Below are 72,089 nucleotides of genomic sequence, written 5' to 3' on the forward strand. Positions count from 1 at the left end.
TCTGATATATTCTCTATATGTTGAATTCATATGCCCTGATTTCTATGTAAAGCTAGCATTATTGACAATACTGAAGCATGTTTGACTCCATAGGTCCAATGGATATTTTCTAAATTGTGTTTCAACCTTCTACACTTTTTCATTTGTTTCGTAGAGTTAGCCATTTTATTTATTATCAAAATCTTTAATTTTGTGAGAGAGCCCTCTCAGGTTGGGGAGGCTAAGCCTCAGCCTAAAGTAGGTGTACTCAAAATCTACCTGATTAGCAGCCCATCAGGGGTTGAATTTGTGATAACACTGGTTGTCATAAATTTTCTAGAAGTCTGTCACTTTAAAGGCTCCTTGGGCTTGTGTTAATACTTTAATAGGTTATAGATTCTCATTTTCCTCTAATAGTGGATATTGCTGCCATGAATCCTCCTACAATAATGTTTGTCCTTCCTCTTCTGATCTCCCAGAAAGAAAATTGTTTCACCACATCCTTAGTTTCCTTAGCCCAATTCCAGACCCCTAAACCTTTAATTCTTCCATCGAATTGTAATCTATCGAACTATGAATGTAGAGACAAGTACTTATGATACCATATTTGTTTCCAAACTTGGGGACCTCATTGAACCCATAGCCATCACAACTTCGTAGCATAAGATTTAATGATCAGGAGGGGGTCCCGGAGACCCATACCTCCATTCTTTTTCTGTGCAACCATTTTATTCCACCCAACCAATGGCCACATACATGTTTTAGCTGAGTCTCTCCATAAAAAAATTCTCCAAAGAAATATTAATTTCTAACACAAATTATTTGGAATGGGCATTACCAATAACTGGTAATTTGGTAATGCTTGTAAAACTTCATTCATCAATACTAGGCAACTTGGAAAGTTGAGTGCCCTAAAAGTCTAGTTATTCACTTTACGATGAGTTATTTCTATAATTTCTTCCCAGGTAGAGACCCTGTTGTATGACAATACAAGAGGTATTCCTAAATACTTTCAAGGAAGGTGGCCTCTATTAAAACCAAGCATTTGATTTAACCTGATATGAACAAGCCACTGACAATTGAAGAATTGTTTTTATTTTATTTTTTAGTGCTCACTACAGTCACTAAGGATTCCATAAAAATTTGTAAAATCCTACCCATTATTTTCACCTCTATCAAGGTTGGTAAACCAAATAATATAACATCATCAACAAATTATTGATGATAGATAGGAATATTTGCCCCATACAAGCGGAGACCATAGATGTGTCTTGATTCACCATATTTTTGAAGCCAAGTCCTTACATAGCTAAAATAAATAGGAATGGTGATAGAGGGTCACCCTTCTTGAGCCCTCTAGAAGGATGAATAGTCAAATAGGGTGAGCCATTAATCAAAATAGAGAAAAAAAGTAGATGAGATAAGGGACAACACCCACTTTATCCATTTTTAAGAGAAGCCATAAGCTCAGAGAACCCGAAAGGAGAATGTCCATATAATTTGATCATAGGCCTTCGATAAGTCCAGTTTACTAATCAAGGTCCTCAAAGAATGAATAATTTTTTGCACCACAATAAATCTATTTGCAATTTAACTCCCTTCTACAAAAATAGCTTGAGATAGGGATACTAATAATGGAAGAAGCGGTTTCAATCGATTAGCTATTACTGTAGAATAATTTTATAGAGAACATTGCATAGATAAATTGGTTTGAAACCCTCGATACTTTCTGAGTGACTTGATTTTGGGGCTAATTCTAGGAACCTAGCGTTGAGTGTTGTTGACACAAAAATGACAGCAGGGTTGAGACCTTGGGTTCAAGAAAAAGGAGCCAAAATGCTCCATTGTAGTCTAGCATAATGCCAGTATTTTAACCTTACACGAGAAGGGGAAGGAGTCTCACCCGAGGCATACCGTGACTGAAGTGAGATGAGGGTGGTAATTAGATACCACATGAACCATATAAACCGGAAGTGAACCAAAAAAGATATCTTAACAATACTCATGCTATATTAAGAGACTGAATTAACAAATGCATTCTAAAATTTTTAAATAGTCAGCATATTACACGAGGACACAAGGTGATTCCAGAATAGTCTCCTTCATTAACATAACAAAATTCAATACATAAGGCTCGAGGCCTTATCATCGTTAGTAAACATCACGTAGGCAGCATATAAACTTATACAACCATGAGCATGGAGTCTTTCACATCACTTCGCATCCTAGGAAGACTGGAAATACTATAGAGTTTCCACAACTGACTAGCACCAACCCCTCCTTCACTCTTTATTCTACTTTTTATCTCCTTCCATCTGCTTGGACTTCCAATTCCTCTTTCCTTATGCTCGGTTTTCTTCATCCTCAGCTGCCTCTACTCTTTCATTTCTCGGTTCTCCCTGCTTCTTCCTACCACTCTTTCGCAACTGTCATTTTTCCTTCATTTTCCAGTCTTCCCTCGGTTGTCAACTCTGAAACTCCCCAACGGTAACCTCCACCACTTTTCATCATCTTATTTATCTACAAAATCTCAAAATGAAGGCCTCAACCACAGCCCATTGACTTGTCCCCGAGTCAATATTCCATTGGTGTTGTAAGTGTTGTTGACATTTCTACTGGTGCCTCTGGTATTATTGTTGTTGATGCTTCTGCTACCACCTCTGGTGCTAATGTCACTTCTTCTTAACCTTCTTCTACAAATGAAGGCCCCAACTCAGGCACAACTGTAATCATCCCCTTGCAAAATTGAGTGTAGCTATCCAATGCTACTTTCCAGGGTTTTGTGATGGTTGCTACTTGATTTAGGAACTCATTCGTCATTAGTAGGGAAGACCAATATTCTTCCATGTCCTCATTGATTTCTTGCAATGTGTTTACATGAGTTCGAACTGGGGGTCAAAGATCATAGAGATTTTGTTTGGTCTTAGCCGATTCATCCTCGATCTACTGGACACGGACTTCTAGAGAGGCGGCCTCTGCTTGGAATTTCTTCGTCTACTCCTTGTCCTTACAATTCTTGATGTCTACGAGAATTTGATTGATTTTCTTGCAGAGTGGGTAGACAGGATGATTCTTCTTTGCTAGGTTGTCGGACCAGTCATGAACCTACTCTAGTAAGGTGTACCCATCATTCAAAGTCTCGAGAATGCAGGCTTTAAGATCAACTACAATGATGATCTTCTACTTAACCTCATCGGCATACATCGTTGAAGGGTCTGGTAGTGCCTTCTTTGTAGCATCGAGGTTCTACTTAACTTCTTGGTTAGAGGATATCAACCCATTGAATGCAGTCTGGATGTGGTTGCAACATTCAACCAAGATTGAGGTGGAGAAATCTTCTGGAGCCTTAGTTACTACATCAGAAATGGCAGGCTAGAGAACATGGAATCTCGAAGTGTTTTGATCAAACTGTTCCTACAATTGTTGATTCCCCTACTGAAGCTAGTCCCGCTTGGCTGTGAGGGTAGCAATTTGTTGTTGTTGCTGCTCATAGTCAGCAACAAGGTCAATGTGAATCTGTGTAGCCCTCTGCACGACTTGTTGTATAAAGCTAAAAAGCTAAGCTAATGACTAGCTCTGGAGATCATTCTGATACATGTTGGATGGATTAGGGAATCGACTTGTCACACGGAATAAGTCGATCTTGTGGACAAGATAGACCTTCCTAGAATCTAAAGAAGACCTAATGACAAGCAAACCAACCAGACACTATCTTTCTCTAAATATGCTTTTATAAACAATGGCAAACAAGTGTTTTTAGGGCCTACCTTAGGTCCAACGCAAGTTTGTGGATGCCCTCGCTCCTTTGATCCAAATGAGCTCCTTTGTCACGAATCTGCAAACACAAACAAGGCAAACAAATTAAATAGCACCTGAAAAGCCAATATCATAAAACATATTTAACATGAAAGTCAAGGAGTCCATGAAACAAATAACATGAGATACTTGTTGAGAAAAATGAGTTTGATTGTATTAATTCAAAAGAAGAAGAACTTTACAACCTTTGCCTTGACGCTGTACAAGCTCCTCCCAGGGTCCAGCAAGAAGTCTCCTCTACTTTGACAAGTTTCACTCACTCCCCAATGATGCCAAAAAGGTATGTGATCTCTCCTCTTAAGCTCAACTAGGAAGTCTTGATTTCACCAGCATTTACCCTCAAAAATGTTCAGCTTCTAACCTCCTCAGCAACCAGCCCAATGCCTGTATTTATAGTGCAATGGAGGGAGGTTACTAAGTCCTCCTTCAAAGGGATAAATCCCTCCTTCAAAGGGATAGCTCCTCTCATCAAGGGATTAGCTCCTTCTCTTTTGGGATGCATGAACCACCTCAGAGCGAACAATCCACGTCAAAATTCCTTCTAGAAACCTCTAGAATTAACCTAAAGTGAGTTTTTTAGATAAAACTTGCGCCTTTTGACTTTCACAGGGGTCCGCACCCACACCGTTAGGGACAGAGCGGGTAGGTCCACAATTTTTGTACACAGAAGGTGCGGGACCGCAGGTGACAGTGAGAGAAAGTGCGGAACCAGAGTTACATTGATTTTTAATGTCTTTCTCTCATTTCCAAAGCTTGACTTGAAGAGCTGAGGTCTGAGACTTGCTTAGGAGGACAGTACAAGTGATGATAGACCCATACTGACTGCAAATAATCATGGTGACGATATTTTTGTATAACAGATTGCCCCCTAAAGTGCGAAGTCTGTAGTAGATGAGGATTTCATTGATCATTTAGGAAGAGTGAAGTACTTTATCATTTCGAGGATCATCTTGTGGAGAGCCCGGTTGGAACCTGTAAAAACATTCAATGCAAGATATATATATGAGATCATATCATCGCTGAGGTAGGCATTCCCATACTTAGATCAAAACTGACTAGAAAAACTAACTACTGCTCTGATATAGGAATGATCTTGTAAAACATCACAAGTATAGACTCAGGTGGACACAGTATGGACGCAGCCATCTGTTTATGAATAGTCCATTATATAATGAATACAAAATTCCTCGCAGCCTGGATTGTGGAAACTAGATCCAGGGTCTTCATTTCTACTTCCCGAAACAGTACGATTCTATCCATGCGAATGAATGTGTTGATGTCGAACATGGTAGAAACCACTTGATTACCAGTCAATGATGTAAACTGTTAACAAGTGTGAGAGAAACCACCAGTGATGTCAATGGCTCTCAAAGTACCCAGTACAATCCATGAGATGCGAATAAATGTGTTGATGTTGAAAATATCACGGAATCCTTTGATCGAAGGTCAATGATGCAACCTGTCGTCGAAGGCGAGAAACCTGCCATTGAGGCATGCAGATCTCAAGGTACTGACGACTTCTAGATCATCTTTCTAGATAATGAGCTGATGTCGATAGAAAGCGATCCGTCGTAGGCAAGCCCACAACACGAAATCATAGATCAAGTTGAAGAAATTTAGTTGCAAGGACTGACTCAGGGATGGTCAAGATGGATGACAGATATTTTGCAGATGAATGGCTTATTGGCAGTGACCTCTCGAACACATAACGACACGACAGATGGTTTGGTGACAATTGACCCAAAGTTAATACCCAGAAACCAGCTGAAGACTTCCAATGTGGTTTGATCAACTGTTAGGCAAAGGATTTCCCAACCCAGGTGAATGAAAGTGTCGTGTTCAAGAGTGGTTACAAAGTATGACAAACAGGCTCATTTTTCTCTCTTTTCCCACCATTTCTGGCAAGTACCTCTTTATTTTTGGCAAGCTTGAGGAGGATAACATTTGCTTGATTATAAGCTCATCCTTGGATGAGTCCAACTTAGTTTAAATTCGAACCCTAAGAAGGAGTGGTTCGTTCCTATTTGTAATTGAACAGGTCCTTTACTCTGAAATTTTAATGAGTCCAGTATAGGAGAAACTCGGCGTTTTTCAATTTTAGAGAGTCTGAAAAAACTTAAGAAGACTCCAGGGTTGACCTTTTTCGTAAATTTATGTCTCCCAAGCCCGAAAAAGTGTAAAATAATACTTGAGAGAACCGCTTGATCTTTTACGACCAAGGAGTACTTTTCGTCATTAGTGCCCTTGATCCGAAAAAGTAAAAAAGCGATCAATGACATGTCGTTTTATAACCAATATCGAATTTGAAACGACAAAAATCCGGCGATCTTTTCATGTTTTTACGGTCGGAAAAGAGCTGTAAGTGGACCGTCTTTTAATTCCGTGTTAACGAGTTTAAAAGAAGAACTCGACAATCTTTTCATGTTTCAGGAGTCAGAAAAGAGCTTAAAGGTGACTCTAAATGTTTTTTCGTCAAAATGATAGATTTCGCCTGAATAATCCATTATCCTGCACAAAAACACAAACATTGCTCATACCTGTTTGAAATGGATAAAAATGTCGCAAAAATACCTTTTCAAAGTGAAACATAAACAAATTTGCAATTTATTTACTCAAAAAACTTATAAAAAGGGCCTTCGTCAATTCATTTTTACCGTTTGAGTTTTGGGTGAGAAAATAGTGCTTTTGCTCAGAAAACTTCCCGTGAAGATTGCGGAAAATCCAACCGTCGGAATCGAACGCCGTCTTCTCCAGGTAATCCACATCATCCTACTCTTCATTTTTAACCATTTCAATTTTTGTTTTAGTCATTTATTTCATTTTTGGGAGGGTTTTTAGGCATAAAACCCGCGCGCGGGGGCCCGCAGGTTTACCACTGCTGGCCTGCAGACCCCGACTTTTTCTCCATTGGGAAAAAGCTCGGGGTCCGCACCTTCCATGTAGACAAGGTGCGGTCCCACACACTGTGTCTAACCCGGAGGGTGCGGTCCCCGTCGCAAGGGTTTTTAACCCAAAAATTCTCAAAAATGGACCAAACAAAACAATTTCTAGCAATTTAATTTATCCTTATACTTGATGCAGAGAGTACATCATGCTAGATTGGCGCGAACGAGAGCATGAGGACGTGGATGCTGCCACATGGAATCATCAGCCTTCACTTGATGCTTTGAGGGCATGCAGCTTGTACAAATTTTGGGCCATTCCTGGCATGAGGGCTCAGGTGGATTTCTTACAGTGGTTGGTTGACAGATGGAGCATACAGGACCAGTGCTTCTTCATTGGTGGCCACCAGCTCGAAATCGAGCCGGCGGACATATATTTCTTGATTGGTTTGCCTAAGAGAGGCGAAGACTTGACTTTGCTTGGGGCTAGGCCAGGTGGCCAGTCTGTCGATAGCCTCAGGCTAGAGTACTGCAACAGCCAGGCTAGAGACAAAGCGATAGACATAAAGACCATATCCCATCCTGAACTCATGGTGATTGCGTTTACTGTCACCAGACTTTGCGGGGCTGCCGCATTACATATTGCCACCGGATCCCAGATGCGTATGGCAGTTGATTGCTTCCGAGGCACCATCTTCAACTGGTGCGATGCCGTGTTGGCCAATCTGAAAGGCCAACTGACCAGGGCCAAAAACGGACAACTAAAGACCTTTGGTTATGGGGCTTTGGTTGTGAGTTTTGGCCTGGAGAGGGTTCCTATGTTGATCCCGCAACACCTTATTGTTGGAGCTCGGCTTCCTCGAGAGCCCAAACTGATGCGATGGGTCGCAGTCATGGCCCGTCACCCGGACGAGAGGACAGAGGTTGCTCGATTCAAACCTGAGTATTTCCAATGGCTGGAAAACTAGGTTTTTTCTATTCAGGACTTCCTTTACGCTGGGATAGATTTTCGTGGTGACCCAGACATGGTTCTTCCACCAGGAGAGCAGTGGGATGACTCAGGTAAAATCCATTTTCAACATTTTTCCTATTTTATTTTTTTTTTATTATTTTTCCATCGTCTCAAAACTGATAGTAAAAATTTCAAATGCAGATGTGGGTCCACAGCGACCAGCCGCTCTCCGGCCTTACGAGAGGAAGCAACCAGTTGCACCCGCGCCAGCCCCACAGGATGAATCAGCAGAGGTTTTGGCTGAGTTGGAGGGTCATCTCGAGCGCTTGACAGGAGATATTCCGGAGACCACTATAGATGACATTCCTCGTCGACTTCAGCGCTATGTGATTGGGGTCCTGGGACCTTTTAGGAGGTTCCTTTGCAAGGTGGCCCATGCAGTGGTTTCTTATAGAGATCATCACCAGTGATAGGATGATCGCCTATTGTGGGCACATATGACATTTTTGTTTTTTTTGTACTTATCATTTTTGCCGATCATAAGGTGTTTTTCAACCTATGATCGAGGACGATGTATTTTTTGACACACTCCTATATATATATCACTATTACTGGCTTATCTTGTAAATCATGTTATGGAATGGTTTTAAATTTACATGTATGATTATTGCAAATGTCTATTTAACATTCGAGAAGCAATTGCATCTGCTAATGTATTTAAAGATCTTGGAATATGCTGATATTCAATATAATCAAATTCACGTTCCAAGAGACGCATTCTCAAAAATAATCTTAATAACACTGGATTTCTAATGGCATACACTCTATTAAGCTGTAATACAACGAGTTCAGAATCTAACCTCGCTATCAAACTCCGAATCCCAAATGAAATAGATTCAGATAATAACTCAATCACTGCACTATACTCGGCAATGTTGTTCGTTGTTTGACCGAGGCTTACCCCATGCATAGATACTAACTCGTCAGAGGGCGAATAGATAACCCAAGCTGCGGAAGAGATGTTCCGTGTATTACGACAAGCACCATCAGCGAAACCAATGTATATTTGGAGAGGCATCGACATCTGCAATATCAAGAGTAAAACCAAGATAAGCAGGAATGATGACGAAAAAACACTCTCTAAGCTAAGCACACTGTTTAAACTAAAACACACCAGCTAGAAAGAAAAGCTACCCTAACTAAAAAATCTCCATACCCATTCTTTAAGCATAATACCTCTTCAAGTAAAGACCATTTCTGGGTTTACCCAAAGAGTCCCCGTCAAAGTCTACCAATTCATAGGCCCCTTTTGCTAGCTTTTGCTTGACAACATAGGGACCATGCCACATAGGAACGAATTTTCCAGCGCCTAATTTATCATTAGCTTGATCGTAAACTAAGACTAGATCTCCTTCCGAAAAATTTCGAGGGGTCACATTTCGATCATACTGAGCTTTCATGCGTTTTGCGTGAGTCTCGATCGCCAATGCAGCATCACGTCGATTCTCATCTAATTGAGCCAAGTATAACAAACGCTTTTCCTCTTCGGAAGTGGCTAGAAGTAACTCGATGGCCATTTGCAGTGACGGGATTTCGCATTCAATGGGTAACACAGCTTCCAGACCATAAACTAGTTGGCAAGGAGTGAACCCTGTTGATGTTTTTACTGAAGTTCGGTACGCCCAAAGCGCTGAAAATAGCATGTTATGCCAATTCGACCGATGAATCCCAATGATTCGTCGGATCATGATAACTAAAACTTTGTTGATGGATTCAACCAGACCATTAGCTTGTGGATAATAAGGGGTTGAACTATCGTGACGTAAACCAAGCTGGCCTGTAAGTTCGGTCATCATAACATTTCGAAAATGACGCCCATGATCAGTGATTATCGCTTGCGGGACACCAAACCTAGCAATTATATGATTGAACACGAAAATTGCAGCTGTCTTGTCGTCTGCCTCAAATGTAGGCATCGCCTCGGCCCACTTAGTAAAATAATCTACCGCAAGGATGATATACGCATGCCCCCCGGCCAAGTGAGGGTTACATGTAATAAAATCGATACCCCATTTGGCAAAAGGACCAACGGTAATTATAGGGTGGAGAGGAGCAGGTGGAGCGCGCATCTTTTGATCAAAAGTTTGGCAGTTGTGGCATTTTCGGACCGCCGTAATACAATCTTTAAATAAAGACGGCCAGAAGTAGCCAGCACGCAATATCTTTTGGGCTGTGGCAAACCCAGACATATGACCGCCACACGCTCCAGAGTGACAGTCATTTAGAACCCTTTCAGCTTCCTCGTGAGTTAAGCAACGTCGAAAAACAGAGTCCGCCCCATGGCGATAAAGAGTATCTCCAATAATCCTGAGTTGTTGGGACTGGAATCGAATTTTTCGACGTTCTGACCTTGAAATTTCTGGCCGAAAGGATTGGGTCTGGAGATAAACGATGATATCCCCATACCACGGATCTAAAGTGCTGATTAGAAACAAGGATTCGTCCGCAATGGGCTCCTCCGCCACAGTTTCCGTGTCAGCACGCGGGAAGTCACACATTAACTCCGCAAAAACTAAAGATTTCTTAGACTTGGATTTCTCAAATTCCAAGTCGAACTCCTGCAGGATAACGATCCATTTAGAGTACTTGCCCCCTAGCAATTTCTTGGTCAAAATGTAGATCATAGGGTTGCAATCCGAAATTACTGTAGTTTTATGCAGTAAAATGTAGTGACGAAAACGTTGGACAGCTTGAACAGCTGCCAATGCCAATTTCTCCACATGTGAGTATTTTAGCTCAGTTGGATTTAAAGTTCGACTAAGGTAATATATCACATGTTCAGTTCTGAATTCATCTTCCTGAACTAAGACCATTCCAATGGTGGAATGAGAGGTGGCGAGATACAAGAAGTAATCCTGGTTGTAGTTGGGAGGATGCAATAACGGTGCATGGGTCAACGTGTGTTTGAGTGCATCAAAATATTTCTGAGCTATCTCATCCCAATAGAATGGAGTATTTTGTTTCAACAACCGGGTAAAACCCTTTGTAACCTCGGCGTAGTTAGGAATGAATCATCGTAAAATGTTTGCTTTCCCTTGCAAACTTTGGAGTTGGCGAAGACTCGAAGGAGGAGGCAATTTGATGATAGCTTCGACCTTCGAGGGATCGACGCGAATTCCGGCTTTTGAAACTACAAACCCCAGCAATCGACCCGTTTCTATACAGAAGACACATTTGTGTGGGTTCAACCGAATCCGATAATGCCTACACCTCATAAAGATTGCGCGTAAATGGACGAGGTGATCAGCTCGATGTAATGAATGAGCAGGCAAGTCATCGAGATAGGGTTGCACAATGTGCTTGATGTCATGAAACGCATAATACATCGCCCTTTGAAAAGTTGCTCCGGCATTCTTGAGCCCAAAAGGTAATTTGCAATAAGAAAATGTCCCCCATGGACAAATGAAAGCCGTTTTTGGTTGATCGGCAGGTAGAATATTGATTTGATTGTATCCGGAAAAACCGTCCATGAAGGAGAATATTTCACTGCCGGCACAATCATCAATGATTTGATCGATATAGGGAGTTTGGTAATTGTCCTTTGGACAGGCTCGATTAATGTCCCTATAGTCGATGCATATTCTTATTGTTCCCTGCTTTTTGTTAACCGGAACAATATTCGATACCCAATCCGTTAATGGGATTGGATAAATGAAACCTGCTTTCAATAATTTTTCAACTTCTGCTTTAATTGCAGCAGCTTTTCGTGGGTGAATCTGACGCAAACGTTGCCAGACAGGTTTAGCGTCCGGGTAAGTCTTGATCTCATGAACAACAATCGCGGGATCAATTCCTGGAATTTCCTCATAGGACCAGGCAAACACGTCGCGGAATTCTTGAAATAGGGCCTTATATAGCTGAATTTCGTCATCTGTACACGAGGCACCTATATGAATGTTCTCAACAATTCCGGGCTTAACCGAAATGTCAACAGGAATAGTTCGAGAGATGTTTCCCAAATTTAACTCTGAATTGGGATGTTTCATTGGATTCTGAGGTTCCTTGACATATTCAGTCGTAAAAATTGATGAGAAATCATTTTCAAAACGATCATCCTCGGGTAAAAACGAAGATCTGTGATGGAGATCTTCCCATGGTAAATCATCTACACATAGGATTTCACGAATTTGCTCATCAGAGTGAACAAGTTCAGAAAACGTGATTAAATCCGAGCTTGATGTGAAAAGTGATTCCTCACGGACCACATTCATGAAGTCATTTTCGGTTGAAGATGGGTCGGCAAATGACTGCACGGCTTCATAGGCAATTTCATATGGACTCAAAGGCATGGCATTACCAAATGAGTCTATCTCAGATTCAGAAGGAACAATCCAAGGATCATCATAAACAATGGTGTCTGATGTGATCATATGAATAGTTGCAAATGAAGACGATGCGTTGATCGGAGGAAAAGGAAAAGTTCCCAGTAAACTGGCATCTTTAACTAGTCCTACTCCAACATCCTTATATGGGATAGTCGTTTTACCGACATGCTGAATACTCTCAGAAGAGGCTGGGTCGGATGAAAAGTAAGCCAGCTGGTCTATTGTTACGATCTTTCCATTATGTGGAAACTTTATTACTCGAAAGACCGATGAAACGACCGCTGTCATAGCGTAAGACCAACTTCGACCCAAGAGAAGGTTGTAATCTAGAGGGGCATCAACCACCTCCACATCTAGACTAACGGTTTTTCCTTCAACCCCTATAGGCAAATCCTGTAGAATGCCAAAAGGATGAAACCCACGGCCATCAAAGGCCTTTAGAATCGTCAGGGATTGATTTAGCGAAGGAGAACCAAGCGATCTCCAACACTGTATCGACATAACACACGTTGAGGCTCCCTCATCAATTACAGTCCGATGAATAGGCCTGTTTTTTACTATCACTGGAATCTGGAAAGCCATTTGATGAGGCAAACGCGGTGTACTATTTTCTAGATCGAAAATTATTAGGTTCGAGTCCTAAACGTCAACAGCTCCTATAGCCGACAGAAGTAATTTACGTTGTGCTGGACATGATTGCAGCACTTCTAAAGCCGACATTGCTGAGGGTGAAACAGCTAAATCCTCAACAATGTTATAATTCTGAGCCGCTCTCGCATGTGGATTGAAAGCTGACTTTCGAAGTATACCCTTGGCGGGCGGTTTGATTACCAAGTCTGGATTAGGTTTCTCGATCTGTAGTGGATCGGAACCGGGAGCTAAGGTTGATGGATTAGAATGAGAAGATTCTGCTTCTTTACCATCAACATGACTTTTACTACCATAATCTTGCGATCGAGTCGCAATCCTAACATGGGACATCATCAGTATGGGTTCTTCATTGGCACTCGAGGACGAACCTATCATCTTACTGTCTTGAGCTGGAAAAGGATCCTTCAAAACAACAGGAGTTTGGGAACCTTTGAAAATCTTCGCAACCTCTGCACGATGAGGGCAGTCTCTTGTAAAATGTTCATTGTCACAAATGAGACAAGGATAATGAGGTTTGCGCTTTTCATCATTGGATTCCGCCTTTTCAGGTTTCTCCTTTGAACTTTTGTCCGTTTTATTCTTCTTCTTTCCTTTCTTCTTCCCACCGGATTTTGATTTGGCTGTAGATGACTCTACAACGTGAATATCGGCGGAAATCTCTGCAGAAGAATCTCTTGTTGGGGAATCAGGCAAGGTTATGATGGGAGAAGAATTCTTGGAAGATTTCTTCTTACTTTTAGTGTTAACCGTGCCAATCATACCATCGGCGGCATGAGATCCCGAAGGAGCTGCAGCGATTTGATTTTGCTTGGGAAGATCGGGGATTTTCTCGTGTAACGTACCTGACTGAGTATAGACCAAGTCAAGGTACTGTGCTTGAGCAATCACTTGCTCCTCAGTAACAACTCTGGCTTTAGCTACATCTTCAGTGATCTTTGGCAACAAAGATTTTACAAACCACTTGGCCAAGATCTGATCCGGAATAAACACCTTCACTAAACACCGTCGACGTCTCCACTCATGGATATGATCTGAAATGTAAGTGGATGTCGATTGTTTTAATGAAGTTAACAATTCCGTGCCATTGTCATATCGGACTGGCAACTGAAAATGAGTTAAAAATGAGGTAGCTAACTGACTAAAATTATAAAAAGTGCCTCGCGGTAACTCAATGTACCACTTGGCCGCGAGACCAATTAGAGTGCGTTGGAAAAGTCTAAGACGGATTGAATCATCTGAAATGGAGTTAGACGCACACCAGAGGTGGTAAGTCATCACATGATTCGACGGGTCCTCTCTTGATTTACCTTCGAACTTAGGAATGTCACTGGGCAACTTATTCGGCATTGGCGGCCAAAACGGAAGATAATTAATGGGATCGTTCGTTAGGCACGACAAGTCAGGTAAGCCCAAATTTGCGATAAATGGTAACTGCTGATTAGGATCCCTAAAACTCTGGGTCATGAGACCAGCCCCAGGAGGAGGATATCCAGGATAACTAGGAATAGGAATTGCGTTTGGGATATTGTATCCTCCCGGAAAACCAGGATTAATCGGACCGTACTGGGGTTGTTGAGGTTGTTGATAAGTGTACCCAGGGTACAGTTGATACCGATAGACTGGCTGCTGCACAGCAGGACCGAATTGGCACTGTCCCTGGTACGGTTGATAAGTAAATTGTGGTTGACTTGTGACAACCGTACTTGAACCAGGTTGTCCTACAAGCATCTGAACCGAAGTTTGAATTGTAGATCCAGACGGTGGTAAAGATGTCTGAGGAGTAGATACAGGAACAGTAGAAACTAGAGCTATCGATACTCCAGAAGTAGGTGGGGTAGATTGGACAGATGTTGCGGCAGTTGTAGCAGTCGTTTGAGGCGGAGTACGAGGCGTACTAGGCCCAGGCTGAGAAACTACCGAAGGTACAGAAGTTTGAATGTTAGACTGGACTGGTTGCTGGGGTGTACCAGAAACTAAGGGTTGTCCAGTTTGAGATGACAACTGTACATTTGGCTGCAACACCTATTGAGTTTGCGATGGATCCCACACTATATTCATTCCGGGGTACAGACCCATAACAGGTTGAGAATACTGAGGACCATAACCGGGTTGAGGGTAGGATTGATAATTGAAAGGTACATTTCTCGTTCCTTGAACATACGTTTGACCGGAGGGTGGTTGGAAACCTTGGTTCGAGTACTAACCTTGGGGTTGATGCCCTTGAGACACGTACTGATACTGGGGTTGACCTTGAGGTATAAATTGATACTGGGGTTGACCTTGGGGTACATATTGAGTCTGGGGTTGACCTTGAGGAACATACTATCCCGTAGGTATGTACTGTCCTTGAGGTTGCCCCCCAGATGCAAATTGTGTACCTTGAGGTTGCCCCCCAGGCGAGAATTGAGGCTGCCCCCCAAGCGGTAACTGGCCACCTTGAGGTTGAGGATTGGGAATAGAACCTGACATCATAAGAATGTCTTCTACGCTCAACGGCTTAGTACCATTGCTTCCAGTTAATAACCCTTGCTCAATGGGTTGAGGAGATGCTCCCGAAAAAGTACCAGAAAGTGACTGATACCCAGAGGGAACAGAAGGACCGCCGTACAAAAAGGATTCGGGCGATTGAGTAAACATGGATGACTGATTCGACATATTTAACGAAGGATAATAACCTCTAGGTGTTGGGTGATAAGGAGCACTGAGTTTTCTAAAAAATTAGTCAAAGAAAGATACCAAGAACTGCTCCTAGGTGGACTGTAAAAAATTGATTCACGCTCCCTTAGCTCAATAACAGGTTGATTTTCAGGGATAGGGATGCCTACTTCTTCTTCCGGAGCAAGTTCTTCAATAGCAATAAGTCCAGAAGGAAGATCTTGGGTGATTACCCTTTCTACCCTAGGTGAACCAGGACCACTAGAAGTTGGAGAAACAAACCCCGATGTCGGAGTAGCAGCAAATTCACTTTCAGGCTCGGATATTTCAGGTTCCTCACCTATATCACTAGTAGATGAAAAGCTACCAGTAACTTCGGAAACAGACACTGACTGTGGATTATAATCTGCTACTAACGGTTGAAAATCAGGATGTACTATCAAAGAAGATTCTCCTTCTTCAGGTGACCCAACTCTACTGTCTCTAGGAGTTACGAGGACTTTCAAGCCTTCAAGCTGGCTCGGTACTTCCTCAAGAGGTTGGCCCCGAAGTCTACGGGACTTCCTCAGTAACTCAGCCACGTTTACAAACTCAGGAGGTTGGCCCCGAAGTTTACGAGACTGCCTTGGTAATTCAGCCACAGTTAAAAACTTTTAACTACTTCACACGCAAACAAAGTAAAATCTCAATGAAAAGCACCTAAAGTCTCTAAAGAACCAAACAAATTTGAATCACACGCCTAAAGAATCTAGGAGATCAAACACACACAAACAGTAACTTTCCGTACTGAAAACACTAGTTGGTGATGAAATCCAACGTCGCAGAGTTCAATATAGAAATGGCGGTTGGAACAGTTACCCCGGTGACCTGCTTAATGAATAGACTGGCACAAGTTCCTCCACTTAACCGTCTCGAGTGAAGAGAACCCCCCAGAAAATCCAAGTGATTCTAGCCGACGTCTGCTCCAGGTACAGTGGGATCTTCCCACCACTGTCACCTCAGGAAGAGTCCTAAAGAATATGGCCACTAAGGTTACCAACTGAAACAAATATACCTGGGGGAACAGTCTACGATCCAATATGCATGCAAGGGCAGAGTAGCAAGCTCAATCCCCTTGAAGGTTCCTTGACATAATCCAAGGTTTACCAACAAGTGACCCCAGGCTCCTCGACAATGGTTAATCCGAGGTTTACCGTTTTTAATACGTGAATATCTGGCGTCGTTCCCAATGAGGAAGGATTGATTCCCACACTAGTTCGGACACGATCTCATGCTTCTCCTTTAAGAGGAGCTTTCCCAGAGCATAAATGCAACAATTGGATTTCTTCCCTACCACAAGATACAGCTACTTGTTTGTTTTTACTGTCTTGGAGAGTTAATTACTCTCCTACTCCAAGACACTAGCCTAAGCTAAGTTGGTGTATCAGAGCCCTAGAAATAAAAATGTTACTAGATGAATTTTACTTTAAGCGTTATTTTTATTGGTTTTTATTTAAGTCAAAAAGTTGCGGAGATGAAACTCGTGGTATGAAGACTCGACTCAAAATCACTAAAAATGCACCTAAGATGATTTAAACAATCTTTTTCTCTTCGATGAACTTCTAACTAAGAAAGAGTTTGAGAATGCAAATATTTTGTAAACACAAATCTTTCTCAATCAAACAAATTAAAAGAAGAGCTCTTGCCTTTTCCAATGCACTCAAAACGAGACAACTAGTTATTTCACAAAAATTTCCCTTTTTCGTTTCAAAGCACTCAACCACTACAAAACAAACTTTTTTCAAAAGAGATTTTTATATTTTTTTATAAAACACTCAAAACTATGGAAATGACTAACTTTGAGATCTATAAACTATAAAAACCTACTTGAAGTCAAAGCCTACTAAAAGTCTTTTTTAAGGATGTTTTACTTAGCTAGATGTAAGCTAAGGACCAATTTATGCAGAATCACAAATAAGTCAAGAACAACCAATTTTGTTTTCTTTTTGAAAATGAAAATCCAAACTTTAAACACAAGCTTTTCGAAGTTTTGTAAAGAGAAAACTCAAAGCGGATTCCTCAACAAGGGGAGATTTCATAAATGGTCAGACTCATAAGAAGGCTGGTAGACACTAAGGTGATCTGAAGTCCCTACAGCTTCTAAGCTCAGAGCCACTACACAACCAAAATGAAAAACAAGCCCAACAAGCAAAACTCCTAGGAATTTCACCTAAAACCCTAACACTAACGAAATCAATCTAAGGAAAGCTTCTGACAGGTTATATGCAGGTCTGGGCAGTGGATAACAATTTCTAAACAAAAACTAAGCTGACTAACAGAGGAAATCTTAGGTTTTTCAAAATTTTGACAGGGTCCACAGGCCCACAGTTGACACAGGTGCGGTCTCGCTCTGTGCTAAAAGCAAAGGTGCGGATAGGTACGCACTGTGTCAAACGGCTAGGGTGCGGTCCTCTCCCAAAGCTATGAAAAACAAAAAATAACCCTGGATCTACAAACTCTACCCAATTTTACACACAACAAGCCAAAAACAGAAACAAAAACACAGTTTCTCAGGTCAAAGTAAAAACAAGGAAAACAATCAAGTCCCCAGTGGAGTCGCCATTTTGTCACACGGAATAAGTCGATCTTGCGAACAAGATAGACCTTCCTAGAATCTAAAGAAGACCTAATGACAAGCAAACCAACCAGACACTATCTTTCTCTAAATATGCTTTTATAAACAATGGCAAACAAGTGTTTTTAGGGCCTACCTTAGGTCCAACGCAAGTTTGTGGATGCCCTCGCTCCTTTGATCCAAATGAGCTCCTTTGTCGCGAATCTACAAACACAAACAAGGCAAACAAATTAAATAGCACCTGAAAAGCCAATATCATAAAACATATTTAACATGAAAGTCAAGGAGTCCATGAAACAAATAACATGAGATACTTGTTGAGAAAAATGAGTTTGATTGTATTAATTCAAAAGAAGAAGAACTTTACAACCTTTTCCTTGACGCTGTACAAGCTCCTCCCAGGGTCCAGCAAGAAGTCTCCTCTACTTTGACAAGTTTCACTCACTCCCCAATGAAGCCAAAAAGGTATGTGATCTCTCCTCTTAAGCTCAACTAGGAAGTCTTGATTTCACCAGCATTTACCCTCAAAAATGTTCAGCTTCTAACCTCCTCAGCAACCAGCCCAATGCCTGTATTTATAGTGCAATGGAGGGAGGTTACTAAGTCCTCCTTCAAAGGGATAAAGCCCTCCTTCAAAGGGATAGCTCCTCTCATCAAGGGATTAGCTCCTTCTCTTTTGGGATGCATGAACCACCCCAAAGAAAACAATCCATGTCAAAATTCCTTCTAGAAACCTCTAGAGTTAACCTAAAGTGAGTTTTTTAAGATAAAACTTGCGCCTTTTGACTTTCACAGGGGTCCGCACCCACACCGTTAGAGACAGAGCGGGTAGGTCCACAGTTTTTGTACACAGAAGGTGCGGGACCGCAGGTGACAGTGAGAGAAAGTGCGGAACCAGAGTTACATTGATTTTTAATGTCTTTCTCTCATTTCCAAAGCTTGACTTGAAGAGCTGAGGTCTGAGACTTACTTAGGAGGACAGTACAAGTGATGATAGATCCATACTGACTGCAAATAATCATGGTGACGATATTTTTGTATAACACGACTCCATAGGGGTTTCCCACTAGCTATGGACTTGTCTGAATGTGTGTGGGGTGATGTGGATTGTCGCGATGGTTCTCCAAATTGAGGTGTTGATGGTAGGGAAATAAGATTGGGTGCAACAAGGGGATTTTGATCCAGGTGGATATTGGTGGCCACCCGCCAATTCCACTTGGACCCCCACCATTGTTTCTTTCAGTTTTTTAGTTTCCTTAATTGTAGCACAGTTTACTATTTTAGCAGTTTTTCGAGTCCTAAACTTCCGAAGCCATTTTGAGGCCCTAAACGACGTTTTTTTGGTAATTTACCATCAATGATTTTCTGATAAAATCATCTATTCCATCGTAGTCCTCAGGGAGATCTTTCGAATGGGGTACCATGCATTTCAAATGGAGATAATATGACCAAGTCACAACCCCAGTAAGTTGGCTATCCAACTAACCCCAATGGGGCCCATAAACTCTTGGTGTTTCATCTCCTTGGGTAAGGGTTTTGGTTGTTTAGGGTTTGCTCTTATTTAAAAAGGCCCTTGAGCCTCATTATAAGGTAGTTCAGAGGCATGTAGCCACCACATCTCTTCTTAGGTATAATCTACCATTACCTGAGCTAGTTTATTTCCATTTCTGTTACTAGGCATATTTCAGTATTTTACATTAATGAAATGAAGTATTATTTATGTTGCATCTTTGTATTTATGGTTATATCTGTAATTTTTTGTGTTCCTATTTAAATCTAGATCAATGGTATCAGAGTGGTCTGCTCTTTCTCTGTTTTTCTTTGCATGTCCCCAACGAGGTTGGGATATAAGAAGTTAGGGCTTGAACTGGTTGAACCTTTGCAAGAACAGCCTTGCAAATCCTGACAGCCTCCCATGGCGAATGAAAAGAAAGATGAGGGAGCAGGAGATCCTATCAAAATCTTTCTCAAAGAGGCCCTTGAGTGACAAAGGAATGCGATGATGGAGAACTTTGCCCAGATCCTTCAGCAACTACCCAGGGGCAACACATCTACTTCCAACAACTACTCTGGAAGCGCCACACCCTTTAAAGTACAAGTTAACGTTGACATTCCACTGATCCAGATTTAAACAGGAACACAACAAATTACATATATAACCATAAATACAGAGATGCAACAGAACCAATACATCATTTCAGTAATGTAAAATATTGAAATATGCCTAGTAACAGAAATGGAAATAAACTAGCTCAGGCGATGTTAGCTTATCCCTGAGAAGAGATGTGGCAGCTACATGCCTCTAAACTACCTTACAATGAGGCTCAAGGGCCTTTTTATTATTGAACAATAAGATAAAACCCTAAATAACCAAAAACCCTAACCTGAGGAGATGTAACACCAAGAGATTATGGGCCCCGTTGGGGTTAGTTGGACAACTAACTTCCCGGGGTTGTGACTTGGTCATATTATCTCTGTTTGATATGCATGATACCCCATTGGAAGGATCTCTCCGAGGACTATGACGAAAAAGACAATTTTAATAGAAAATTATTGGTGGTATATTGCCAAAAAAACATCATTTAGGGCCTCAAAATGGCTCTGAAAGTTTAGGACATGAAAAACTGCTAAAAATAGTAAACTGTGCTACAATTAAGGAAACTAAAAAATTGAAAGAAACAATGGTGAGGGTCCAAGTGGAATTGATAGGTAGCCACCAATATCCAATTGAATCAGATTTAAACATAAATGGGAGCACAAAGGGCTCAACAGCAGTAACAAGTGATTGTGAAATGATGGGCCTTGTGTTCTACAATGGGCCTAACTCTAGTAACAATGACACCATGGAGGTGGTGAAATTTTCTTAGCTAGGGACTGTTGTGGTGGATAGAATAACTAAATCGACCTTTATATCTTATATGCCTAGCCATGTCCGAGAGGGGATTGGATCTAACAGGGTTGTGGAGGTCAATGCAGTGTGGGGGGGTGGGTCGCGCAAGTTCAACGAAACTATGGAGGTGGAAGGTGGGAGTTCTTCTATGATGGTTGAGGTCATGGTAGACTAGTGTCCCTCAATGGTGAGGTCAACAATCTTCACTACAGGGTTTGATTTTTTCTTCTTGGCTATGGTTGGAGGCTTGGTGCTTTTTGTTTTATGGGGCTTGGGGATGGTTGACTTAGACTGCAAAAGAAGCCATACAGATGGTATGGAAACAACAAGGGGGATGGTAACCATATGGTCCTGCTACATAAAACTTTGTGATTTATTTGAGTTGGGACAAAACCTAATGAAATGGTGATACTCGCATTGGTATCCTTGAGTGATCTCGTCTGCTTCTTCATTTGTGTGATGATCGATTGCAGCTCATGTTTAGCGATCCACTTTCTGGTGTACACAAATATTTCACCTGGTAATGACGGGGGTACCATCTCATCGAAAAGGTATAGGTACTTCCCTTCTCTAATTTCCACTGTGACCCCTGGGCATGACCCGACCTCTGCATGAAAAGCTTCACCTGATAACATGAATTTCTTGGATCGTATCTGAAAGGTGTGTAGGTGAACACAAAGAGGCCTTACAAAGGTGCTCCCATGAGAAGCCCCAAACCAAATTGTTGTTGAATGTTCATTCAGCAATGATACGAGGATCCTTTTGGTGGCTCTAATTACCTCAATAATTTTGACATGCCAACCTCCAAACAAATCCTCGTTGATTTCTTTGCCACTCAGGTCCCTTGAAGTCCTCCATGGGACATATCAAAGGGCCAAGGGTTGGTCCTCTGAGATTCACACTAAGTCTTTTCCCTCTGGTGGGCACCATTTCCATATTGCTAAAGAAACTACCAGATAGCCATAGATGAAGTTGATGGTCTGCTTGTAAACATCTTCACAGGCTTCAAACAACTCATTAAGGAGAAAGGTACACTAGTTTAGTTGGGCACCCTATGTACAATGTTACACGATCGATATCGTGTCCAATGTGCACATGTTCTTTCAGAAATGGCGCATCAACTTCCCTACAATGATATAGCAAGTGAACTTAATTTTCTCCTTGTTTATCAGGTCGATGTGCGCCCCCTTTCCCCCTCTCTAGGTGTTGTACATGGAATAGTAGTCTTCATCCCCCTCTTTCTTAGCTCTTTTCAAATTTGTCTGGAATGTTGTTGAAACCAAAACTCCTATTGACGATAAACCTGTATGTCTTTGAATGTTGACCGCATTAATTGGATATTCTCTATCCATCCAGAGCGACTTGCCATACATCCTGCTGACCAATAATTTAGTGCATTGCGTTGTTGCAAGAGTTATGCCAAACATAGGCAAACTTCTCAAATGTAACAGAGCGGACTATTGGATTCCCTTGTAGTCATTCCTGACCATGATTGTTGACGTCTTGTCCTACTTTGTGACTAGTTCTATATACAATTCATGCTCCAGAGTAGGTAATTGAAAGGAATCCGACAAATCATTATCAACAAGCATGGATTTATCATATTTTCCGTAGAGGGGCTCTGTAACTGAAATTCTTACATCCAACCCAACCTCAAGAACAGAAATAATTTCCTTTTTCATGCTGGAATGTTGCTTATAGACTGAAATCACTGTTGGTCGATAGGAAATCCTTCAATCGAAGTGCTGAGAACTGGATTGCGATTTGAACGAATCTATCACCTTAGCTTTAGACCCTGAGATATTTGGCATTGCCACGCAAAATAAGTAGACCACCTCAACACAAATTTTCTGATGAGACTCGCTAACTAATTACTAAGACAACTTTCCCTAAGCAGACTCGAACATGTTAATCCTCTATCAGCTGAGCTGGACCTAACCTGGATAATGTACTTCTGAAAAATGAAAGGAGGAGTTGATGGGTAATTATGTTATCGTAATGTAAGACGTTTAGGAATTAATTTTTGATATAATGGGAAATATTTTACGCAAAATCTGACCTGACACCATCATTATTGCCTAATTATTATGGTAAGGACTCCTAACATGTGTGACTTACCCCCACCCCAACCACAAATAGTTTTCATGTGGTGACATTGAATCTGCAACTAAGACTAATGTCCCAAAACCTTATTGGAAATATTTTAAAGATTGACTTATCACTGTAGGTTAAATATGAAGAAAGAAAAGAGATGAAATCCTTGATGCAGTAAATGATGATGCAATTCCTACCTATTATCCCCTTTTGGAGACCCAATCAATTGTGAGTAGCAATATTTGACACGTGGAAGGGTTTCAGGCATGCACCATTCACCCACCCTAGTAAGAGTAATCCATCTAGTTGTGCGAGGTTGACAACTCCAGACTACCTATTTTCCCCAACAATGAATGGGCCTAACCATTACATTTGTAGCTTGCAGAGAAACTTCAAGAACTTACTGTCATATAACAAAACATGCCCCCCGACTGTTATATGGAATTTGCATCTACGGATAAACACATTTTCCCTAGGTGGGTAGCTACACCTAGAACAACAAAAAAAAAGTAGTTTAACCTTTTCCTATAGTAGATAGATGAGATGAAGGAACTTACTTGTAGTCTTTCACTTCCTTAATCCCGTTTGAATCACTCCTGTCGCTCCCACTTGAATTAAACTCGCTCAATTGGTACTTGTTGTTATCTCTTAGATTTTTTCTTAGAATTTATCAAAGAAGGAATAGTCCGAGGTAACCACAAACCTAATCTTTTAGACTCGGGTTCTAGCCAACCTAAGTCCAAAGAGGGCTCTCTCTTTATAATTAAACTTTGTTTTGAATAAGATTTCAGGCTAGTTCTTAGTGTTCATGATTGTTTTTGTTTTGATTGGATGGTGGAATTAAGAAAACAGATGGGCAAAGAAAATATTCAGGCCATTGGGCTATGAAGTCAATCAAGAAAGGCTTAACTCGATCTGATCCATCACTAAGGTAAGAGTCCATAGGGCAGGCTAGCATAGCAAAAGAAAATTTGCAGGTAAAAATGAAATAATCCTAACCAGGGCAAAGGGCAATGAAGAATCCTTAACCGGGATTAAGATGAAGAAAGGAAGGATGGTCAGCAGCAAAGGGCAATGAAGAATCCTTTACTATGGACCAAAGGGGGGGTAAACTACGGAAGTAAGGGAGCAATTAAGAATTCCCAGACCAAGGCAGTTTAGTAGAAAACATAAAGAAAGCAAACAGTTAAAACAGAGAGCACTTAAGCTAATTCTGATGATATCATTCCTTGTTTGCTTTTAAGATTTTGTAAGAGACACATATGAATATTTATAACATGAAGAGAAAACAATATTTAAACATGGAGAGATAATACTTATTTGTTCCAACTGTGCACAAGAATCCAGTGAAATGTCCTTAGCTTTATTTCATTTCCAACAAAACTAGTCCAGTTTTGAGTACAATAGTTCCTTGGCACAAAAATAAGATGTCTACAGAAATATATTTTAATCCACCCTAATTACTTCAATTTTTCAAGTATTTATACAAAAATTGATACAAAATATCTCATAACTGTATGAGAATTATTCTAGGAAACATAAAATATCTTCAACACAAAGACAGAGACAGATGGAGAACTGTCTTCTTGCTGTCCCTTTTATTGTGACGGTGCTGGTTGTTCTAATTCATATTTGGCTCTTTCAGTTGCTTTGTAGTTGTGTGCTGGAATCACTTTCTATCTTCTACCTACTGATACTCTTTACCTGTTCTACTTTGACCCTGTATTACTTGTTTTACTTGGCAGCCATGTTTTACCATGTAGATTTACTGCAGTAACTTTATAGTAAATCTGTTAGTTGTGTCACCATTCACTATCAGGTAACTTTAAACTTATCATTTTTCTGTATATCTCATCAGCTTCTGTATACTTAGAAAAATTTGGTTTTCTTGTGAACAAGTGCTTGAACTCATGCTCTATGTAAAATAGATTTTCAAGACTATCATATAGTATTTTGCCAGTGGGTAGAGCTTTTACCCCTGAAGTACTAGCTTGGTTGCTGGCTAAATTGTTCAGTCTTTCAATGTAATCACTCTGAGTCATTAGCTTGTCATTTATTACCATAGGACCGGGGAGTCCTTTTTCTCTTAAGATGCCATACTTTGTCATAAAACTTTCAATGTCTACTTGGATGCTCTGACATCTTTTCTCCAGATTGAGCATTAGGTTCCTTTTGGTGAGAACCTTTTTGATTTCTATGATTGTTGTTGTTTTGTATTCTATTTCCAGTTCATCAAGATGATATCTATTTTTACTGGTCAAAAATGTGATCAATTGATTGGATTCTTCAGGTTTATCTCCCAATTCCTCCACTGTCTTGTGGATTACTTCTATGGCTACTTTGACTAATTCAGTCTGTTCAAAAATAACTTGAATAGAAGGCCAAACATCATTGATGGAATCAATGATGTTGGCCCAGAGAATTTCTTTCATGTCTCCCAATGGCTATTGCAATGTTAAGTCATTTTCAAGGACTTTTATTCTTTCTACCATCCTTTGGTTCTTCTGAGCTTCTTCTTTCTGTTGTATTTGTGCAAGTTTACAATTGGTCTCTAAAATTGACACTTGTTCTCTAAGTTTCATAAGCTCAGTGGCCTAGATACTCATTTCCTCCATGGCCTTGATCAATTCAACAGTCTTTTCTGTTGGTGTCCCTATGCTTGTTGATGTACCTGTGCCTGCTGATGTACCTATTACTGGCAAAGTTGTGGCTGGTGGAAGTGTGGGTGCTAAGGCAGCAGCTAAGGTGGATGGTACTGCTGTGGAAACTATAGGAATTACAGTCTGAGGAGTGGTGGCCAACTTACTCTGTTTGGAATATTTAAATTGTCTAACTTTTTTTTAGTTTCTTTTAACTATTCATTCAGCTTAACAACTAGGTCCATAAGGTCTTCCTCCTTCTGTGTTTCCAACACTTGAGCTGTCTGAGAATGATGTAGAGGAGGAATTTTAAGCCGCTTGTTCAGTGCAACCATGTCATCGTTTTTCTTCTTGATAAGCTTTTTTGCAGCATTCACATCCTTGGGATCATGTCCCAGTTCTATGACCAAGTCCTCTAAGGACTTTATTCTGGTGTATTTGGCCTATGAAGAGGCCTACTCCAATTGGAATTGTGCTAATATATTATTCAATGAATTCTGGAGTTGGTGGGCTACAATTGCTTTGTTGGTCAAAGTGGAGTAGACCATTTCACCAGTTTACTTATGTAACTCAATTTGGTCAATAGGCTGGATATTCTTTGCCAATACTTCAAAATTTGCTTTCAGGTAATCTGCCATTGATTTGGGTTGTTGTGGAGTTGGTTTCAAAAAAATCATCTGCATCTTACCTTCCTTTATCTCAAAGGCTGACATCAGCCTTGTTTGGTTTGTTGGAGCCATTTTTAGGTAGTGTGCATAACTTTTTACCTTTAGCCTTTCATTCCTTGCCTTGATTTCTTTATATTTTTCTTTGATATCTTGGCTCTAGCCAGTAGGAACCCTGAAGGAGGATACTTCCACACTTTGTTGTCTTTCCAACATTTGAACCTGTGAGGTGGAAGGTTCTTGTGTACCTCCCGAAGGAGTGGTATGCATGCTTTCTCTTCTTTCTACACCTGTAGTTCTTGTTGTCTCCTTAGTATATTCCTATTTTGAAAATGGATTTAACCTTTGCCTCTTAGCATAGGTTTGGGCAACAAGTCTGCTGGAAGGAGTGGCCTCCTCTCTATCTCTTTTGAGGTTCCTCTCCTCATTTAGAGGAGTCTGCGAAATGGGAGGATTGCTCATGATTTGTTCTGGTTGAGCAAGTTCCTCTGAAATCTCAGGCTATTCTAATTCCTCTAGCTACTCTGAAGGTCCTGGTTGCTCTGATGGCCTTGTTTGCTCTGATGGCCATTCTTCTCCTGTCTGCCCACTATGTCCCTGTGATTGCCTCTGAGATTGAGACTCTCTTGGCACCTGTACAAATGAATCCTCATCAAGTATTCTATCTAAATCTATCAATACATTATCAACAACAACCTATGTACTATCTCGATCTATCAAAGTGTTTTCCACTCATTCAAATCGATTAGCATACTGTTCAATTTCAAGGATTCTATGGTGGATGTAAGGAGATAATTTATTCTTTTGTCTCCTATTACAAATGAAGTCTAAGGCATCATAATTCTATGTAAAATTTTGTTATAGTCTCAACCTTCGGAGGATTTCATCTACTTCCTTTCCTGCTTCCCTACTATTACATATAAATGGGCCAAGCTGATCTTTTATCCTAAGTTGAGTTTTCTTATTGGCTTTCACAAAATGCACCTCATCTAAATTGATCATTTGCCTGTAGTACTCCAGAGAAAACAATCTCATGGGGAGGTATCTAGGCAGTTTGTAGGGAGCCAGCTCCCATCCATAAATTTTGATTTCAGTGTGGTTTTGGTACAAGTACCAATCACCTACTTTATATTGCTTAGACAATTGTAGGACCCTCCTAATGTCTGCACTGATTCTAGGGGGAGGGCTTCCTAGTAGCATAGTTGTCATAGGGTACACAAAGAGATCTATGAAATCGGTATAAGAATATTGAGAGTCAAATTGATGGATTAATGAAGTCCAGAAGATCACTGATCTCGGGTTGCCTTTGGTATCAAGCTTTTGGAGGGCAATTGGAAATCTATTAGCTTGATAATACAAGAATAAATGATATAGAACTGAGGAATATTTAAACACTCTTTCATTTTCCAATCTCATGAATTGATCATGCATTTTATCAGCAATGAACTTAGCATAGTCAAGCATGATGGCTGGTGGTTGCCCAGGAGAGTAGATGGACATAAAAGATATTATGATTTCATCAACAAATTCGCTTGTAGTATAGATTAACACACTGGATATCATGTCTATGATGTATCGGCCAAGATTGGAGAATATATTCCACAGGTAAGGGGGAGAGTCCTTTCGGGTCTATTGTTCTTCTCTGATGAAGGTCTGGTATAACTGAGCAAGATTGAGGTGAGTGTAGGGTATTTGTTCAGCATATCTCCAATAGAAAGAGGAGTCAGGCTTTGGCTTGGCTATAATTGTAGCATTTCCTTAATGGATTCAATAGTGATGGTAAATAGACTGGTCAGGGGTTCTCACTACCCTTTGGATGGGATCATAGTTCATGTGTCAGTAATGTACAATCTCTGGGAAGATATGAACTCTCGGGAATTGGTACTTAGGTAAACCTGATTCCTAAAGTCTAATGTAGTCTGCATGGTTCAGGTACTAGTCTCTATACTTGCAGAATAGTTTCAAAGGGGATTTTTGGACAAAAGTATATTTAATCTGAAAATCTTTGTCCACAAGTGGGAGATGATCTAAATCCCTTTGAGGAGTCGTAATGGGCATGACATTTAATGCAATTGGGGCATCCATACTTGGTTCTTGTGGATTCAAGGACAAGGGAAAAGAGTTAAAAAAAATTGGGAAAAACTAGTGTATTTCAGGGTATTTTAGAGTCACCAGGCAACTCATCTTACTAAATTACTTAGTATTGGAAGCAATTTAGTTCAGGTTTGGAAAGAAAACAGGGTTTCTCAGTGAAAATGGGGTAAATACCTGGTTTCGGCTTTTGAACAGAGTAATGATGATTGTGCCCTATTTGAAGGAAGCGCACACAGTTGAAAGGTGGTTGAGAATTTCAGCAGGTTCAGTGAGTTGATGGTTGGTAGCAAGTTGACAGTTGCACGTACATCTATGCTTGCATGGAGGTCAAAATGTTTTTTTTTCTCGATAAAACAAAAAACTATAAGTTTTTTGGTTTTATTCGTAAATCAAATGACTTTGGCAGGTACGTTGGGAAAAGGATAGTTGGTGTCAATGGGGGATGTGATGTTTTGTCGTGTAACGAAGGTGGTAAGCGGAATCCATCGCACTACTTTTGGGATAAAGTGGTTTTGGGGAGAGGCTTCCCGATGCCATTCATTGGGCACCACGTAGCAGTGGGGTGAACAGTGAAACCACCTACATTGGGTGGGTAAAGGTTGGCTTTCAGAGGCCGCCCAATATGAGCGTCGACCGTTGGATCTGAAGGTGATTTGATTGGAGATTTAAAGGAGGGGCTTGATGAGGTTTTAATGAGTGGAAGGATTAATTAACTGCAAATTAGGGAGGCTTAATGACGTCAGGGGTGATTTGATTGGCGAGGATAGATTATTAATTAATCACTGATTGATTAATTAATCTCTTTAACTCGGCAGGGGGTAAAGGTTTTTAATTAGTTGTTGATCGACATAATTAATCCCTTTAATTAGTTTATTAATAAGGCTTATGTTTCAAACCTCGGGGGCGGGATATTAACATATGGGTTTTAATAAAATATACGGGAAAGGGTTTATCTTTGGGAGTTAATAAATATAAATAAGATTAGAAGTTAATATGAAATGAAAGCAGAAAAATAGTTTTTGCGCTAAGTATAATGTGTTTGAAATTTATTTACATTTTCGCATTTAAACATTATAACTTAGGTTAAATGCATATTTGTGGGTTTTCGTGAAAAAAGGGTTTTTCTTGGGGGGGATTACTCTCCCTAGGCACATGGTGATTTTGCCTTAGGAAAAGGAATTTTTTATATGAAATGAATGAATTATGGAGGGGGTGAATGTTGGTAAGGGGGTTTTAGTACTTAGATCCTGTAAGTTATTGGGCTGAGGGTCTGGTCCCTCTAGAACTCAGAGAAATGCTATGAGCCCCTTGAACTTAAGGTTTTAGGTACTTTTGTCTTTCCTTATGGGAAATTAGTAAACTTAAGGGTAAAATGAGTGGGGATATTAATCACTTGACTTTATATAACTGTTAAATTGTCATCCATACTTTAGCAACTTGATGATGAAAGTAAATGATATGATCTTGGCTAATCATTCATCAGAATTCAGCAACCATGCAACTACTTACCCATCTAGTCATCCTACCATTTTTTCTACTCTTTATTAGGGTGAAATTACACTAGCAAACCCTTATCAAAACATTTTTCTTTTCTTTTACAATACAAACTATCTAAGTCTATCCTTATTACATCCAAGGGCACAGATTAAACTATTGAGCTCCTTTTATTTACTCTACCTGTCTACTTATCTGCCAAGTTTAAACAGTTAGGTCAGATTTTATTCACTATCTCTAAGCATGAAATTCAAAACATGGAATAACCAATATTAAATTGTTTGGTTACCATGGATTGTGGCATAAATAACAAGTTTCACACAATCATTATTATGCAGAAAAGTAAATAGTAGTGGCATTTGGGCTTTCACCCTTTCATGGTCTTTTTGTTTTTCCTTGGGGTTCATTTTTCTATATTTTTTACCTTTTTTACCCTTTTTGTCCTTTGATTTTTCTTTTAGGACATACCCTCTTTACATTTTTTTTTTCTTTTTTGATTTTTGAATATGGAAAACATTTGCAGAAAGCAAAGGTATGCACATATTATAGATTAGACCTCAGCCATTCAAAAATTATGACTCCTATTGGTATAGGAACATAACAGTGGCTCCACTTGGGGATGGCATTTCTTGGTGAAATGTCAAGAACTAGTAGATCAATGGCCATTCTGAATTACTGTGGTTTTACTTTACAACTTTCCCTTTTACTATGTTGCTTTATTGATATTTATTGATAGTGAAACTTTTGAAGCTTAGGGCCTTCTCTTCGGGATTCAACTCCAAAATTTACCATCCAATCCACACTAAACTTTATGAAGGATATAATATGTACAAGTATTTAGTGGAATCAATGACTGGGATCTATATAGTGCTTAAGCATTCGACCATTGACTGGTCCTCCCTCTACTTCTGCACCATCCAATTCTTTGAGGAAATAGGCATTATTACCTCTGAAAGCATAAATAATGTAGGGACCTTTCCATAGGAAGTCAAATTTCCCATGTTTCCCTTTATCTTCCTTTCTTGAGTCCCATTTCAAGACTTTATCTCCTAGATAGAAATCTTCTGCCTTGGTTCTTTTATCAAAACATTTCTTGATTTTCTCCTACACAACTGGGGATCTAATGTACACTTCCTTCCTAGTCTAATGCAAGTGAATTTCCTGGTTGATCCTTCTTTGAATATCGTTTGGCTCAACCTGTGCTTATTGGAGTAATTTCATCACTGGAGTTCCCAAAGAAGATGGGAAAACATCCTCCATTCAAAACACTAGTTGATAGGGATTGGTACCAATAGATTTCTTTGTGGTTAGCCTGTCGGCCCATAAGGCATTTACTAGTTTTTTATTCCAGGTATTCTTATTATCTTCCAATTTTTTTTTGATAATATTCATTAAGCTCTTATTGGAAGACTCTACAAGTCCATTTCCTTGGGGATAGTAAGCTATGGAGTGACCAAGTGTCATGTGATATTTGTTGCAGAAATCAATCATCCTCTTTGATTTAAAGGTTGTTGCATTGTCTGTGATGATTTTGGTGGGGCAACTGAATCTGGACAGAATGTTGGCCTCTAGAAAATCAATTATGACAGTATCAGTGGCTTGTCTTAAGGGTATGGCTTCTGTCCACTTTGTAAAATAGTCTATGGCAGTTAAGATCCATCTATGTTGGGTAGAGGAAGGGGGATGAATTTCACCAATGAAGTCGAGACCCCACTGTTGAAATGGTGTTTCAGTAGATATAGGTTTCAAAGGTAATGGCAATAGTTTTCTTTTTCCTTCAAAAATTTGACATTTGTGGCATGAGGTTACAAACTTCTTTACATCAGCAAACAGAGTGGGCCAGTAAAAACTAGCCCTTAAGATCTTATCAGCTATTGTCTTCCAATAAAGATGTCCCCCACAGTCACCTGCATGAAACTCTTGCAAAATTTTATCAGATTCTTCCTTCAACAAACAATTCAAAAATATGCCTTCATGATTTTTCCAAAATAAAGCATTGTCAATTATGCAAAACTTCAAGGAGTTCATTTTTAAGAACCTACTTTTAGTCTTGGATAACTCTGGAGGAGCTTGAAGGTTTTGTAGAACATATATAATGTCAGCATACCATGGTGAATCTATAAAGGCTTGGCTGATTTGTGGAGTTGCCATCTCCTCTTCGTTATCCAGTTCTACAATGAAGTTTATGTCTAGGGCCTGACAGTTTTATTCAGCCATGAGCTTGGCTAAACCTTGGCCTTTGATCAATTTTGTAGGTTTAATTTCTAAATAATACTCTAATATTGTAGCTATCCACTTCCCTCTCTTTCCATCAGGTCCATCTTGTGTTGGAATGTCTTTAACTACAGCATTGGGAATGTAAGCTACTATATGAGAGTACAAGATATAAACTCTGAAATCTTTAATAGCTTTAACCAGAGAAAAAGCTTTCTTTTCCATTATATTATACTTTAAAGGTTCATCTCTCAGGGCTTTGTTGAACAAGGCTATTGGTTGTTCAAAACCTTGATCATTTTTCTGCAAGAGGACTACAACAATTGTGTGTTCTGAAGCAAAAGAAAATATGATGAACTCCCTATCAAACATTGGACTAATGAGAACTGGCGTTTGTGTTAAGGCCAGTTTTATATATTCAAATGACTTTTTAGCCTCTAGAGTCCATTTAATAGTCAAATCTTTCTTTAACATGTTGTTTAGTAATCTAATTAACTCAGCTAAATTAGAGATAAATCTCCTTAAAAAATTTATTTTGCCTAAAAATGCTTGAAGTTCTTTGATGTTCCTGGGGTGTAGTATCTGCAAAATGGCTTCAATTCTTGTTGGGTCAATCCTGATACCATCTTTGGAGATAATGTGGCCTAGTAATTTTCCCTCTTCCAACCCAAATAAATATCTTTTAGGATTCAGAGAAATTCCATATTTCCTGCATTTAGTAAAGACCTACCTAAGATGATCTAGGTGTTGCTGATCTAATTTAGAGAATATTGTGATATCATCAAGGTATATTACTAGGAAGTCATGGATTTCCTAAGCAAAGGCTATGTCCATTGCTCTTTGAAAGGTGGCTCCTGCATTTTTTAACACAAATGGCATTTTCACATACATGAAAGTGCCCCATGGGGTAGTGAATGCAGTCTTTGCCTGATCGTCTGGGTGGACCAGGATTTAGTTATAACCAGAGAACCCATCTAGCAGTGAGATTCTGGTGGAACCTACTACACTTTGTAACATGTGATCCATTTTAGGAAGAGGATAGTTATCTTTAAGTGAAACTTTATTCAAATTCCTAAGGTCAACACACAGTCTAATTTCTCTAGTTTTCTTTCTTGTAGGTACCAAATTAGAAACCCAGTCTGAGAATCTAATTGGTGAAATAATCTTAGCTTCGTACATTCTTTTGATCTCCTTTTCAACAGAAGGTAGTAGAATAGGGTTGATCTTTCTAAGATTATGTTTAAAAGGCTTTTGATTTTCTTTTAAGGGAATGGTGTGTTGTATTATGTTGGTATCATAGGACTTCAGGTCCTCATAATTCCAGGAAAAAACATCTTGGAATTCCTTTAGTAGTTCCATATATTTCACTTTTTCATTGGGAGGTAATGTTTTCGAAAGTTTTAACAGTTTGAGATCTTCTTCAGAGCTTATATTACACTCCTCAATGTCTAATTTCAAGGGTTCCATTTTAGGCTTTTTAGGAATATCGTTTGAATCAAATAAGTCCCCCAAAGCAGTTAATCCTTTGGGAAAAATGATGTTTTAAGGTTGATGACTTCAAATTCTTCATCAATTTCCATTTGTTTTAGGTTTCGAATATCTGATTTTGTAAACCTTGTGGGATGAAATCTATCTATCTGATCATCTTCTAGTTTGTTAATTTCAACTTCATCAGTGTAATCAAAATCTTATGCTATGTTTGTGTCTATGTTGCTACGTACAAATTCCTCATCTAAAGTCAAAAAATTGTTAATTTGTTGATCATTCTTAAATACTTGCTAGTTCTTTAAGTTGTCAGGAATAGCAGGTCTATGCCTAACCTCAACAGTGTACTGGTGGTTGGGCTGAAATGGAAACTTGCAAGTACTAGCAAACATGGCTAAGTTGTGAGCTTGCATGTTGTGTTTTCTGGGGATAACAGCAAGCTTGGTTTCCAAAAAAAGTATTTAGTATTTCTACCACTGTTCCTCTATAAAATCCTAGCCTAGGATCCCTAGTCATATAAACAACATTAATTTGTTTAATTACCAACTCAGAATCTCCCATAATAGAGACTCTTATGGCTCCTAATCTTTTGACCAGTTTCAAACCTAACAGAAGTGCTTCATATTTGGTCATGTTGTTTGTACATTTAAAGTTCAAACGATAGGTATGACCTTTTGAATGATCATTTTCTAAATTGTAAATCCATACACCTGCTCCTGCACCTAGTTTGTTCACTGACCCATCAAATTCAAGATGCCAAAGAATTTCATGTTCATACTTTTTACTGTCTCGTGGTACAAAATCTTCTTTGACTAAGGTATTTAGGTCATCTTTGTTATCTAAAATCTCATGAATTTGGACATTTTGATTTTCTTTTAATTCTACAATTTCTTTTGGTTCTGCTATTATGTTGTTTAAAGTGTCTTCTTGATTAGATTCAGCATTGTAAAGAATGAAAGAATCGATATCAAAATGTACTGAGTATATGGGAAAGTTTTGAGGCCTCTCCTGGGTACTCACTACATAATTCATCAGAGTCTCTGTATACAGTTTCTTCGGATGTCCAAAGACTGATATGGTAGCATATGACATGTAAAGTTGCAGAGATTCCTACAGTTTAGCACCCCAAGATCTAGACAACAGCATACCATACTTAGGTGGTATATCAGAAACAACCATGTCCATAAGTATGGTATTAGCAGGGTACTGCACTAGGAAAACACACAAATCTTTTATAAGCCCTAAGCACTTAACCTGGCTTGAATCAAAGTAAAACAAATCCTTGTAAGGCCTGGTGATATCCAAGTTTAGTTTCTCCATGACAAACTTAGGCATAAGATTATGTGAAGCCCCAGAGTCAAGTGTTGCATTATGTCCGATTTTATCATGGATGTTAAGGCTAATGTAGAAGGGTGATATCCCTCCTTCCACTGGCTTCCCAGTAACATCAAGTCTGAAAATTAACTCAGGTTGATCATCAAATAGGTTCATAGAATCTTCATTCTCAACGAAGTTTAGAGATTTACTTATTTGAGATCTGCAAGTTTCATGTTTGACTAATTCTGTCAGAGGCACTAAGATTTTGAGTTTGGCCACCTCTGCTCCCAAATTGAAAGGTAGAGGGGATTTGTCTATTTGAACATTTTAAATTTTAGCACCAATGTTCTGAGTAGTCTGTTCTTCTTTTTCATCGTTTAAATTGTTCTTAATTGGATTTTCTAATATAATTTCTGGAGGCTGTTCCATTGTTCCCTTGAGGGGGACTGAAGTGGAAGGTTACTCATTAGAAGGTTGGTTATTGGTTACATCTTCAATGGTGGGACTGGGAGGGTTTTGATGTGGTCTAGAAAGGATTTGTAGGGTTTTTGTAACTTGAGGATTCTGATTTGCAGCTTTTACTTTCTTAGGCTGGTTAGGTACTAATTTTTTATTCTGATCAGGAACATCAATGTTCTTTTTTCTTCTCAAATTGTACTATTTATGCACTTCAAAAATATTAGAGTCATACCCTTTCTTATAGTTGAAATATTCTCCAGTTTGAGTCTATAATTGTTGAAGCATGTATAATTCCTGATCATTTTGGGTTAGAAAAATAGTTTCTTCATCATCTAATCCCATTAGGTTGATTTGGGTGTCTATCTCTTGGTATTCTTGGTGAGAAGTTTCAGCATAATTTTCTTGGAGAGGTGGTCTAATGTTCTGATCAGGTCCATTTTTACTAGTGTTTTGGTTATGGTTCTTACTAAAGTTTGGATTCCTTAGTAGATTTGCCTGTTGGTTATCCCAGTGAGGTTTCCTTTCAATGACTTCTATTCTATCCATCAACCTTTCCATTCCTTTAGCTAGAGCATCTATTTTTTTTATCAAAGGGTGAAGTTTCATCTTTCAAAGGTGTTCTTCTTTCGTTTCTAACCCTAGCCCTTTTGGATAGTAGATTAGCTTCTACACTAATTGCTACACTTTGCATATCTTCAAGGGTAGGGGGATTCCTCTCTCTATGTTGAAAAGCCATATTTGTGTCAAATCCATATGGAAACTTAATGAGGGCTAAGCTAGGTGGAGGCCTAAGGTCAAATGGGATTGCATTATATACATTGTTAAACTTAGTATTGTAGTCCTGAACAGTTTTGTTTGGTCCCCTTTTAAGGTTTTCATATTCAGGAAGAATTGGAAGGGGGTTCTTTTTCTTCTCCCACCTATTTAAAAATTATTGCTAAAGAACTTCTAAACTATATATACTCTGAGGAGGGAAAGATCTAAACCATGTTCTCACTTCTCTAGCTAGAGTTTGGACAAAGATTCTCATATGGACATCTCATATGTCAATTTCATGCAGTTCGAAATAATTTATCATTTTCTTAGTGTGTTGTTATGCTGTGTAGGTTCCAGTTCCATCGAATAAGGTAATTTTACTCTGATAATCTGCTGGTAAGGCACCTTGAGGAGCATGCATCACAAGGGGAGCATATCTGAGTGCCATAGCTCTAAGTTGGACATGATTGAGAATAGGAGTTGGGGTAACTGGAGGATTTGGTACAATAAGGGGAGTTGGCGTAATAGGGGTAATGGGAATTTGAATGGTAGTGATGGGCTGATGGGGGAGGGAAGGTATGAATGGCGATGAGGGATGATCTTCAGAGGTGTGGGGAAACGATGGTGAGCTAAAAGATGTTGAAGCTATTTCAGAAAGTTTAGGGAGTCTATTAGTGGTAAGGGATGACTGAGGGGAGTTCGGAAGGTACTGATCAATTGACAAGTTGGCTCATTGGACTTCAAGTTCTCTTGTGAATTCTAGATCTAGGACTGTGTCCTCAATTTCACTCTCAGACTTGGTTCTAAATAGGGAAATGTCAAAATACTCATCAAAAGGGATGTCTTCAATGGATAACCACCCAGCAGGGCATGAATTGGATCTAAAAACAGGTCTAGGGCTTACTGAACTTTCTTATCTTCTGATTATTCTCAGAATAAGGTTGGGATTGTCAAATACAAGGGGAGGATTTGGATCAGGGTTGGCCCCGATATAGTGAGTTCTCCCTGAAGCCAGATTTCGAGCTTTTTATGATTATTTCTCCTTTCTTATGAAATTTTTTGAAATAACTTCTAATAACCCTTTAAGAGGCTTAAAAGTAAAAATTTTAATTTCTCAGAGGTTTATTAAGACTGAGGGTTTTAATTCCCCAGTACCGTTGCCACTATGTTATCTCTCAGATTTTTTCCTTAGAAGTTATCAAACAAGGAATAGTTTGAGGTAAACCACAAACCTAATCTTTTAGACTTTGGTTCTAGCCAACCTAAGTTTAGAGAGGGCTCTATCTTTATAATTTAACTTTGTTTTGAATAAGATTTTAGGCTAGCTCTTAGTGTTCATGATTATTTTGTTTTGATTGGATGGTGGAATTAAGAAAACAGATGGGCAAAGCAAATATTCATGCCATTAGGCTATGGAGTCAATCAAGAAAAGCTTAACTGATCTGATCTATCACTAAGGTAAGAGTCCACAGGGTAGGCTAGCATAGCAAAAGCAAATCTATAGGTAAAAATGAAATAATCCTAACCAGGGCAAAGGGCAATGAAGAATCCTTAACGGGGATTAAGATGAAGAAAGGAAGGATGGCCAGTAGCAAAGGGAAATGAAGAATCCCTTACTATGGACCAAAGGGGGGTAAACTACGAAAGTAAGGGAGCAATTAAGAATTCCCAGACCAAGGCAGTTTAGTAGAAAACATAAAGAAAGCAAACAGTTAAAACATAGAGCACTTAAGCTAATTCTGATGATATCATTCCTTGTTTGCTTTTAAGATTTCGTAAGAGACACATATGAATATTTATAACATGAAGATAAAACAATATTTAAACATGGAGAGTTAATACTTATTTGTTCCAATTGTGCACAAGAATAAAGTGAAATTTCCTTAGCTTTATTTCATTTCCAGCAAAACCAGTCCAGTCTTGAGTACAATAGCTCCTTGGCTCAAAAATAAGATGTCTACAAAAATGTATTTTAATCCACCCTAATTACTTCAATTTGTGAAGTATTTATACAAAAATTGATACAAAATATCTCATAACCATATGAGAATTATTCTAGGAAATAGAAAATATCTTCAACACAAAGATAGAGACAAATGGAGAGATGTCTTCTTGTTGTCCCTGTTAGAGTCGGTCTAGTCATCCCTTAGTCAGAGATCATTTCTCTTATTGCATTTCATTTTTAGGTGTCTCGCTTGATTCACTAACCTACATTCCGCTAGAGGCATGCCATAATCTGACGGAAGGATCTTGTCATTCATTACCGCTCATGCCTTATCATTGCTGGCTCAAGTCTGTTCATCAAAATCAAGTTTTAAAATCACTTACAGTCTTGTTTTAGTCTATTGATCAGCAAGAGTCATTTCAGTCATTAGGTCTAGGGTTAGTTTATTTGGTCTTCAATAATGTCCAACAATGCCAGTAGACCCATGAGGGAGGTACTTAATAAGTTTTCATTCTCAATATTTTCATCATCATATGCTCGACTATGACTTTTCTTCAAAACTCTGTTTTGAAGAAAATTCGTCATTTAGTTTTGTAATAAATTTCCATGTAATTTTCAAAAGTTTTTCAGTTGTTGAATTCTCCAGGCGTAGCCCTGGTCTTCCTTTTTCAATACATGCCACTATCCCTGCAAAAAATTGACAAAAGATTCATCATTCAAGCCAAAAAATGAAAAGCGAAACAAAAAGACAAAGTTATATTAATTGTGAAAAAAATGCCAAGTAAAAACATTACAAAGTGGGTTTGTGAGAAACAAAAATCAAATCCATCACTATAAGATGTTCTCATGGTTTTAAAACATTCATTTGCATCCAAGAGATCAAACAGGGTCGAAGTCTAGTGGTGAGAGGGTGAAATTGTAAAGTTTCAAGCCAAAATTGTGTTCAAAATTGGGCGCGACGCATAGACCAGGTGGCGCGGCGCATTGGGGAGGCGCAGCGCACTGGGCACGACCATTCAGTGTAAATTAACACGGGCATGGCGCATCAGGAAGGCGCAACGCATTGGGCAAGCTGCGCGGCGCACACAAATGACTGGCCCGAAAAGTTCCAGAACGGCTTCCAAATGCCAAAAACGTGCAAATTTCCTTTGTTTCAATTAGGTGGAGCTCCATTTCTCTTGTTCATCAAAGTTTGGTAGTTATGCTATGATGGTTGATGTGTTGAGTGTCCAAACAAATTATCAAACCCTATCATCTTAAATTCCTCAAATAAAAGCTACTGCCTAGGGTTTCAAAAATTGCTTGCCACCAAGCTTACTCTTTTCCATCATTTTCTTTTCTCCTTGACTCCATTTTTTCACCTGATTTCATTGTTCCCTATCCCCTAAAATTGCTAAACCCCTATCCCAAATTTCCTTTCCCAAACTTTTAAATGTGAAACCCTAAACCCTATTCCCACACATAAATCCCAAACCCTCTCCCATATTTCCCTAACAAATCTATCCCAATAGTCCCTAATCCCTTACTATTATTTCCCCTTCCTAACAGTCCCTTGTTTCATTTGTTTCCCCTTGGTGGCAGAGTTTAAACACATCACTAAAAGAGCAGTCCAACACAGTTTTCATACACCAGCATCTTTTTCTCCAAGGCATTTTGTACAGCAGTCATGACATCTGAGCATTCATCTGATTATGGAATGGAAACCCACAGTGACTCACCCATGGAGGAACATGCACCTTGGAGGCCTCATAGAGGAGGCAGACATATCAGAGAAGAACCAATCACCCTCACTGAATTACAGGCCTGCCCTCTAGCCATTTTCTATTTTCAGCATCAGTCATGCTATGAGTTTTGTGAAAAGGTGGCTAATGTTCAATTTCATCATGAGTTGGCTCATCTATTTGTACTGCATTTACATGGAGATCAGGTTACTTTGGCTGGTGTCACCTTCACACTTACACCAGAATCTGTCTCACTGGCAACCGGCATACCAAACATTGGGGAACCATGGACCAAGAGGAAGAAGATTGACCGACAGCATTATGAGCCATATATTAAAACCGGTTTCTTGAGGCAGCTCAAGAGAGTGTTTCCATTCCGATATCTTAAAGATGAATATGCTCCACTAATGAAATTAATCATGAAGTATTTTAGCTGTGAGGGACGGTTCTCTAGTTTATATGCTTATCACATCAGGTTGCTCATGCATTTCACCAGGACACAGATGATGCACATTCTGTATTTCATTTGCTGGAACATAGAGAGGATGACCACCCTTGTGCAGCACAAAACCCCTCAGCAACAACTTAACAATGTTTATCATTTTGCTCTCATCAAGATTTTGGTGGTTCATCAGCTTGGATTACAGGGCATCACTTGGGATGATTTCACCTCCCGTGATTTATTCCGAGCTTCACAGGGGCTTTCTGGTTGGGCATGAGACAGGTGGACCTTCCCATTAGTATGAGCACCATGAGACCGTTAGTGTGCCGGTGCTCATCACATATCAGAGGGGCACTAGACATTTGTTTGCAGCAGCAAAGCGAGTCTTATCTCCACCCGATGTGGAAGGGGCCTTGCTTCCGACATCAACACCACAAGTACAGGACAAATGGAAGAGGCCAATGTAGGATGAGGGGCCTTCAGGTGAACAAGAGACTAACTTCATGCTCATTCATGACGATGATACAGATATGGGCCCGGAAAGTGCCAAACTTAGGGAGATCATCCAGGAGCAGCAAACAGAGATCAAAGCCTTATCCCTTGACTTAGAGAGAGCTAAGTGGACTATGAAATACTTGGATCAGAGGAACAAACAGCTTGAAGATCAGCAAGCAATCATGGAGTTACAAAACATTCGTGAGAATCGCCAAGTTGCACAAAGGAGAAGGATTGAGTTCACTTCGTTGGAGCAAGAGATTAATGACGATCATGAGTCTTGGCTCGAAAGAGTCAACATCCACTTGGAGGGACTGCTAGACAAGGCCAACAGAGACAAAGCATTGCTGAAACACATGGCTTTCCACTACATGGCACGGAACAAGGTTTGCAAGGCACGAATAAGGAATCTAAAGGCAAAATTAAAGAAGGCAATAAGGAAGCAAAAGAGGTAAATGGAGCATGATCGTCTTTGGATATTGGCCAAAGCCTCTTTAACCTAGCATGATACTTGATGGAGAAGCTCTAGCCCAAATTTCAAGAAATTTGGGGCATTTTTGGAATTTTGACAAATTTTGGCACTAAAAAACAGAGTTTTTCTCCTTATGCGTCACGCCACGTGGCGCGCGCTTTTGCTAGGGAGCTCCAAATTACAAAAACTTTGCATTTCTAGATTTGGCATGAAAAATCATGGTTGTTGGTGCATGGCCAAGAAATTTGGGCAGGTTTTGAGTCCTCAGGAGGCCAAAAACACCCAAAAAATGACCTCACTGCCCCTATTTTGACACACAGGAAGCAGTCTTGGGAGAATGAAGTTTTGGAGGGGTAAATGACATCCAAATTCAAAAATTCCACTTGGGTTGGAAAGTAGACAGGTAGGGCTTTCTAACAAGCACACTTGGGCTCAATTTGGACTTCAGGAAGTGCCTCAAAATCAGTTCCAAAGTGGCACGACGCATAGAGAATCAAGCGCGGTGCATAGAGGATTTTTGCCTATTTTTCACTGTTCAGCTCAACAATTCGCCCAGTCTTGACCAGTTTTGTTGCTTGATGTTATTCTTGACTTTTCATGATGTAATTTGATAACCATGATGTAATATTGGCACATTTTTACTTGTTCTAGAGGATTCATTCACTAAAAAGTGAAAATTAAATGAATGAATCAGTTTCCTAGCATATAGGGATAAGTTGTTTGACTACCTAGTTTTTAGTTCCTTGTTTAGAATTGCTTGAAACAGCTCCTAGAATGATGATCTAGACCCCTAGAGGCATGGGAAGGAGTTAGGCTTGTCTATATTATGTAATTTCTCAGTCATTTTCAGGGTTGGACACTTGGGATTACTTGGCACTCTATTGTACATTTCATTTCTGCATTTTTGGCAAAGGAAAGACCAAGGTTTTGCAGCACTTGTTGGGATCCATGTGGCTCTATGTTTTGATGGTGTGTTTCTCTATTTATTTTTAAGTTGACTGATGTTTATGTGTATCATTTTCCCTTCTCTTGTCTTCTGCAATTAAACAAATGAATAATTAAGGTAGAATACATTGGACTGTTATGCTCTGCTTTGATATTTTGTTTAATTCTACATGTTTTCATCTGTTTGAGGAGGACTCTTGAGACCCTCTTGCCCTCCTTAGCTCCTCATTGGTCTTATCTATTCATTCATTCAATCCAAAGCATCAAAATGATTGCCTTTCTTGCCCCAATTAGAACTCTGCGAAAACTAGGCCTCATCCCCAGACCCAAATTTGCCTCTCCCTTTTTCCAACAAAAACCCCCAAAAACTCAAATCTAATCCTTGCACTTCATACCTAGCCTAAAATTAGCTTTTATTACAGTCATCTCAAGCCCCATTGATTATCTTTTGCCGAGATTGAACCAAAGAGAGCCCTCTCCTGTCCTCGTAGGGCTAGCTACGAGGTTGAGCGTGGTTTGATGTGGACCTAGAACCTTGTCTTTTCAGCCTGAGGCAAATCTAGGCTCTAACAGTCCCTTTTATTGTGACTGTGTTGGCTGTTGTAATTCGGATTTGGCTCTTTCGGTTGCTTTGTAGTTGTGTGCTGTAATCACTTTCTATCTTCCACCTGCTGATACTCTTTACCTGTTCTGCTTTGACCCTGTATTAATTGTTTTACCTGGCAGCCATGTTTTAACATGTAGATTTACTGTAGTAACTTTATAGTAAATCTATCAGTTGTGTCCACCATTCACTGTCAGGTAATTTTATCCTTATCATTTTTCTGTATATCTCGTCAGCTTCTGTATACTTAGCAAAATTTGGTTTGCTTGTGAACAAGTGCTTGACCTCATGCTCTATGTAAAATAGATTTTCAAGACTATCATATAGTACTTTGCCAGTGGGTAGAGCTTTTACCCCTGAAGTACTAGCTTGGCTGCTGGCTAACTTGTTCAGTCTTTCAATGTAATCACTCTGAGTCATTAGCTTGTCATTTATTACCATAGGACTGGGGAGTCCTTTTTCTCTTAGGATGCCATACTTTTTCATAAAACTGTCAATGTCTACTTGGATGCTCTGACATCTTTTCTCCAGATTGAGCATTAGGTTCCTTTTGGTGAGAACCTTTTTTATTTCTATGATTATTGTTGTTCTATCTTCTATTTCCAGTTCATCAAGCTGATATATGTTTTTTCTATTCAAAAATGTGATCAATTGATTGGCTTCTTCAGGTTTATCTCCCAATTCCTCCACTGTCTTGTGGATTGCTTCTATGGCTACTTTGACTAATTCAGTCTGTTCAAAAATAACCTGAATAGAAGGCCAAACATCATTGATGGAATCAATGATGTTGGCCCAAAGAATTTCTTTCTTGTCTCCCAATGGCTCTTGCAATGTTAAGTCCTTTTCAAGGATTTTTATTCTTTCTACCATCCTTTGGTTCTTCTAAGCTTCTTCTTTTTGTTGATTTGTGCAAGTTTACAATTGGTCTCTAAACTTGACACTTTTTCTCTAAATTTCTTAAACTCAGTGGCCTGGATACTCATTTCCTCCATGGCCTTGATCAATTCAGCAGTCTTTTCTGTTGGTGTCCCTATGCTTGTTGATGTACCTGTGCCTGCTGATGTACCTATTACTGGAAAAGCTGTAGCTGGTGGAAGTGTAGGTGCCAAGGCAGCAACCAAGGTGGAGGGTATTATTATGGAAACTGTAGGAATTATAGTCTGAGGAGTGGTGGCCAACCCACTCTGTTTGGACTATATTAAATTTTCTAACTCGTTTTTAGTTTCCTTTAACTCTTCATTCAGCTTAAGGACTAGGTCCATAAGCTCTTCCTCCTTCTGTGTTTCCAACACTTCAGTTGTCTGAGGATGATGTAGAGGAGGAATTTTAAGCTGCTTCTTTAGTGCAGCTATGTCATCATTTTTCTTCTTGATAAGCTTCTCTGCAGCTTTCACATCCTTGGGATCATGTCCCAATTCTATGACCAAGTCCTCTAAGGACTTTATTCTGGTGTCTTTGGCCTATGAAGAGGCCTTCTCCAACTGGAATTGTGCTGATATATTATTTAGCGAATTCTGGAGTTGGTGGGTTGCAATTTCTTTGTTGGTCAAAGTGGAGTAGACCATTTCACCAGTTTACTTATGTAACTCAATTTGGTCAATAAGATGGATATCCTTTTCCAATACTTCAAAATATGTTTTCAGGAAATTTGCCATTGATTTGGGTTGTTGTGTAGTTGGTTTCAAAAAAATCATCTGCATCTTACCTTCCTTTATGTCAAAGGCTGACATCAGCCTTGTTTGGTTTGTTGGAGCCATTTTCAAGTAGTGTGCATAACTTTGTACCTTTAGCCTTTCATTCCTTGCCTTGATTTCTTTATATTTTTCTTTGATATCTTGGCTCTAGCCAGTAGGAGCCCTAAAGGAGGATACTTCCACACTTTGTTGTCTTTCCAACATTTGATCCTGTGAGGTGGAAGGTTCTTGTGTACCTCCTGAAGGAGTAGTATGCATGCTTTCTATTCTTTCTACACCTATACTTCCTGTTGTCTCCTCAATATATTCCTATTCTGAAAACGAATTTAACCTTTGCCTCTTAGCATAGGTTTGGGCAATAGGTATGTTGGAAGGAGTGGCCTCCTCTCTATCTCTTTTGAGGTTCCTCTCCTCATTTAGAGGGGTCTCCGAAATAGGAGGATTGCTCATGATTTGTTCTAGTTGAGAAAGTTCCTTTGAAATATCAGGTTGTTTTGATTCCTCTGGCTGCTCTGAAGGCCCTATTTTATTTGATGGCCCTGCTTCTACTATCTGCCCACTATGTCCTTGTAATTGCCTCTAAGATTGAGACTCTCCTGGCACTTGTAAAAATGAATCCTCATCAAGTCTTCTGTATAAATCTATCAATACATTATCAACAACAACCTTTGTGCTATCTCGATCTATCAAAGTGTTTTCCACCCATTCAAATTGATTAGCATATTGTTTGATTTCAGGGATTCTATGGTGGATGTAAGGAGAAAATTTATTCTTTTGTCTCCTATTAGAAATGAAGTTTAAGGAGTCATAATTTCATAGAAAACTTTCTTTCAGTCTCAACCTTCGTAGCATTTCATCTGCTTCCTTTCCTGCTTTCCTACTATTACATATAAATGGGCCAAGTTGATCTTTTATCCTAAGTTGAGCTTTCTTCTTGGCTTTCAAAAAATGCATCTTATCTAAATTGATCATTTTCCTGTAGTACTCCAAAGCAAACAATCTCATGGGGACGTATCTAGGCAGTTTGTAGGGAGTCAACTCACATCCATAGATTCTGATTTTAGTGTGGTTTCGGTACAAGTACCAATCCCCTACTTTATATTGCTTAGACAACTATAGGACCCTCCTGATGTTTGCACTGATTCTGGGGGGAGGGCTACCTAGTAGCATAGTTGTCACATGGTACACAAAGAGATCTATGAAATCGGTATAATAATATTGAGAGTTAAATTGATGGATTAATGAAGTCCAGAAGATCACTGATCTGGGGTTGCCTTTGGTATCAAGCTTTTGGAGGGTGATGGGAAATCTATCAGCTTGATAATACAAGAATAAATGATATAGAACTGAGAAATATTTAAACACTCTTTCATTTTCCAATCTCATGAATTGATCATGCATTTCATCAGCAACGAACTTAGCATAGTCAAACATGATGGCTGGTGGTTGCCCAGTAGAGTAGATGGACATAAAATATATTATGATTTCATCAACAAATTCACTTGTAGTATATCCTAGCACACTAGATATCATGTCTATGATGTCTTGGCCAAGATTGGAGAATATAGTGCACAGGTAAGGGGAGAGTCCTTTGAGGTGTATTTTTCTTCTCTGATGAAGTTTTGGTATAACTGAGCAAGTCTGATTGAGGTGAGTGTAGGGTATATGTTCAGCATATCTCCAATAGAAAGAGAAGTCAGGCTTTTGCTTGGCTGTAATTGTAGCATTGGATTCAACGATGATGGTAAATAAAACAGATTGGTCAGGGGTTTTCACTGCCCTTTGGATGGGATCATAGTTCATGTGGTAGTAATGTACAATCTCTGGGAAGATATGAACTCTGGGGAACTGGTACTTGGGTAAACCTAATTCCCAAAGTCCAATGTAGTCTGCATGGTTCAGGTACTAGTCTCTGTACTTGCAGAATAGTTTCAAAGGGGATTTTTGGATGAAAGTATCTTTAATTTGGAAATCTTTGTCTGCAAGTGGGAGATGGTATAAATCCCTATGAGGAGTCATAATGGGCATGACATTCAATGCAATTGGAGCATCCATCCTTGGTTCTTGTGAATTCAAGGATGGGGGCAAAGGGTTTTAGAGAAATTGGGAAAAACTGGTGTATTTCAGGGTATTTTAGAGTCACCAAGCAACTTATCTTATTAAATTACTTAGTATTTGAAGGAATTTAGTTCAGGTTTGGTAAGAAAACAGAGTTTCTCGGTGAAATTGGGGTAAATACCTGTTTTCAGCTTTTGAACAGAGTAATCATGACTATGCCCTGTTTGCAGGAATTTCACACAGTTGAAAGTTGGTCAAGAATTTCAACAAGTTCAGTAAGTTGACAGTTGGTAGTAGGTTGTGTCAGGCGGAAAGAGTCGATTGTGCGGACACAGCCAACCTCCCTAGGAGCCTAAGACTCTCTAGTGACAAACAAGACAAACAAGAGTAATCCTTCTCTAAACATGCATTTACTATACGGGAAATCAAGTGTTTAGATCCTACCTGTAATCCAACGCTGTTGTAGCAGTCCAGCTTCGCTGATCCGGATGAGCTCCTCCTTCACTTTGAAACCTGCATACACTAACAATCAAACGATTAAATAGCACTTGATGATCTCATAGAATAAAACATATTTAACACATAGATCAAGGAATACATGAAACAACTCATAAATAACAAGTTATTGAGAAGAATGGACTCATTTGCATTAATAGGTAACAAAAGGAACAAATACAACCTGAGCCTTGGTGTTGTGCAAGTCCCTCCCAGGGTCCATCAAGAGTTCTCCTTTACTTTGACAAAGCTCACCCACTTCCAAATAGAACAAGCAAAGATGGCAATCTCTCCTCACAAGCTTCTAAATGGGAGTCCTAATTCCTGCAACATTTACCCTTAGAAATGTATAGCTTTCAACCTCCTCTCCTTCTGGTCCAATGCCTGTACTTATAGTGCTCAAGAGGAAGTTAATCAGGTCCACCATCAATGGGATAATCCCCTCTTTGGATGGGATAGCTCACCTATTGATGGGATAAGTTCCTCTTTGGTAGGAGTGCATGAACCATCTGGAGGCGCTCAATACACGTCGAACAACCTTCTAGAATGCTCTAGAAATGACCACAAGTGACTTTTTAAAGATGAAACTTGCGCATTTTAACCTTTTCAGGGGGACGCACCTGCACCTTTACATACAGAGCGTCCAAAGACGCAGTTTTTGTGAACATTGGGTGCGTCCCCGCAGGTAAGGTTGAGAGAACCTGCGTCCCCAGAGATAAATACATTTAGAAAGACTTTCTCTCTTTTTTGGAGTTTTACATGGAAAGCAGAGGCATAAGACTTGCCTAAGAGGGTAGCATGACTGTTGATAGAGTCATCCTAACTGTGAATGGTCATGGTGACATTTTTTAGTGTAACAGATTGCCCCCTAAAGTGCGAAGCCTGAAATAGATTAGGGTTTTGTATTATCTAGGAAGGGTGAAGCGCTTTATCATTTCAAGGATTATCTCGTGGAGAGCCTGGTCAGAACCTGCAATTTTCAACACAAAATACATGTATAAGATTATATCATCACTGAGGTAGGCATTCCCATACTCAGATTAAAACTTTAACTAACAGACTAACTACTCTGATACAGGAATGATCTTGCAGTACATCATAGTCATAGACTTTTGTAGACACAGTATGGGCGCAGCCATCTGTTTGTGATTAGTCTACTTAGATAATGAATACAAAACTCCTCGCAGCCTGGATGGTAGAAACTAGATCCAGGGTCTTCATTTCTACTTCTCGAATTGGTACGATTCTAGCCATGCGAATAAATGAGTTGATGTCGAACATGGTAGAAACCACTTGATTACCAGTCGATGATGTAAACTGTTAACAAGCGTGAGAGAGACCACCAGTAATGTCAATGGTTCTCAAAGTACCCAGTACAATCCATGAGATGTGAATGAATGAGTTGATGTCGAACATTTCACGGAATCCTTTGATCGAAAGTCAATGATGTAAACTGACGTCAAAGGCGAGAAACCTGCCATTGATGCATGCAGACTTCAAGGTACTGACGATCTCTAAGTCATCTCTCTAGATAATGTGCTGATGTCGATAGAAAGCGACTCGTTGCAGGCAAGCCTGCAACACGAAATCATTGTTCAAGTTGAAGAAATGTTGTTGTAAGGACTGACTCAGGGATGGTCAAATGGATGACAAGTATTTTGCAGATGAAAGTTTTACTTGCAGACCTCTTGAACACATAACGACACGACAGATGGCTTGGTGATGAATAATTCAAAGTTAATCCCCGGAACCCGGTTAAAGACTTTCAAAGTGGTTTGATCAACTGTGAGGTAAGGATTTCCCAACCCAGGTGAATGAAAAAGTGTCGTGTTCAAGAGTGGTAATAAAGTTTCTTCTGAGACAAAAGGTAACAAATAGGCTCATTCTTCTCTCTTTTCCCCCACCATTTCTGGCAAGTACCTCTTTATTTTTAACAAGCTTGAGGAGGATAACATATGCTTGATTATAAGCTCATCCTTCGGATGAGTCCAACCTAGTTTTGATTCGAACCCTAGGAAGGAGTGGTTCGTTCCTGTTTGTAATTGAACAGGTCCTTTACTGTGAAATGTTTAACGAGTCCAGTATAGGAGAAACTCAGCGTTTTTCAATTTTAGAGAGTCTGAAAAACTTAAGAAGACTCCAAGTTGAACTTTTTCGTAGATTTGTGTCCCTCAAGCCCGAAAAAGTATAAAATAATACCTGGGGGAACCGCTTGATCTTGCGACCAAGGAGTACTTTCATAATTAGTGTCACTGACCTGAAAAGTAAAAAGCGATCAAGGACACGTCGTTTTATTTCCGTATCGAGTTTGAAACGACAAAAACCCAGCAATCTTTTCCTGATTTTACGGTCAGAAAAGAGCTATAAGGGGACCGTCTTTTAATTCCGTTTTAACGAGTGTAAAAGAAACGCTCGGCAATCTTTTCATTTTTTAGGAGTCAGAAAAGGGCTTAAAAGATGACTTTGATATTTTGGTTCGTGAAAAATGACAATTTTCCCTCTAAGTCCCTTTGTCCTGCACAAAAGCAACACATTACTCATACCTGTTTAAGATAGGAAAAAATACATCGAAAAACATCTTTCCGTGGTGAAAAATGAACAAATTCATCCAAAAAACCTATAAAAAGACTTTTTACAATATCATTTTTACCATTTTACTGTTGAGGTTGAAAAAAGGGCTTTTGGCAAGAAACTTCCCGTGGTTGCTGCGGAAAATCCGACCGTCAGAATCGAACGCCGTCTCTTCCAGGTATTTTACAACATCCTACTCTTCAATTTCATCCGATTAAAATTGATTTTTAGGTTTTAGTTTTGTTTTTTGGGGGGGTTTAGGTTTCAAAATGCGCCCCTCGGTGGACGCAGGTGCCCTTCGGGTGACCTGCGTCCCCCGACTTTTTCCTATATAGGAAAATGGTCGGGGGACGCAGCCCACCTTCAGGCCAGCTGCGTCCGGACGCCCTGTGTTGTAAACACGGGGTGCGTCCTCCGTGAAAGGCAGATTTTAAAACCCCAATCTCCACAAATAACCATTCAAATTTCCCCAAATCAGTTCTAATCATTGTTTCTTGGTGTGTAGGGCATTTACCATGTTGGATTGGAGAGAAAGAGAGCACGAGGACGTTGATTTAGCTGCAATTGAACATCAACCTTCCATTGATGCCCTAAAAGAATGCGGGCTATATAAATACTGGGCCATACCTGGCATGAGGGCTCAGGTGAGATTCTTAGAATGGCTGGTTGAGAGATGGAACGTTCAAGAGCAATGCTTTTACATAGGAGGGCACCAGCTCGAGATAGAGCCCTCTGATGTATACTTTCTCACTGGCTTGCCAAATAGAGGCGAGCAACTCAATCTAGCCGGGACTAGGCCGGGTGGCCAATCCCTTGTTAGTCTCCGGGAAGATTGGTGCACACCTGGCGCACACCATTCGAAAGGCGTGGAGATCAAACACATCTCTCTGCATGAGCTCAAAGTTATAGCGTTCACGGTTACCAGAATTTGCGGCGCAGCCGCTTTACACATTGCTTCCGGGTCCCAAATGCGGATGGCAATTGACTGTTACCAAGGCACCATTTTCAACTGGTGTGATGCTGTGTCGGCTAATGTGAAGAGCCAACTGACTAAGGCAAAGAACGGACGACTGAAAACTTTTGGATATGGGCCTTTAGTCGTGAGCTTTGCCTTAGAGAGAGTTCCGATGCTGATCCCTCAGCAACTCACTGTTGATATCTTGGGTCCTCGGGAGCCAAAGCTGGTACGATGGGTTGCGGTGATGGCCCGGCATCCTGACGAGGGCGCGGCAGTTGTTCGATTTTCTGATAGTTACTTTCACTGGTTGGAGGACCAGGTTTTCTCGATCCAGGACTTTCCGTATGCCGGAGTAGATTTTCGACATGATCCAGACATGGTTCTTCCACAGGGAGAACAATGGGATGACAGAGGTACTTTAATTTTCACAAGTTTTCAAATTATGTATTTTTTTGTTTTTTATATATATCGTCTCAAAACTGACAGTAAAAATTTTCAAAATGCAGATGTTGGTCCACAGCGCCCAGCCAACCTCCGGCCTTTTGAGAGGAGACATCCAGTTGCACCGGTACCGGCCCCACAGGACGCGGCGGCTGCAGAGGTACTAGCTGAGTTGGAGCATGATCTAGAGCGTCTGACGGCGGATATGCCTGAGACTACCATGGATGATATTCCTATCAGGCTTCAGCGCTATGTAGTCGCGGTCCCTGGACCGTTTAGGAGATTTTTGCGTAAGGTAGCCCGTGCAGTGGTGTCGTATAGGGAGCACCACCAGTGATTGGCTAGTCACTTTGTAGACACATGTGACATTTTTGACTTTTTTGTACTCTATCATTTTTGCCGATCATAAGGTGTTTTTCAACCTATGATCGAAGACGATGTATATTTTTTGACACACTCCTATCTATATATATATCACTATTACCGGCTTATCTTGTTTAACATATGTGATGAAATGTTTTTAAATTTACTTGCATGATTATCGTAAATGTCTGTCCAACATTCGAGAAGCAATTGCATCTGCTAATGTATTTAAAGACCTTGGAATATGCTGATATTCAATGTAATCAAATTCACGTTCCAAGAGACGCACTCTCAAAAACAACCTTAATAACACAGGATTTCTAATGGCATAAACTCTATTAAGCTGTAATACAACAAGTTCAGAATCTAACCTCACTATCAAACGTCGAATTCCAAATGAAATAGATTCGGATAATAATTCAACCACTGCACTGTATTCTGCAATGTTGTTCGTTGTTTGACCGAGGCTTACCCCATGCATAGAAACTAACTCGTCAGAGGGTGAATAGATAACCCAAGCTGCGGAAGAGATATTCTGTGTACTACGACAAGCACCATCAGCAAATCCAATGTATGTTTGGAGAGGCGTCGACATCTGCAATATCAAGAGTAAAACCAAGATAAGCCAGAATAACGACGAAAAACACACTCTCTAAGCTAAACACACTACTAACTAACAAACATACTAGCTAGAAAGAAAACCTAACCTAACTAAAAAATTCTCCATACCCACCATTTAAGCATAATACCTCTTTAGGTAAAGTCCATTTCTGGGTTTACCCAAAGAGTCCCCATCAAAATCAACCAGCTCATAAGCCCCTTTTGCTAGCTTTCGCTTTACAATGTAGGGTCCATGCCACATAGGAACGAATTTTCCAGCACCTAGCTTATCGTTAGCTTGATCATATAATAGCACTAGGTCTCCCTCCGAAAAACTTCGAGGGGTCACATTTCTATCATACTGAGCTTTCATTCGCTTCGCGTGAGTCTCGATTGCCAATGTAGCGTCACGTCGAGTCTCATCTAATTTAGCTAAGTATAATAAACGTTTCTCCTCTTCGGAAGTAGCTGGGAGTAATTCGACAGCCATTTGAAGTGATGGGATTTCGCATTCAATGGGTAACACAGCTTCCAAGCCATAAACTAGCTGGAAAGGAGTGAACCCTGTTGAAGTTTTCACTGAGGTTCGGTATGCCCATAGCGCCGAAAATAACATGTTGTGCCAATTCGACCGATGAATACCAATGGTTCGTCGGATCATGATAACCAGAACTTTGTTGATAGACTCAACCAAACCGTTGGCTTGCGGATAATAAGGAGTAGAGCTATCGTGGCGCAAACCAAGCTGGCTTGTAAGCTCAGTCATCATGATGTTTCGAAAATGGCTCCCATGGTCAGTAATGATTGCTTGTGGGACACCAAACCTAGTTATAATATGATTGAATACGAAAACTGCAGCTGTTTTGCCGCTTGCGTCGAATGTAGGCATCGCCTCGGCCCATTTAGTAAAATAATCAACCGCGAGGATGATATACGCATGCCCCCCGGCCGAGTGAGGGTTACAAGTAATAAAGTCGATACCCCATTTGGCGAATGGACCAACGGAAATTATAGGGTGGAGAGGAGCAGGTGGTGCGCGCATCTTTCGATCAAACACTTGGCAGTTGTGGCACTTCCGGACTGCAATGATACAATCTTTAAACATAGATGGCCAGAAGTAACCAGCGCGCAACACCTTCTGAGCTGTGGCATACCCAGACATATGACCGCCACATGCTCCAGAGTGACAATCATTCAAAACCCTCTCAGCCTCTTCGTGAGTTAAACAACGTCGAAAAACTAAGTCTGCCCCCCGGCGATAAAGTGTATCTCCAATAATTTTGTATTGCTGGGATTGAAACCAAATTTTTCGACGTTCCGCTTTGGAAGCTTCAGGCCGAAAGGTTTGGGTTTGGAGATAGATGATTATATCTCCGTACCACGGATCTACAGTACTGATAAGAAACAAAGATTCGTCCGCAATGGACTCCTCTGCCACAGTTTCTGTGTCAGCACACGGGAAATCACACATCAATTCCGCAAAAACTAAGGATTTCTTAGACTTGGACTTCTCGAACTCCAAGTCGAACTCTTGCAGGATAACGATCCATTTAGAGTACTTGCCCCCTAGCAGTTGTTTTGTCAAAATATAAATCATAGGGTTGCAATCCGAAATAACTGTAGTTTTACGGAGAAGAATGTAGTGACGAAAACGCTGGACAGCTTGAACGGCTGCCAGGGCCAATTTCTCCACATGCGAATATTTTAACTCAGTGGGATTTAAGGTCCTACTAAGATAATATATCACATGTTCCGCTCCGAATTCATCTTCTTGAACTAACACCATTCCAATGGTGGAATGCGAAGCTGCGAGGTATAAGAAGTAGTCCTGGTTGTAGTTGGGAGGATGCAACAACGGTGCATGGGTCAACGCGTGTTTAAGTGCATCAAAAGATTGTTGGGCAATCTCATCCCAAAAGAATTGAGCGTTCTGTTTCAACAACCGTGTAAAACCTTTAGTGACCTCGGCGTAGTTTGGGATGAATCGGCGTAAAAAGTTCGCTTTCCCTTGCAAACTTTGGAGTTGGCGCAAACTCGAAGGAGGAGGCAATTTGATGATAGCTTCGACCTTCGAGGGATCGACGCGAATGCCGGCTTTTGAAACAACAAATCCCAGCAATCGACCTGTTTCTATACAGAAAACACACTTGTGGGGATTCAACCGAATTCGATAATGCCTACACCTCATAAAGATTGCTCGTAGGTGGACAAGGTGATCAGCTCGATGTAAAGAATGAGCAGGCAAATCATCGAGGTACGGTTGCACAATGTGCTTGATGTCATGAAATGCGTAAGACATCGCCCGTTGAAAAGTGGCCCCGGCATTCTTAAGCCCAAAAGGTAATTTGCAATAAGCAAATGTCCCCCATGGACAAATGAATGCCGTTTTTGGTTGGTCGGCAGGTAGAATATTGATTTGATTATAGCCCGAAAAACCATCCATAAAGGAAAACATTTCACTTCCGGCACAATCATCAATAATTTGATCGATATAAGGCGTAGGATAGTTGTCTTTTGGACAAGCTCGATTTATATCCCTATAGTCGATACAGATTCTTATTGTTCCTTGTTTCTTGTTGACCGGAACAATATTCGATACCCAATCCGTTAACGGGATCGGATAAATGAAACCTGCTTTCAACAGCTTTTCGACTTCTGCTTTAATCGCAGCCGCTTTTCGAGGGTGAATCTGACGCAACCGTTGCCGGACGGGTTTAGCATCCGGGTAGGTCTTTATTTCATGAACAACAATGGCAGGATCGATTCTCGGCATTTCCTCGTAAGACCAGGCAAACACATCGCGGAATTCTTGGAATAGGGCCTTGTAAGTTTGGATTTCTTCTTCTGTACATGCGGCACCTATATGAATGTTTTCCTCAATTCCGGGCTTCACTGAAATATCAATGGGAATAGTACGAGAAATATTCCCTAAATTCAACTCTGAATCAGAATGTTTCGTTGGATCCTGAGCGTCTTTGACATATTCAGCGGTAAAGATAGATGAAAAATCATTTTCAAAAGCATCATCCTTAGGTAAAAACGAAGATCTGTGATGGAGATCTTCCCATGGTAGATCGTCTACACTTAGGATTTCGCGAAGTTGTTCGTCAGATGACACGACTTCGGGAAACGCTATCCGTTCTAAGGTTGAGGTGAAAAGTGATTCTTCACTGACCACATTCATTTGGTCGATTTCGGTTGAACGCGAGTCGGTAAAAGACATGACAGCTTCATAAGCAATTTCATATGGACTCAAAGGCATAGCATCACCGAATGAGTCTATCTCAGATTCAGATGGGACAATCCAAGGATCATCATAAATAATGTTTTCTGATGTAATCATATGAATTGTTGCAAATGAAGGATCTACGCTGAGTGGAGGGAGAGGAAAAGTTCCCAGTAAACCGGAATCTTTAACTAAACCTACACCAACGTCCCTATAAGGGATTGTCGTCTTACCGACATGCTGGATACTCTCTGAAGAGGCTGGGTCGGATGAAAAGTATGTCAGCTGATCAATAGTCACGATCTTACCGTTATGTGGAAACTTAATTACTCTGAAGACCGATGAAACGACCGTTGTCATAGCATATGACCAACTTCGACCCAAAAGAAGGTTGTAGTCTAGAGGGGCATCAACCACCTCCACATCCAGACTAACGGTTTTACCTTCTACCCCTATAGGCAATTCCTGTAGAATACCAAACGGACGGAACCCACGGCCATCAAAGGCCTTAAGGATGGTGGGGGATTGGTTCAACGAAGGAGAACCAAGAGATCTCCAACATTGAATCGACATAATACACGTAGAGGCTCCCTCATCAATCACAGTCCGATGAATAGGCCTGTTTTTGACTATCACTGGAATTTGGAAAGCCATTTGATGGGGGAGACGTGGTGTACTATTTTCTAGATCGAAGATTATCAGGTTCGGGTCCTGAACATCAACAGCTCCGATAGCCGACAAAAGTAATTTTCGTTGTGCTGGGCATGATTGCAGCACTTCTAACGCCGACATTGCTGAGGGTGAAACAGCTAAGTCCTCAACAATGTTGTAATTCTGGGCTGCTCTCGCATGTGGATTGAAAGCAGACCTTCGAAGTACACCCTTGGCGGGCGGTTTAATTACTAAGTCCGGGTTAGGTTTTTCGATCTGTAGTGGATCGGAACCAGGAGCTGAGGTTGATGGGTTAGAGTGAGAAGATTCTGCTTCCTTACCATCAACAGGAGCCTTACTACCATAATCTTGCGATCGAGTCGCAATCCTCACATGAGACATCATCAAAATGGGTTCTTCACTGGCATTTGAGGAAGAACCTATCATCTTATTCTCCTGCTCCGGAAATGGATTTTTTAACACAGCAGGAGTGGGAGAACCTTTGACTATTTTCACAACCTCGGCCCGATGAGGGCAATCTCTCGTAAAATGATCCTCTTCACAAATAAGACAAGGATATCGAGGTTTGCGCTTTTCGTCATTGGTTTCCGACTTTTCCGTTTTCTCCTTCGGAGCCTTGTCTGCTTTAGCCTTCTTCTTCCCTTTCTTCTTTCCACCGTTTTTTGATTTGGCCGTAGATGACTCTACAGCGTGAATATCGGCGGTAAGTTCAGGAGAAGACTCTCCTGTCGGGGAATCAGGCAAAGTGATAATAGGAGTAGTTGAAGCCTTGGAAGACTTCTTCTTGCTCTTTGTATTCACGATACCAATCATACCATCAGCGGCATGAGATCCCGAAGGAGCAGCAGCAATTTGATTCGACTTTGGAAGATCCAGAATCTTCTCGTGTAACGTACCCGACTGAGTATAAACTAAGTCAAGGTATTGCGCCTGAGCAATGACTTGCTCCTCAGTAACTACTCCGGCCTTAGCTACATCTTCAGTAATCTTCGGTAATAATGATTTAACAAACCATTCAGCTAAGATTTGGTCTGGGATAAAAACTTTCACTAGCCTTCTTCGACGTCTCCACTCATGAATGTGATCAGAAATATACGTGGACGTTGATTGTTTTAGTGAAGTTAATAACTCCGTGCCGTTATCGTATCTGACCGGCAACTGAAAGTGAGTTAAGAACGAGGTAGCTAACTGGCTAAAATTGTAAAAAGAGGCCCGTGGTAACTCAATGTACCACTTGGCCGCGAGACCAATGAGTGTACGCTGGAAAAGACGTAAGCGGATCGAATCATCCGAGATAGAATTTGAAGCACACCAGAGGTGGTAAGTCATCACGTGATTGGACGGATCCTCTCCAGACTTACCTTCGAACTTGGGTATATCACTGGGCAACTTATTTGGCATTGGCGGCCAGAACTGAAGATATTGAATTGGATCGTTCGTTAGGCGCGTCAAGTCTGGTAAATCCAAAGTTGCGATAAACGGTAACTGCCGGTTAGGATCTCTAAAACTCTGGGTCACAATACCGGCCCCAGGAGGAGGATATCCAGGATAACTAGGAACAGGAGTCGCATTTGGGATATTATATCCTCCTGGAAAACCAGGATTAACCGGACCGTACTGGGGTTGTTGAGGTTGTTGATAAGTGTACCCAGGATACGGTTGATACTGGTAAACCGGTTGTTGGACAACTTGCCCAGGTTGGTACTGTCCCTGGTAAGGTTGGTGAACAAATTGAGGTTGAGTAGTGACAACCGTACTTATACCAGGCTGACCTACAGGCATCTGGACCGTGGTTTGAATCGTAGATCTAGACAACGGTAAAGATGTCTGAGGAGTGGTTACAGAGACAGTAGAAACTGGAGCCGTCGATACTCCAGAAGTAAGTATGGTAGATGCGGCGGTAGTTGCAGCAGCCGTTTGAGATGGAGTACTAGGTGCAATTGGCGGCTGAGTAACTACCGAAGTTACAGAAGTTTGAACATTTGACTGGACAGGTTGCGGTTGCTGGGGTGGACCAGAAACTACGGGTTGTCCAGCTTGAGGTACCAACTGTATACTTGGCTGCAACAACTGTTGACCCTGTGACGGATCCCACACTAACATTCCAGGGTATTGACCCGTAACAGGTTGAGGATACTGAGATCCATAGCCGGATTGAGGATAGGATTGATAATTGTAAGGTGTAGTTCCCACATTTTGACCATATGATTGACCTTGAGGTGGTTGATAACCTTGACCTGAGTATTGACCTTGAGGTTGATAACCTTGAGGTAAATACGGATACTGGGGTTGACCTTGACCTTGAGGTTGGTACCCTTGAGGTTGATACCCTTGGGGTTGATACCCTTGAGGTTGCCATCCTTGAGGTTGCCATCCTTGAGGTTGGGAAACGGGAACTGAACCTGACATCATGTAAATGTCTCCTACACCCAATGGTATATTACCACTGTTTCCAACTAATAACCCATGATCAACGGGTTGAGGAGATGCCCCCGCAAAAGTACCAGAAAGAGATTGATACCCAGTGGGAACAGAAGGACCGCCGTGTAAGAAAGATTCAGGACTTTGAGTAAACACGGACGACTGACCAGACATATTTACAGGAGTATGAATACCTCCAGGTGGAAAAGGAGTACGAGGTGTAGAAAAACCTAGCCCAAAGTTGTCTAAATAATTGGTTAACGAAAGGTACCAAGTAGTACTTCTAGGAGGACTGTAAAAGATAGATTCACGCTCCCTTAGATCAATAGTAAGTTGATCTTCAAGGTTAGAGACGCCTATTTCTTCCTCTGGAGCAAGTTCTTCAATAGCAATCAAACCAATAGGAAGATTTTCGGTGATAATTCTTTCTATTCTCGGTGAATCAGGAACACTAGAAGTCGGAGTAACAGGTTCAGATATTTCTGGTTCTTCACCTGTATCACTAGCAGACGAAAAACTACCAACAAGCTCAGAAACTGTAACATCTTCGGGATTATAACCTGTCTCTAAACTTTGGTAATCTGGATGGACTACCAAGGAAGATTCTCCTTCTTCAGGTGAACCTACTCTACTGCCACTAGGAGGAGTTACAAGGACCTTCAACCCTTCGTACTGACCCGGAACGTCTTCAGGAGATCCACCCCGCGATCTACGGAGTTTTCTTAACAAATCTGTTCTGGTAACAATTTCAGGTGACTTGCCCCGAAGTCTACGGGACTGTCTCGGTAATTCCGCCACAGCTAAAAACTTTTAACTACTACACATGAAAACAAAATAAAAATTCAAATCAAACCACCTAAAGTCTCTAAAGAACCAAACAAATTTGAATCACACGCCTAAAGAATCTAGGGCGTCAAACCAAGCACAAACAGTAGCCTTCCAGACCGAAAGCGCTAGTTGGTGATGAAGCCCAACATCGCTGGATTCAGTACAGAAGTGGCGGGTGGAACAGTTACCCCAGCAACCTGCTTAATGAATAGACTGGACCAAGTTCCTCCACTTTAACCGTCTCGAGTGAAGTGAACCCCCCAGAAAATCCAAGTGAGTCTAGCCGACGTCTGCTCCAGGTACAGTGGGACCTTCCCTCCACCGTCACCTCGGTAGAATCCTAAAGATAATGGTCACTAAGGTTACCAATCGCAACAAATGCACCTGGGGGAACAGTCTAAACTCCGACAGCACGCAAGGGCAGAGTAGCAAGCTCAATCCCCTTGCCGGCTCCTTGACAATAATCCAAGGTTTACCGACAAGTGACCCCTGGCTCCTCGACAATGGTTAATCCAAGGTTTACCGTTTGTAATACGTGCGTGTCTGGCGTCGTTCCGAATGAGGGGGGATTGATCCCCTCACTGGTTCGGACACGAGCTCGTGCTTCTCCTTTAAGAGGAGCTTTCCCAGAGTACAAATGAGACGATTGGATTTATTCTATCACAAGATAAGCTATTTGTTTGGTTTTGTTGTCTTGGAGAGTTAATTACTCACCTACTCCAAGACACTAGCCTGATCTAAATTGGTGTTTCAGAGCCCTAGTAAATAAAAATTACTACGTCGATTTTACTTTAAGCGTTAATTTTATGGTTTTTCTTAAAGACAAAAGGTAGCGGAAGTGAAACCAATGGTGTGTAGACTCGACTCAAACCACTACAAAGATGCACCTAAGATGATTTACGCTACTTTTCCTTTTTTCAATGAAATTCTTAACTAAGAGAGTTGAGAGAATACAAATGTTAGAGAAAACAACTTTCTTAATAAAGACAATCAAAGAAACAATTCTCTTATCTTTTCAAGCATACAAACATGACCACTCTTTACGTGCACGAAAAACTCTTTTTCTTTCAAAACTTTTCAAAGCTACTTGAAACAAAACTTTTCAAAGGAGATGTTTTTGTATTTTCTCTTTTTAATAAAGCATATAAATCTATTGTAACGAAAATCAATCTTAAAAGCTATAAAAACTATGAAAACTTGACTCACAAGCAAATCAAAAAGGAAATTACCCTAAGCAAACCTAACAAGGCAAAAGCTCACAAAGATGATTCTAGGTTGTTTTACTTGACCAAAATCAAATCAAGGACCAGCTAATGCAAAATCAAAAGACTAGTCAAAACAAAACTCAAATCTTTTTGTTCTTTTTGTAAAATGGAATTCAAGACTTAAACAACAAGCACTTCGAAATTTGCCCAAAGAGACAACTCAATAGTAAGTTGCTCACACAGGTAGACTTTACGACAGGTCTGACTTCTTAGAATGCTGACAAAACCAGAGAGATCTAAGGCTTGACAACTTCTACCGCCAAAGTCACTACAAGACCTACTCAAAAATCAAACCCTAGGGCTTACACTTCGATGAAATCCACTAAAACACTCAATGCTATCGAAACAAGTTCAGGTGAAGATCTCTGACAAAGGACTAATGAATCTGGGCAGTAAAAACTAAGAAAAAACTAAATCTAAGAGCAAAAATGCAAAAAATGGAATTTTCTCAAATTTTAGCAGGGGACGCAGGCGACCCGTTAGAACAGGTGCGGGCCCGCTCTGTGCGCACAGCGACAGTGCGTCCAAGGACGCACTGTGCAACACTCAGAGGGTGCGTCCTACTGAAAAACTCAAGAAAAACCAAAAAGAATCTAATCCTAAGCTAACCCACCCAAAGACAAAGTCACAGAGCCAAAACCAGAAAAATAAACCAATTTTCTCAGAGCAAAGTTCACACAAAGGAAAAGACTTTTCACATCAATGGTGTCCCCAGCGGAGTCGCCAATTTGTCAGGCGGAAAGAGTCGATTGTGTGGACACAGCCAACCTCACTAGGAGCCTAAGACTCTCTAGTGACAAACAAGACAAACAAGAGCAATCCTTCTCTAAACATGCATTTACTATATGGGAAATCAAGTGTTTAGATCCCACCTGTAATCCAATGCTGTTGTAGCAGTCCAGCTTCGCTGATCCGGATGAGCTCCTCCTTCACTTTGAAACCTGCATACACTAACAATCAAACGATTAAATAGCACTTGATGATCTCATAGAATAAAACATATTTAACACATAGACCAATGAATACATGAAACAACTCATAAATAACAAGTTATTGAGAAGAATGGACTCATTTGCATTAATAGGTAACAAAAGGAACAAATACAACCTGAGCCTTGGTGTTGTGCAAGTCCCTCCCAGGGTCCATCAAGAGTTCTCCTTTACTTTGACAAAGCTCACCCACTTCCAAATAGAACAAGCAAAGATGGCAATCTCTCCTCACAAGCTTCTAAATGGGAGTCCTAATTCCTGCAGCATTTACCCTTAGAAATGTATAGCTTTCAACCTCCTCTCCTTCTGGCCCAATGCCTGTACTTATAGTGCTCAAGAGGAAGTTAATCAGGTCCACCATCAATGGGATAATCCCCTCTTTGGATGGGATAGCTCCCCTATTGATGGGATAAGTTCCTCTTTGGTAGGAGTGCATGAACCATCTGGAGGCGCTCAATACACGTCGAACAACCTTCTAGAATGCTCTAGAAATGACCACAAGTGACTTTTTAAAGATGAAACTTGCGCATTTTAACCTTTTCATGGGGACGCACCTGCACCTTTACATATAGAGCGTCCAAAGACGCAGTTTTTGTGAACATTGGGTGCGTCCCCGCAGGTAAGGTTGAGAGAACCTGCGTCTCCAGAGATAAATACGTTTAGAAAGACTTTCTCTCTTTTTTGGAGTTTGACATGGAAAGCAGAGGCATAAGACTTGCCTAAGAGGGTAGCATGACTGTTGATAGAGTCATCCTAACTGTGAATGGTCATGGTGACATTTTTTAGTGTAACAGGTTGACTATTGGGTGTACTTCTATGCCTGCATGGAGGTCAGAATGTTTTTTTTTTCTTGATAAAATGAAAAAATTATAAGTTTTTTAGTTTTATTCATAAAGTCAATGACTTTGGCGGGTACGTTGGGAAAAGGAAAGTTGGCGCCAACGGGGGAAGTGATGTTTTGGCATGTAGCGAAGGTGGTAAGCAGAATCCATCGCACCACTTTTGGGATTGGTTTTGGGGAGAGGTCGCCCGATGCCATTCATCGGGAAACACGTAGTAGCAGGGTGAATAGTGAGACCACTTACATCGGGCAGGTAAATTCTGGCTTTCGGAGGCTGCTCGATATGAGTGTCGACCATTGGATTTGAAGGGGTCAGATTTCACAGTGATCGGGGTGATGATTTGATCAGAGATTTAATGGAGGGGCCTGATGGAATTTTAATGAGTGGAAGGATTAATTAACTACAGATATGGGAGGCTTAATGATGTTGGGGGTGATTTGATTAGCGGGGACAGATTATTAATTAATCACTGATTGATTAATTAATCTCTTTAACTCAGCGTGGGGTCAAGGTTATTAATTAGTCGCTGATCGACTTAATTAATCCCTTTAATTAGTTTATTAATAAGGCTTATGTTTCAAACCTCGAGGGTAGGATATTAACATATTGGTTTTAATAAAATATACGAGAAAGGGTTTATCTTTGGGAGTTAATAAATATAAATAAGATTAGAAGTTAATAAAATGAAAGCAGAAAAATAGTTTTTGCGCTAAGTATAATGTGTTTGAAATTTATTTACATTCTCACATTTAAACATTATAACTTAGGTTAAATGCATATTTGTTGGTTTTTGTGAAAAAATGGTTTTTCTTGGGGGGATTACTCTCCCTAGGAACATGGTGATTTTGCCTTAGGAAAAGAATTTTTTTATATGAAATGAATGGATTATGGAGAGGGTGAATATTGGTAAGGGGGTTCTAGTACTTAGATCCTATAAGTTATTGGGCTGAGGGTCCGGTCCCTCCAGAAGTCAGAGAAATGCTCTGAGCCCCTTTAAATTAAGGTTTTAGGTACTTTTGTCTTTCCTTATTGCGAAATTAGTAAACTTAAGGGTAAAATGAGTGGGGAAATTAATCACTTTAATTTATATAAATATTCAATTTTCGTCCATACTTTAGCAACTTGATGATGAAAGTAAATGATATGATCTTGGCTAATCATTCATCAGAATTCTGTAACAATGCAACTACTTACTCATCTACTCATCCTACCATTTTTTCTACTCTTTATTAGGGTGCACTTAAACTGGCAAAGCCTTATCAAAACATTTTTCTTTTATTTTACAATAAACTATCTAAGCCTATCCTTATTACATCCAAGGGCTCAGATTAAATTGTTGAGCTCCTTTTATTTACTCTACCTATCTACTTATCTGCCAAGTTTAAATAGTTTGGTCAGATTTTATTCACTATCTCTAAGCATGAAATTCAAAATATGGAATAACCAAGATTAAATTGTTTGGTTACCATGGATTGTGGCATAAATATCAAGTTGCACACAATCATTATTATGTAGAAAAATAAATAGTAGTGCCATTTGGGCTTGCACCCTTTCATGGTCTTTTTGTTTTTCCTTGGGGTTCATTTTTCCATCTTTTCGGACCCTTTTTACTCTTTTTGTCCTTTCATTTTTCTTTTAGGACATTCCCTCTTTACATTTTTTATTTTTTTTGAATATGGAAAACATTTGAAGAAAGAAAAGGTATGTACATATTACAGATTAAACCTCAACCATTAAAAAATTATGACTCCTATTGGTATATGAACATAACACCTGTATCAAGAGAAACAAAAACAAAAATTGATCAAAGCATACACGATCTATCTACGATAATCCAATGGAATCAAAGACATTGAAACACATAATCATCATAGATATGAACAAGAATATGAGAAAAGGAATAAACTCTTTATTAATGTAGAAGGAAGAGTTTCACCCAATACAGTTCGACCCTGTGCCACTCCTCTAGCTTCAGTCCAACCTTCGCCACATCAAAAGCACACCAATCTAGCAACAAAACATTGCTTGACATGAACTCAATTCTCAAACCAACAGAATTTCCTTACAAACTTTAGATTCTAGCCCCTTGATCACTATGATGAGTGCTCAATTTATAGGTTGGAGGTGGTTTTGTCATAAATGAGGGTGTTGAATGGCCTTCCAAACTTGGAGTTAATTTCCATGGAGAAAGGGATGAGAGGATAGGATTTTAATGGATCTGTAGCCTATCTAATTTCGAGCTCATAGGAGAAGATAAGAGATGGGATCCTTCTAGAATCATCTAGAATCAAGGAATATTCCCAAAACCCTATGAAAATTTCACTCAATCTTGCCCAATGCAGGTCAAAGAGGGCCTAAGTGCACTACAGTGTAGGCAAGAATGGGCTTGCATGCTCTATAGCATAGTTACCCCTGACCAAGGGTGTGCTGGTGTCCCAAGGAGGAATTTTAGCAAGGCTTCAAGCGAGGAAAAATTCATGGAAGGAATCATTCAATGTGATGACTTCTCTAGGGCATGTAACAACTGAATTAGGGTTTGATGAGCCCTAGTTGTATTGATATGAATTTCGGGATCGATGTGCCCAAATAGACCTGTAACAGTTGGCCCCTAAAGCATGAAGTCAAAAATGATAATGATGAGTGATATGCTTTATGATGTGATAGAGAGGATTTGAAGTGGACGGTGACCTACATCTATTATAACACATAATATCATGATATTTTGAAGTTTTTCATGAATTACTGAGGGAAGGCATACTCAACATATAAAATTTTCATTACATGTACATAGATAGTTGTCTACATATATAGACCCATGATAGGATGACCATCCATGTAAATTCATTGTACAGATTATTTAGTACTCTCGTGAAATTGTAGCCCGGATGGATGAAACTAGATCTGGGGTCTTCTATCTTGTCCAATCATTTGCTCAAGTGTGAGTCTAACCATGTGAATATGTGATCTGAAGTCGAACATGGGAAGACACCGTCAGATTACTAGCCAATGATGTAAGCCCAAAACCAAAGTGATGGATGGTGTGATAGACCATAGATATGATAACCATCAAGCAAATAACCCAACCCAAATAGTCACAGAGATGAAGTGAAAGTGTCATGTTCAAGAGAAACTTGTTACCATAAAGTGATTTATCCATTTTCCCATTTTCCCCAGTCATTTCCGACCAGTACCTCTTTAATTTTTAACAATCTTGAGGAGGATAACATATTCTTGTAGTATAATTCCACCATTCGGGTGAATCCATCGTTATGTGATGATTTAACGAGCCTAGTGAAGGTGAAACTCGGTCTTGTCATGATGGAGAAGTTTGTCACTATTTGATGTTTTAACGAGTTTAACGACAATGAGAACTCGGTCCTTTTCATGTTTAGAGAGTTTGAAAAGGGATAAAAAGAAAACTCCACAAGTTCTTTTTCGTAAGTTTGTCTCTCAAGTCTGAAAAAGCATAAAATAATACAAGACAAAACCTATTGACCATGCTCGATCAATGTATTCCTTTTTCATAAATAATCTATCTTAGTCTAGAAAAGGGTTAAACTTATACTGAGTAGATGTTATTTCCAATCCGTTAACGAGCTGAAAAGGACAAGCGCTCGACAATCTTTTCATGTTTCAAGAGTCTGAAAAGAGCTTAAAGAGGACTCCACTTAGAGGAATGAGTGGTGTCTAGGATAGCAACTGGTTTCGGTGATGTCGAAACTTCTCAAAACATGTTGATTTATGTGAAGAGGTTGGATAATAAGACCACTCATTGAAATTGTTCCTCAAAAAGGGTAAAACAACCAAGTGAAAGCGTATGATCGGCCAAGAAGATAGTGACGATGGAAGGAGAAAAAACCAAGGCTCATCTGATGGAAGAGGTTGATAGAATGGAAATCACAAGGGTTAAAATGGAGATGGGTTCATTTTTACACAAGCTTGAACCATAGGGAACTATGCTTGGATTCAATTTCATGTTTACACAAGCTTGAAACAAAAAACTATGCTTGGATTCATTTTCATTTTTACACGAGCTTGAAACGAGAAACTATGCTTGGATTCATTTACATGCCCCTAGCATGATGACTCGATTCTAGGTGCATAACCCCCAAGCTTCATTACATGAACCTAAGTAGACTACTCGTGGCTATCAGGTGGATCGAATGAAGGTTTATTTAAGAGATCAAGTGAAAGACTCGACTGGGATTTTACGAGATCTAATCAAAGACTCGAATTGGAACTTTTCTCCTGGGGACCTTGTTTCATTTTTAACGAGCTTCACACAAGACAAGGAACTATGCTCATCCTATTTGTTTCATTTTTTAATGAGGTTGACACAAGACCAGGAACCATCCTCATATTCCTTGTTCCATTTTTTAATGATCTTGACACAAGACAAGGAACTATGATCATCCTCTTTGTTTCAATTTTTAACGAGGTTGACACAAGACCGGGAACTATCCTCATATTCCTTGTTTCATTTTTTAACGAGCTTGACACAAGACAAGGAACTATGCTCATCCTCTTTGTTTCATTTTTTAATGAGGTTGACACAAGAACAGGAACTATCTTCATATTCCATGTTTCATTTTTAACGAGCTTGACACAAGACAAGGAACTATGCTTATCCTCTTTGTTTCATTTTTTAACGAGGTTGACAAAAGACTAGGAACTATCCTCATATTCCTTGTTTCATTTTTTAACAAGGTTGACACAAGACCAGGAACTATCCTCATGATTCCTTGATCATGACCCATAAGAGGTCATAACTTCCAAGAGGTTCTCATCATATGGGAAAACACTGCTCTGGAAGGGATACGTAGAAAGGAATCCATTAGAGAGATCTGGTTCCAATGCCCCCAATACATAATCCACAACATCATGGAATTGATCATCAGTTGATGTAGGCATGGAACAGGTTGCCACATAATTGACCCATGGCAGGGAAGATACCATTGGGACAAAAGGACCATTTAGGGAAGATGGTTGACTGGAAGCCATATTTGGACCGGGAAATGAAAGCTGGTCAATGGCGACAATCCTGCCTTCATGCGAGAAACACATCACTCAAAAGTGTGTTGAAACAATAGCTCCCATGTCATAAACATAGTCGCACCCAAGAAGTAAATTTTAATATAAAGGGCCTGCGACTACCATCACATTGAGATCAATAATTTTTCCTTCCAAAGTAAAAGGAAACTGAGGAAAAATCCCTAACAGTTGACTGGTTCCTCTATTAAAAGCCAACAGATTCTGGGTAACAGGCACAAGTGGTGGCGAACCGAGCGCTTGCCAAGTAGTAGAGGAAAGGATACTCATAGATGCACCTTCATTTATAATAGTTCCAGATACAATGATATTATAAACCTATACTATGATCTAGAAAGGCACATAAGAAGGAAGATGACATCCTTCCAGTCGATTCCAATCAAAGGAAGTGACCAGACTACTTGGAGGGGGTACCATAATAACGAGAGAATTACCCCCTGGAGTTACGAGAATGGGAGGATTTTCCTCATGTCTTGATGGAATAGGAGGGTTGCCTCCAAGCTCATTGGAATATGAAGAAATGAAAAGAACCTGAGTGGTATCATACTCACTCTCTCTGGGAAAGGTACAATTAACTAAAGGTGAAATTGGGTCAGTTGTTTCCCTGACCTGTGATTGGTCAGGTATAGACTCATGGGATTCACATTCACAGAGAGTGGGTTTGACTGACGGTTGATTTGGGTCAGTTACTTCATCAACTAGTGAAGGATTAAGGAAGAGTCTCCTGTAACTAGATGGAAGTCACTGTGGAGAAGAAGGACAGTTATCCAACACTTTTTGGGCTTCATCCACATAGGGAAAAAGGTGAATGGGGTGATTCCCTTTGCATAACCTACATGGAAACTTAACTTTACCCTTCTTTCCATGAACTTTATTACCACTAGTTGATGACGTGTCACCAGCATGATCTTGAGAAGTTGATGACATAGGATGATGTGAACAAGAAGACCATTCTTCTAAGATCTGAGGAATACCAGAACAATTTTGAAGAAGATGGTCTCCCATACAAAGTTTGCAAGGATATCGAAATTTGTGAGGCTTATCGGATGGTTTCTCATCAGAAGTTGCATTCGAAGCAATGGTTGCTTAGTTTCCCCCCTACTAAATTTTCTTCTTCTTCTTTTTCTTTCCTTTCTTCTTCTTCTTATCCACCTCGTTACTAGTGTCAAAACTTTCACCAGGCAAAGAGGAAGAAGGGGAGGAAGAAACATCCGACGAAGAAGGTAAAGGTTCAACTCTAGGATCAACCAGAGGTTGATTTTGTTCAGTTGTAGGAATATTCAGTTGCGGGGCCAAGGCGGTTGAGAACAACCATACTGGTAAGCCAATAGTAAATCCCGAAAGGGATAATGTAGCCATATAAGGAGCACTAATATTTTTGAAAGGAGGAAAAGGACTAGGATTCCCATCAAAAGGAATTCCTTGATCAGTTGATTCCAGATTTTTTTCCATATATATCAACCTAAGATCAACTAAAGAGTGATGTGGAGGATGTTATCCATGGTCAATTAATTTTATTCTAATCAAAATAACATAACAAAAAAAAGGAGGGATAATTTAGGAAAAAGGATTTCCAAGTAACTGTGAACTACAATATACTACCACAAAAAACCAAGGACTTAACATATGTGCAGGCAGTCTCCCCAAATGTTGTTTTCAGTGTATCACAATATACAAGGCAGCCAACTCGATTGCCTATGTATGGATAACAACCTAATGTAGTCCTGCCATATATACCCGAAAGTATGTGGAGGCCCAATCCGTGTTAGCATTGTCTAATGTGAAACCACACAATGAGAGCATTCATTTATACTTTTCATACTATAACACCAACAGACATTCCCAAAAGTACGTGGATGAGATACGATATACTTATGTATGTGGAATGAGGTATCACACTTGGAATGTATTGCAGACCATTAACAATAGCTACTATGTTTTATGACCCCAGAACACGTCTCTAGCCTAGAACCTCTAAATTTTATTCGTTAGGTGAAAATGCTCCATTAGTTTAATTGAGATAACTTTTAAGTTGATCTTGTTTAAGAATTTGTCTTTCAGGTTCACCATGTGATGTCTTTGAAATTTCTAGAATGAAACTATGATGAGAAGCATTCTTTTCATTTTATTTGAACAATGAAAACCTTAACTACAAGGGATAGAGCAATCAGAATGTTTAATCAAACAACAAAGAGCACATCTAATGCAACTTTCCCTATAATATTCCTACAAGCACATAGAAACCTCTAGATGCATAATGCAAGTTTTTATTTTTATTTCCCTTAATTTTTAGATGAACTAAAGGAAACTAAATGCACATACAATCAATCAATACTTTTCGCAAGAAGCAAAGACTTTGCAACAGTTCCTTTTTGAAATAAATGAAGACTTTATGACACTTCCTTTTCAGAAAAGATTAATCGACTATAAGCTAACTTTGACAATGAATTGATAATAATAAAGAAATCATTTAAGAAACACTAAATAATCAAGGCAAAAGTAGGGCTAGGAGGAGTAATACAACTTGATTTCAGAATCATAAGAAACATTGATCTTTCAGAAAACAAAAACATAAGCAAATTTGGAAAAATAAAACCAAAGGTGGGTTTTTAATCCTAAGAGGGATCAACGTAGGCAAAAGTGGGAGACAGTGCACTGTAGAGCACTACCTTTAAGCCAAGGGTCCATTGCAGTGCACTGTCCCCTGACCAAGGGTGCACTGGTACCAACACATTCCTAGAATAGGCATTCTAGTGCAAATTTCGACCAAAAAAGCTTCAAAATGACTGAAAAGAGATCAATGAAGTCAAGTAAAGTTTACTAGGATGTAATATGATAAGGGTAAACTACCAAGAATGACAGTCGTTCCCTAGTATGGTCGCCAATTTGTTATATGGAATTTGCATCTACGGATAAACACATTTTCCCTAGGTGGGTAGCTACACCTAGAACAACAGAAAGAAAGTAGTTTAACCTTTTCCTATAGTAGATAGATGATATGAAGGAACTTACTTGTAGTCTTTCACTTCCTTAATCCCGTTTGAAACATTCCCGTCGCTCCCACTTGAACTAAACCCACTCAATTGGTACCTGTATCAAGAGAAACAGAAACAATAAATGATCAAAGAATACATGATCTATCTACTATAATCTAATGGAATTGAAGACATTGAAACACATAATCATCATAGATATGAACAAGAATATGAGAAAAGGAATAAACTCTTTATTAATGTAGAAGGAAGAGTTTCACCGAACACAATTCGATCCTGTGCCACTCCTCTAGCTTTAGTCCAACCCTCGCCACAACAAAAGCACACCAATCCAGCAGCATAACATTTCTTGACATGAACTCAATTTTCAAACTAATAGAATTTCCCTACAAACTTCATATTATAGCCCCCTGATTGCTATGATGAGTGCTCAATTTATAGGAAATGGAGGTGGTTTTGTCATAAATGAGGGTATTGAATGGCCTTCCAAACTTGGATTTAGTTTCCATGGAGAAAGAAATGAGAGGATAGGATGTTAATGGATCCTTAGCCTATCCAATTTAGAGCTCATAGAAGGAGATAAGAGATGGGATACTTCTAGAATCATCTAGAATCAAGGAATATTCCTAGAACCCTATGCAAATTTCACTCAATCTCACCCAACACAAGTTAAAGAGGGCCAAAGTGCACTGTAGTGCAGGCCAGAATGGGCCTACCTGCTTTGCAGCGTAGTTTCCCCTAACCAAGGTTGTACTGGTGTCCCAAGGAGGTATTTTAGCAAGGGTTCAGGCTAGGAAACTTTCATGGAAGGAAGCATTCAGTGTGATGACTTGTCTAGGGCATTTAACAACTGAATTAGGGTTTGATGAGCCCTAATTGTATTGATCTAAATGTCGGGAGTGATGTACCCAAATAGACCTATAAGACAGAGTGTAAATGCCTTCTTCTTGATGTGCTTGTCATGCCACACTTTCTACCTTCTCTGCTCGACTGTTTGGTGAAAATCTGATAGGAATCGTGCTTCATCAAGCTCTAACAGTTCATAATTCACTTCTGGAGTGATGCCTCCTCCATTATTTTAGTGGCATCAGCAATAAAGATTCTTGGGATCGAAAATTTGGTCAGCACCACGGCTTCTCATCCATACACAAGTTCGAAGGGTGTTTGTTTCTGTAGTCTCTTCACCATTGTGTGATATGCCCATAGTTTTGTTGGCACCCTCCTTTCCCAATCATCTTTATTGGTCGAGAATACATTGTTAACCCATTTTCCAATATTTTATTGAATGCTTCTACTATTTCATTGGATTGTGGGTGCTATGGACTGCTCTTGTGATGATGTATCATGAATTTTTGTATCCGTAAAGCAATTATTTCATTGATGAAGTGAGCTTCTTGGTCACTGGTCAGGATCCTGGGGCATCTAAACTTTGAGATGGAATTATCAAATACAAACCTTGTGGTTGTATCTATTGTGTAGTCCTTCGTTGGTGTTACTTCGACCCACCTGGTAAGATATTATGTTGTTGTGATTATGTTCCTGGCATCAGAGTGACGTGTCGAGGGATTGATCAGCCCTATCAAATCGACTTCCCATTTTTCAAATATTTGTAAGGTACGTACCGAATATAATGTGAGTCTATCACGATGTGACAAATTCCCAACCCTTTGGCACACATTGCATCCTTTGGAGCATTCCTTAGCATCCTTATAGATCGTTGGTCACCATAACCCTGCCTACAACAACTTCTACGTAATAGCTTTCCCTCCGATGTAGCCACTCACAACCACTGAATGGAATTACCATAACACATCTTGTCATTCATGGTGAAGGGCACACCATCGTAACACCTTATCCAAGCCAAATTTATATAGGTGACTTTCAATTAACTGGTAATTGGTTTCTCACACGACCATGTGTCATTTTTGCATAGCTGTGTATTAATGCAAACATTTCCCT

The sequence above is a fragment of the Pinus tabuliformis genome, chromosome 9 (assembly GCF_031772625.1).
Source record: "Pinus tabuliformis cultivar Carrire ecotype Pingquan chromosome 9, CPIR1, whole genome shotgun sequence".
NCBI lineage: Eukaryota > Viridiplantae > Streptophyta > Pinopsida > Pinales > Pinaceae > Pinus > Pinus tabuliformis.